This window comes from Enhydra lutris, unplaced genomic scaffold (assembly GCF_002288905.1).
Source record: "Enhydra lutris kenyoni isolate GAN:26980312 unplaced genomic scaffold, ASM228890v2 scaffoldscaffold21, whole genome shotgun sequence".
Classification (NCBI taxonomy): Eukaryota; Metazoa; Chordata; class Mammalia; order Carnivora; family Mustelidae; genus Enhydra; species Enhydra lutris.
The window spans coordinates 24,690,880-24,751,827 of record NW_019154105.1 but is presented as its reverse complement, the minus strand read 5'-3'; the positions used below and the strand labels follow the sequence as shown (position 1 = coordinate 24,751,827).

Below are 60,948 nucleotides of genomic sequence, written 5' to 3'. Positions count from 1 at the left end.
AATCTTCTAAACCAGTAACCTCATCTGAAGCCTTTACCTTTCCTAACAGACCCCAGGCCCACCTCCACCAGAGCCAACACAATGCATCTGCAGGCTCCAGTACACTCTCAAAGCAAGCCGACATCTTCCTTTCTGTCAATCCAAACCCCACACGTACGACTTGGCTCAGAACCCGTATCCTGAACAAAGCTTCTTGGATGGACTCAGCCCTAAAGGTCTTTCCCATCTTCAACACCTAAAGCACTTGCACTGCTTGGTTTATCTTCTGGTTTTACAGAGAGGTGTCAACTCCCCAGGTGCTGCCGCTTCACAGAGGATGCAGCCATTCCTTGAACTTCTTTTGTTAGAACCCATGGGGAGACCCACATTAAGGGGCATCATACATGCTTTCTAAATGCATAAACAGAAGGTCAACACCGGGAGAAAACACAAACACATTCTTGAGTCACAAACATCTTCTCAGGAAATGCCTACAGGACTGGCTCCCTGCAGTCTGAGGTCCTTTTTTTTTTTTTTTTTTTTAAATGAAAATCAAATGTGGCTACTTCCTAGTGATGGAAAGAACAACACTTGAAAATCTGAGCAGCACCTCTCATGTGATTTCCAGGAGTGGGGGATGTGGGTGCCTCCTTTTAAACAGGAGGAGAGCTCAATGTGGTCCCAGAGTCAGGCTGGAGAATCTGGGCCGTACTGCTAGCTGGTGGTCCAATCTCCACCAGCTTTAACAGTTCAGCCTCCTCGCTGGAGTACACAGTGGTGTCTGTGTCATCGGAGTGATACCCAGACTGGTAGCCACTTGTTTGGTTAGAGCCTTCGGATGCCACAGACTCCTTGCTTTTGCTGGGCATCAGTCCACTGTGGAAGAAATGACAACTGAATGAGTTGGTGGAAAGAAGACAGTTCTTTCCCGTTTTACCCTAACTTTGTTCCCGACCCCGTGTGGGCTGTAATCTCCCTGGAGACACCAGCCCCTATCTCCCCCACTTGTTAATCAACGTATCAGGTTTACTCAGACAATGTCTATTTTCAGGTACTAGCATGAGCTAGTAGTTTCAGATAAGTCCTCTTATTCAGGTCCAAGTCTTTCAAGCCCGTGACGAGATGAAAGGCAGTTCTCCTGAGTGATGCAAAGGCTCCAACCAATGGAGCATTTTTATGGCGTTGAAGATTGATAGGTTTGTATACAATGATAGGAGCCAAGGGGACTCTTTGACCATGTAAAAGGAAATTGGGATGTTCTGAGAGTCGATTTCTGCTTTCCTCGCAGTGTTGATTAAGGATTACAAGGCCTATGTACAGTGTTAATAAAGTTCTTGAGCAAACTTAAACTTCAATAACTTGAAGCGTGTGTGTGTAATCAAGCCAGACTGTCAAAAACTGCTTTTTACTCGTCAAAGCCACATTCTTTGGAAGGACTGACAGCCTGGGTCACTCAGCAGCAACTAGAGAATGTTTTCAACGGCGTGGAATCGTGACAGACCATAATCATGTCAAAGCCTAAAAGTGTAGGCTGTGCTGATCTAAAAACATCAGGATTTACATTTTTCTCAAGCCATTCTGAGGTGTGGGTTTTTCCCCTTAATACACGTTTACCAAATTATTCGTGTTAAAAACTACAAAAAGGATTTCATTAACTCTATGTTCATTTATGGTTTAAAAGATATTTCAAATAACTAGAAATACAATTTTTCTTTCAATTCAACCTCAAGAAATTGAGTTTAGTATCTCAAACAATGGCATGGTACCGGGCACATAGCCACTGCTGAATAAATATATTTTAAATCAATGAATGAAACATGTCATTGGCTCTAACAAGTTCTCACCCTGGGCCTAAAGCAAATAATACAATTGCACAGTGGCTCATTTTAATTCACCTTTTCTTTATGTGAACGTCCCTCAATAACCAATGGGTGTTCCCATTTTATATAATGTTTAGGTTATAAGTACATCAAAGTCTTCAGTTCTCACCTAGAGTGAGTTCACTAGCAAATAAATGACTGCTCTTTATCTTAGCATTTTTATAGAGATTTTCATTTATGTAGTAGGTTAAAAACAGGTACATCTATTCAAAAACAACTATAAATTCCTACAGAACCACATGGGGGAAATCATATTAAAAACCAAATTTAATATTTTTTCCACGATTAAGCCAACGATAATAATAAGCCAAATAATTCAGCCAATAATGTTTAAGTATCTCAAACAAATAGATATTGGCTTATTTATGCATCACACTTCTAAAGACAGATGCACTCATTTAGGTACAGGTTTGAAAATTCTTCAGAGTCCACAAAGATTTTAATCATCTCAATTTAAGGGATTACCTCCAATGACCTTTGTTACTTAGCTGGTACTACATAAATATAAAAATTCCCTGGTATTCATAAATTCTCTATAAAAACTGACCAAATCCCCTAATTAATTTCAGATTCTTTTTCAAATGTGGCATGTAATTATTTGTTTGATTAGTTTCAGTTCTTTATTAGTTGAGTTGATGCAAATTTGCCTAACCAACAAAGACACAAAAAGGGGAAAACTGCATCTACATTGAAAGTCCTAAGTTCCTTCTAAAAATTCCTGTTGAGATTTGTCTTTTCTATTTGACTGAGCCTTACCTAAAAGATGGAGCTAATTTGGTTCTGTCTTCCAAGGTTTTCAGCTCTTCTGATGCAAGGACCATACCACTGTCCGTCTGGTTGTCCTTTTTAAGAGACAGGAGATGGCACAGTTGACTGAGTGTGCACACTGACCAACTACTTAATTAAATCAATTTCTTAACTCATTTCTTAACTCATTTCTTAACTTTATCAGACAATATGCTCCAGTGTTCCCCAGGGGGAGGTAAAGATATCATAGCCAGAAAATGGACCAGCTACAAGAAGAAACAACCGCTTCCTAGTAGTAAACTCAGGCCTGGAAGAAAAGAATTCAAGAAGCAGAAGCTGAGGAGACCTAATGCCATCCCATTTTTCACAGTGGTACTATTTACACTTGAGTGGAACTGGGCATGAGGCTAGGCTATCTAGAACCTTGGACTAGGGGCTGTCCTTATGGAAAATCCAATGGTGGGGGGTACTGATCAGTTTCATCTCCATAATGACCCCATGACACATACCTTTATAATGAGGCTCCAAGACTCTAATGCTTAGGCTAATATTTATCTAGCTAATATTTCATCCTTTGTGTTATTTTTAAGACTATTTTTAAAAGATGTACTTACATCTGGGATTACTTTTACTTCTGGTTCTTCCAACGGGATATCTTCAAATGTTTTTACACTCACGGGCCGGCTCTTTCGCTTACTGTTCTGCAGATACTGGCTGCAAAAGAACCAATATTTATATTTGGGTGGTGGTATATTTGGCTGCAGAGACCAAAAGTGATACCTAAGTTCATTATCTTTCAACCACAAGTTTAATAGCAACCTTCAAAACATCCTTTGGAAAAAGAAAAACAAAACAAAATAAAAATCTTTCTCTGCTAGCACACAGTGAAGGCTTCATTTCCTGTGAGGGCCTATTTAAAAGTATAATCTAAGTGAGGGGCCTAGATGAGCTCCTGTTCCTTTGACTCCTACTTCTGAGGGCCGGGGCTGGACTACAGACAACAACAGCAAACTAAGTGATCAACCGCCTTCTCATGGTTTCCTGATTGCCTGAGATTCCTCCACTGGGCTCTCGACATATTATAGAGCATTGAACATCTTTCTGGCTACCTCCAGAAAAGTTGTTCTAGACAATGCCCACAAAACAACCATTCAGTGAAAGATGGGCAGAGGAAACACCTACAGATCTCACCCGGGTTCTGTAAAAGACACTGAACCCACCAGGATCTGGAGACAACCTCTTCTTTCTGCATGTGATGGAGGCTTAGTGTGTGTGTGTTGGGTGGGGAGGGGGCTGCTGAGTCTCACAATCCCCTATTTTCAGCCCACAGAATGGCTGGTCTTGGGAAAAGGCAGTGGTTCAAGAGTCATGAGATGTTTCATCTATTTCAAAGTCTACTACTGACCACACAAACTTGGGAAAGACATGAATATTTCCATGCCTCTACTGCCCCGTCTTTAAAATGTGTTGGCAGTAACTTTCCCTCCCTCACTCACGGAGATATCTGAAGGATGAATGAGGTGGGTGGCAAGTGTTCCTAGAAAGAATGATGCTCTATCAGCCAAAGCCTGTTTTCCTCCTTTGAGTTCCAAAGGGTGCCAGTTTCCTTTAGGGGTTCAAAGAATAGGACTTATCAGATAACATATCACCTGTTTCCTGGGGGTGCTCCTTCCCTGCTATGTGGCTTTGGGTGAGTCTGATTCTGTAAAAAGCACCAACAGTCCAGTGGAAAGAAGGGAAGTCCTTTTTACAACAAGAGACAGGAAATTCACTCTCCACGCTTATCCCAGCATAATTCCTCCCCTTGGCAGGCTTCTGGACATGTTACATATTCCTGTGTTTTCTGTGACCAAGTGGAATGAGGACACACTAGAGCCAAACAAGGAGAATGGAAATTGAGTCTCCCTCCCCTGGACCAGGAGGCTGGTTCCTCCCCTTACAGAAAGGAGAGAATGAGGTTCACTAGTGACATCCTCATTCAGGAAATTCCACAAAAAAAGAGGACATAATATATACAGAGACAGAGAAAAGCCCACTTCTCTTGAGTCCAATCCCTGAAAGTGGCTGTTGCTAAAAACTACTGATACCACAGTTAATCATTCATTGATTCACTCACTCGGGAATCCTTTACTGACAATCTCTCACATTCCAGGCACTGTGCTAAATGGTCCTCAACTGCTGTCTCATAGCGTCTTCATAAATGGTATCTGTTAGGGGTGGGTATCAGTATCCCAGCTTCAGAAGAGGAAACCGAGGCATAGAAAGGTTAAGGAACTTGTCTTAAATCACATAAGTAGACTGTTTGAGTTATGAGTATCCATTGAAGGATTTGAAGCATGAGACTGACAAAGTCAGATGCGCCCTTTAGAAAGCTGACTCTGGTAGAGGAAGGTGAAAACAGACAGTGAGACCAATTTAGGGGCTCTTTTCCATGTCTCTAGAAGAAAGAAGGGCAGCCTGCACAGGAGAGAGGGTACCCACAGGGTTTAGGAAAGTAGATAAGATTCCAGAGATATGTGGCATATAGAATCAATGAGAGGGGGTGAGTTTGGGCCATAATACAGTTGCCTTAGAAAAAAACAGTTGAGGAAGCTAAGACTTAGGGAGGAAATGGCTAGGACTGGGATTTGAAATTGGCCTTCAGATTCTAAAGCCCATTGTCTTGTTTTGTTTTGCTACCCTACTCTACACTGACTCCCTTGGAAAAGCAACAGGAAGGAAAAACTAGAAGAGAACAATGGATATGACAGTTCAAGTCTTTACGAAGCACCTACTACGTGCACAGCACTGCTCTCTCCCACGCAGGCACTGACCGTGTGGTGGGACCAGCGCAGGGGAGAAGACAGACAGAGGTGGAGAAAGGATGGTTTCACTGCAAGCAGTCTGAGATCACAGCCAAATTCAGGAACGTCTAGCCAGGAGGCTGTCCAGACATCAATCCACAAGGAGCACTTAATCATCACCAGCAATTAACCAAAATGAAGAAAAATGGTATGTGCCAAAACCTTTCTCTGGGAGAGAAAAGAAATCTTTGATAAGCTGCTTGGAGTGGGAGGTGAGACTCCCGGGGGAAATGACGGAGCAACCACAGATGGTCCCCAAACTGCCCTCAAAGAAAGATGAGTCCAATTAATATGTGTTTTCTTGCAGAAAGCATGTGAACATGAGACCAGAGCCGATCCACAGGGGAAATTAGAGATAAAGCGAAGTCTAGACACTGGTGATCTGTCCTGTTCACCCTTCCCCCACACACCTCTCAGCCTCTTTGCTAAATAAATGTTGAACAAATATTTTTAATTAATTTGAAGGGACAGCAAGTGATGAGGTACCCACAGTGATGCCTCTATTCAGCTCCATGTATAATGTGATGGGATTGAAAACTATCAAGAGGAAGCAAATGAGAAAGAATTCTCAGCTTTTCTACCTAAACCAGAAATGGGAAAAAGAACAGAACAAGTCCACTGAGAAGTACCCCAGCCTCATCTCTGGTCTCCCCAGGGAAGCAGAACCAAAAGAGGGCCTCAAAACGAGGTGTGCCAGGTGCAGATGCCTCAATGCTGCATTTCTTTTAACCCAGATGATTAAAATGTGACTGTGGAGTCTTGTTTTTACAAAAGGAGAAAGGGTTGAAGGGGTGAAGAGGGGGCTGCCGACAAAAGATTCCAATTTCCAATTTATTTTTCAAATTATGGCTGGATAAAAGAGAAACTGGACTGGAAAGACCCATTCGAAAATCACAGACAGAAAATAGGAGCCAGGCCTGGTGTCACATTTGTCCATGCTTCTGGGGATAAATGTTAGCAGCCCTGATTTAGATCCAGCATTGCATTTGGCACTCCCATTACACAAGCATGACTTCATCGACTCTCGGCACCATATGCAAAGCATCCAAGCGAGCCAAGAGACTGCCGCTCGGGTCCTCACTCCACCTGGTCACACAAAACCCAGGGAACAGAGTTCATGATCAAATGGCTTTCTGATAAAGAAATAATTAACACACGAGAAGGCCAGTGGAGCTTGCACTAGAGGTTTTTAAACATGAGAGCGGAACTATTGGCTTTCAGTTCATTCACCTTTCTCTTGAGGGTACCGCCTTCTCGGGGCAGAAAACGGGACAAAGAGAAAGACTGGAGGACCTGGATTCATCCTAGAGATGTGATTTTCAGCAGCTTGATGAATAACTATCACCTATCGAGTGCTCTCTAAGTGCCAGGCACATAGAAGTATGTTACACCATGTAATTCTCAAAATAATCATTTCTGAACACCAGCGCCTTCACCTGGGTCACAGCGAAGAGGAGCGTCAGGTCACTAAGAGGCAGACTTAGTTGTCCAACCAGTTATATCTGACTCTAAAATCTGGATCTTTAACCACAATTGTTTATGCCCACCAGGGGGTTGCTCTGAGCCTCAGATGCAACATCTTCATCAAGAAAGATAATAGTTTCTCCCTTGCGTAACTCTACGAGTTATCATGTAGGCAAAATCTGATAACGGAAGGAAAAGTTCTTCGAAAAAATGCTGAAAACTCCCGACACAAATGTAACCAGCAACTCACGTGTTGGCTTCTACCCACTCTGGCAGTGTTCCTGCCATCCTACATGATTCCACAGAACAAACTGTCCACGGGGCCTCCTCACCCTTGACCAGGAGGCCCGGCTAGCCTAGAGCTCCGTGCCCCTCCTGCAGCCACAGCACTCTCACCAGTGCAGGCTGGACCCTGTGATCAGGGGAGCCAGTTACAGGAGGAAAACACCCAATGGGGAGGGGTGGGTGGGAAACAAAGAAGTCCCAGACTTCGTAAAAGGCAATTTTAATATCATAGTGTAGACACTATATCAACTCTTTCCTCAGACACAGGTGTTGGAAGAGAGAAAAAAGAAAGCTGCCTTCAGAACCCCTTTACAGATCAGGAGAGGACAGCAGTGCATGTGTTTTAAATAAGTCCAGCATTCCCATTATGCAAATAAAATGCTGAAAATCAGACTAGGGAGGGGCTTCTGAAGATGTGCTGTTCAGTCCAATTCGGGACACATCCCCATCGCACCCTGCATCCTAGCCAGAGAGGCATAAGTGTGTCCTCATATATGCATAAAACCCTTCCTTCCAGAATCCTTCCTAAGCCATTTAATTCACATTAATAAAAGAGTACATGGGGATAATTTAAATACAGATGTCTATATAAAATTGGTCTCTTTTTCTGGAGATTAACATACTGTGGCATTCCAGCTATTTGCAGCTGCAGGGCTTAGAATTTGAAAGGAACAGCTATGGCAGCAATGTGGACCGCAGATGGGGAGCAACTCACCTACCCGGCCCTCTTCAAGGAGCACTTCCCCTGATAGCAGTCTCAGGGCTAAGGTTAAATGTGGAGGTGAGAGGCAATCTTCCTTCCATCCCTTCCCCAAATGACCTTGAAGTGCCCCCATCCTTCCCCCCAGGGGGATGTTGATCATATACAGTACCTGATTCCTGCTGTGTTGTCATAATGGAATTTGGGGTCACACACTTCCTCTTCCTCCATACAGGAAACAGGTGAGGTAGGCAGAGAGAGTCCAGAATCCTCTTCCATGCTCAAAGTCTCTGATATTGGGAGAACAATGTAGTCTTTGCCATCCTGAAACAACAAACACAGAGTGCTATTGTTATGGCTCCTGCCCCTCAAGAACCTTTTCATGAGAAACAAAGGCCATAGGGGCTCCTTGGTGATGAGGTCTGTCGCTTTCATATCTGAGTGCAGAACTTAAAGACAACATTAACGATGGTTTGTCAAAAACAAAAGGACACTTGAAAGGGATGTGTATATATGAAAGTATGTTAAAAGAGTTAATATAAAAACAAGAGGCGTAAGGGGACCGCCAACAACTGTGGTCAGGAGGAAGACAAAGCAGGCTGTGGCCAGAGATACGGCAATAGAACACGGAGGGCTCAGACATCATTTCTTCACAAAGCCCTACCTACAGGAGCCAGGTCTTTTAAAAGGCATGTCATCCAATTTTAGCCTCTACATTTCAAGGCAATGGAAAAATCTGATGACAGTCTAGAGAAAAGCAATAAATGTGCAGGAAAATGGGTCTTCTGAGAAGGTTGCACAATTTAACATTATTTCATCAAGACAAAGAAAGAAAGGGCAATGTGATACCTTTAAACGTTTGAAAAGCTTACTGATAAAAACAGATTTGACCCATTGTCCCCCACCTGTTCAAAAGAAAAGCAGGAGGAAATTGGCTTCCATTCATGGTAGTAAGAGGCCATTGACTGGAGATTAAATAACTTCGTTATGGTAAAGATTACAATTCTAAAATCCTCCAGTGGAAGTTCTGGGAGTCTGGGATTTTACTGAGGAAAAGCCATCTATTTTGAGGGCTTCAGATATCGTGCTGCCTGTGCAGTGTAGTAAAAATTCCTCGAAATTCTGTCCATTGTTGATAGTCCGTGGATCAGCTAATTTTTATTAATTAAGTGACTAGTTGATTTTACTTTAGAAGAGCATCTGAAGACAACAAAAAGATACATCAGGAGGAATGAGTGGTTAGGATCTCATCTGTCTAAAAGGGGAGTTACAGCTTTTATAAAAAAAAGCATTATTGCTCAGATCTGCAAGAATATGGTGGCCATGAGAACGTCTAGGGAGGAGAGAAGCTCTTGGATACACTTCTTGGATGGAGGTCACAAACCTGCTGAGCATTAGCTTGTAACAGATTTCCCAAGTGTTCCACCAGCTCGGAAAACGTGGGTCTCTGATTGGGCTCCCCATGCCAGCAGTCAAGCATGGTCTGGTATCTAGAGAAGCAAAACACTAATGTCATTAACTGTCTTCTTCTTCCTCATCTGGTGCTGAGAATAAGCACTTGAATGAGTAAACATTTATGAAAACTCCACCATGAGCCCAGACACTAAATAGTAATATAACACCATATAAAACACATAACCCTATACTTGGAGCATCAAGTATGTATAGGAAATGTTATAAATTGACTTCTGATAAAAACTAACTGGCAGGTATAGATAAAGTGCTGTTGTTTCAAGTGCTTGAGATTATCAAGGAAGACTTCCAGAGAGAAGAAGGACACAGACAGGGCCATGAAAGAGGTCTGTATCATGAAAAGTCTTCTGGGCAAGGGAAGTTTTAATGCACGAAGAAAGGATAGAAAGATATTTTCAAAGTCTTACATTTCTGGTGTGGCATAATCAGGGGCCCTCATTCGAGTGCCTTCTTTCAATCGCCTACAAAATTCCTCATCGATCTTTACTCCAGGATATGGAGAAGCACCTAGAATAAAACAGGAATGGGACATTATATGATTTTATTTTTTCTTATAAAAAACCCTGATTCTTTTTTTTTAATTTATTTTTTTATTATTTTTTATAAACATATAATATATTTTTATCCCCAGGGTACAGGTCTGTGAATCGCCAGGTTTACACACTTCATAGCACTCACCATAGCACATGCCTTCCCCAATGTCCATAACCCCACCCCCCTTCTCCCTACCCCCCTACCCCCAGCAACTCTCAGTTTGTTTTGTGAGATTAAGAGTCACTTACGGTTATAAAAAATAAAAAATAAAATTAAAAAAAAAAAGAGTCACTTATGGAAAAAACCCTGATTCTTGAACATCATCCCAAATATATACATACATATATATATATATATATATATATATATATATATATACACACAAACACACACACACACACATATATATATATTTTTAACTATCCAAAGCTTCCAAGTAACCTTCACCAGATAAAGGTGGAATGCAGGAGAGGAAAAGGTGCACTGGGGCCATTGACTTGTATCATTCTCTTGGGAGTATGGATGGAGGGACAAAAAACAAGTGACTTACCTAGCGAAAATATTTCCCAAAGCAAGACACCAAAAGACCACACATCACTCTGAATTGTGTACACTCTGTCAAAAATTGTTTCTGGGGCCATCCATTTCAAAGGGAGGCGAGCCTAAGAGGGTAGAAGACAAGGAATCAGAACCCAACTTAGCACACATCTGAAGAGAAAACTTCCTTTGTTCCCAACGCAGGTCGTGAAGCTTGCAAAGACGAATTTGGATCCTGCAATTTAACAGAGCACTGGGTTCATCTTTGAAACTTACATCTCCTTTTCTGACATAATCTGGGTCTTTATAAATATCCCGGGCCAAGCCAAAGTCACAGATTTTAACCACGTTCTTCTCCGACAAGAGGATGTTGCGTGCAGCCAGGTCCCTGTGGATACACTGCAAAAAGAATCGTGTGTGCGTTAGGTCTCAGCACAGCTGATATCTTCTGCACCTGTTGTGATCTCATGCTCAAAAAAGCCCCACTTCAGAAAACCAACTGATTAACAAGCACTGGGCTAATCTCTTTCATCAACCCTTCAAGAAAGAAGTCTCACTTTTGTGGAGGCACACATCTGCTTATCGCATAAAGAGTCCCAGACTTCGGAGTTAAATAATTAAGTTATAGTATGATGATGGAGTCATAAATAGACTTCTCTTGGACACAGTTACGAAGGCGTTTCTGGTCACATCCACATATTCCTTTTGCTTGGCACCAGATACAATTAAAACCTGTTATTCTAAGGAGGCCCTAGAACGCCCTCCTACTCAGAATGAATGCTCAGAAATCAGGAACAAGGGGTTCTCCTTCATTTGGTGCCCTTTGTTGGTTTCTCAGTTCCATACGGAACTGAAACTGACCGGCTCTGATAAACCGTCCCCCGTGGGGCTCATCCTGTTTCAAAGTGTTGGATTATCGTAAAGGTCTATGAAAGAGATTTCAGCTTCTCACGGGTCAAGTTGATTCTCTGGTGCACTAAAAAAGGAAAACCAAATTCGTCCTGCTTTCTCCCCACTCTTTTCCGGTCCTCAGTGTCTCTCTTCTTGATATCCCCGTCCTCATCTAACCTCTTACTACTGAGCAGCTATAGCTTCACCTGGTAGATTTGTTGGGGAACAAGAGTCCTGGGGAATATTTGTAAATGAATGAAAGGCTCAGAGGAGAATTCCGAAGCCAGCACAGGAGTGATCACAGGAGACAGGCATAGCCGACCACCCCACACGCTTGTCTCCGGGTAGCACTTCCCTCTGAAAGAGGCATATTCAAAAGTCTTCGGCCAAGCAAGACTGAGCAAGACAGGAGATTCCAAAAACCAGAAAGTCCTCTCTACTTTTCCCCCAACCAAAGCTTCTTTTTTCAGACCAACAAACAGGTGGTTTTCAAGAAACCAGCTGGTAGATGCAAGGGAAGTTAACGGTCCCCACCCCATTCACTTCCCGGTCGAAAGATACCCTGACTCAACGCAGGCTCTGGTCTTTAAAAATAATAATAAAATAAAATCAGAATCTCCAAGAAAGGCAAAGGGCCTTTCTCTGTGGGAAAATCCCCTAAGACCACACTGCTCTCCTTTCCCCTTGGGAGAAAGGAGACAAGAGCTCTCAAACAGAAACTTTCGAGATCCTGAGGTTCTGAAAGCTATGACGAGCTTTAAGCTTCAGAAAAAGAAATGGGTTAGAGATTTCACTCTAATTTAGAAAAACAAAAACGGTAAGTCTTCCCTCCCCTCCAGGAGGGTGCAACCAATGCATTCTGTCAACTGATCATTTTTCCTGAAGCTTAATTTGAATTTTCCTTGTTTAATATAAAACCATCTGTCCTGCCCTTCCCAGAGAGGTGACTTCAACTGACCCCACTCCCACCGTGGTGTTTACAGCCTCTGGAATATTTGTTACTTGTCACGTCCTCACCACAGCCTTTGTTTGGCCTACTTTTCTAATTTTAGCTTTTATAATCGCTCTCATCTGAAGCCTGTCCTTCCTGCTTTCTAATTATACCACTAACAAATACTTTTTGATGGATGGGGATGAATGTAAAATAAATTAAAAATAGACTCTCTCACACCAAGATATCTGCAAGTCTCAGTCCCTCACCTTTCCCAGGTGGCTGCTCAGATGTCACATTCTTACAAAGCCTTCCTGGTCCGTTCTGTTTAAAATCGGTGTACACAAACACAGAAGTGCATGCACACACAAACATACCATTCCTGTATACTCTCTAACCCTAACCCTTTCCTGCTTATTTTTCCCCCTAGGGCTTATTCCCGTCCTACCTACTATGTAGTTGACTTGTTTATATTGTCCACTGCCTGGTCCGCCCAGTAGGATGTAAACTCCATGATGGTGGAGAGCTTTGCCTGTCCGTTCACATAGTATCCTTAGCACTGCCTGCATTTAATAGATGGTCATTAAATATTTACCACATGAATTAATTAATTTCATGAAATCCTTACACCTCCTTAAATTAGCAGGAATGGGGCCTTTCCAACAGAACTCTTCAAGTAGTCCCAGCAGTAGGGAACAAATTACAGTTCCAAACAAACACTGGTGGCTGGTACTGGACATCTTACTTCCAGATCTGTGATCCGAAGAGATACTTAGGGTCCCCTCTGAGCTGTCTTACCTTCCGTGATGCCAAAAACTCCATGCCCTTAGCCACTTGGAAGCTGTAACAGATGAGATGCTCCAAGGTCAGGAAGTTCTTGTACAGATCCTCCGAAACTGTCAGAAGATGCAGGAGGACAGAGATCAGTGTTGCCCCCAGAAACTATTCGTTTCTAAGTTTGTTAGAGTAAGCTTCATTTTAACACTTGGGAGTTAAACTTCTGGAAATAAAAGCGGAGAGAAAAATGCCTGTATCTTCTGTAAATTTGCTGAATCCTCGTATTATTAGCTTTCATCATACCCCTTAGCCAAAAAATGTTGGTTTTTCCATCTTGGTCCAATTGGACCAGCAAATCCAGGAGGCAGAAGGGAGGTGCATTTGGCAGAGATGGCAGAGAGCAAAAGAGGACTTTTTTAAGTTTGCTGTTTTAAACTGTTTTTTTTTTTTTTTTCATGTACCCAGAGGGATAAACAATAGTTTCATATCAAGAACTCTATAAATAAAACGACAATATTCAGGGTCATTGAATCTTTTCTCTCCAGACTTTGTCCTGGGACAAAGGCCAAAGGTCAAATTATAATCTACAACAGACAACTAAAAATATCAGAAATATATTCACTTCTCTCACTTTCAAGCTGAGAAAGTGCTGTAAACACATTAAAACAGGCCTGCAAGGATGCTCTTTTCCCTTCAAGAATATGAATGAGAGGTGACAGGAACATGAGAGAAAGATGGTTTTACATAAATTGGTGGTATTTATTTCCATGCAACTGGTACAAATAAACACTAGGACATTAATGGGTGTTTCAACATGATCACTTAACTCTGGTCAGATAAGATAAGACATGGCTTCTCTCCTAGAGACAAATACCAGAGTAAATGAAAACTCACTTGTAATAATAACCTCGTAAGTATTAAAAAGACTGAGAACCTTTTTCTCAATGATTTTTTTAAGCTTAGGGTTAGACGGCTCTCGGTGAACAATTAGTGAAACCCTTTCATTTTCCAAATGAAGAAATGGAGGACAAATTCCAGGCCACACCCTTTCTTCTCCAACTGAGTACCCCAATCCTTTGGGTTTCCAGCCCACTGGCCACCATTTTGTGAGAGAGAAGGACGAGACAGAGAGGGCCCCACTTGGCATGGGCCCAGTTACATGAGGTCTAGATGGCTTCTCCATACTCTTCTAGACTGAGTCCCAACATCATACACCCTGCTTGGCTTCTAAGAGAAAGAAGCCAGATTTAAGTTCTATCTGTAGCCTCATGTCTAGGGAAAAGGAAACAGGTTTCTTTCACTATTTCATGACTGGGTTCTGCTGAGATCATGCCTCAAGAGGAGCCAGATATCAGAAAGCCCCATCTCTATATCCATGGGGCTGTCTCTGCTCCTTCTAAGGGAAGCAGATCGACAGTATATCCAGGAGCTGGAAGAAATCCTGGAAATTAGACTGCGAACACAGCTCTACTCAGAGAGAACACTAAAATATCACTGGAAGCATAACTGGATATAGAAAAATATGCTTACCAGGACTCCTCTAAGGAAGTACGGTTGCAAGAAAGACTCAATAAGCTCCTTGGAATGGGGTAGAAACAGCAGGTAACCCCTACACTGCCTTGAAGAGTTTAGGTGACTTAGGCAGAGTGGGGCTGAACTGCTCAGGGCAATGTGGAGGCGAATCTACCATCAGAGAGCCTCCTTTGTCCTTAAGGAACAAAGCACTGAGGCTCGCCTGCTACTAGATGCTGAACCAATAGTCTCAAAGCATTAGTTTGGTTGTTGCTGACTGTTGAGCCCGCCTGGGGTACCGGGATTTCTCAGGCTTGCCCCGTACTTTGCCTAACAATCTAGATAGCTGCTTAGTTAGGGCTTCCACAACTCACTTTTGGGAAAACTGAATGGAAGCAGTCTAGAAATGTAGGTCTCTTCCCAATATTAGGGAGTACTGAACTTTTCCCAGGACAGAATTCCTCATAATACTCTACCACCTTCTCTTTCCTGCAAGAGTACACGTTAAGTGTGGAGAAAGCAATGGCAGATACCTTCCTCTTCCTCCACATCACTGAGGGATTTCTCCTCCACAAATCCAGAGCTGGCTGAGCTCTGACTACTGGTGATACTGTCCAAGCGGCGTTTGGGATCCATAGTGATTTCCCCAACATATTCTTTCCCTTGACGGAATCGTGCCCCTTTGGTCTATAAAGAAGCAAATGGACACACTCCTTGAATACAAAAGAGATCTCTAGAAAACAATTATAGCTATTAAAAGCAGATAAGAAGGACATCAGTTTCAGGAATATGGAATCTTTGGGCTAGAATCTGGGGAAAGAGTTCTACATAATAGATTTTCTTCCATAAAGCCTAGTTTCTTCTTTAGATTAAAGAGATAAACATCTTGTTTCAGGTCTATTCCAGACATGCTTCTGGCATTAGGACATTAGGGTGCTCTTTACCAAGGGACTGACACTCCAGGGGACCAAATCCTGCTAGGAAAGAGAGAAAATAATCCAGAGACATCCTTCCCTTTCCTTAATCGTGCCCACCCTCTCCCCTCCTTAGGCACCATCTCTAATGGATCAGTAGATTAGAGTCACAAAAACAAAAACAAAACAAAAAACCAACCAAACCATGAGAAGATATGTGCCCCAGCAGGTAAAAGAGGAAATTAAAACAACCAAAAGAAGACTCCTCACAAGTTCTTCACAGCATTTTAACAGAGAAAGATTAACCTGTATTTTCCTCCATTTTACAATGTGGTCAGAGCTGAGTTCAACGACATACCTTGTAGGGGACAAATTCATTTCTCTTGTTCCTTAAGTAAGTTGACAGATTTCCAAACTTGCAAAATTCCACTATCACCATGAGTGGCCCTGCAGACAGCACAGCATGTCAAGAAAGGAAAATGTTTCCATTCATGTATCTCATCAAGTGTTTAACACATGGATGAACCAGAAAAATCATAGAAGGACACTACAAACGGTCACCAGGACAGGATCATCAAAATCAGCTGGTCACAATGCCCTTATAATGTAGCTTTTCTTTTACTAACTGGCAATCCCGCAGCAAGATGAACCAAAATTTCAGAAGAAAATCCAACCACTTGCTTTTCAACACAATCACTTAAGATGATTTCGTTTTAGAGGGAACTACTCTTAAGGTTTTTGCTTTCAAGTTTTTTGAGAAGCTTACTTTTCTCATCTGAACCTCTTACATAAGGAGCAAACTGCGGTATACCGAGATGGCATTTTTTAATTCACAGGAAGTTCTAGAATAATTTGTAGTGCCCATTAAACCTCCATGAAATATATTTATATCTAGGAATCTGGCAAAGTATCCTAAGCTAAGGAAATCAAGGCCATGGGAGCTGAGTGGTTTCCTTGAAACACCAGCAGAAAATTATATGCCAAAATCATTAGGCAACCAGAACCATCCACAGATACTCACCTCCTGGCTTGGTACAGGCTCCTAGAAGATTGACCACATTGAGATGATGGCCAATATGAATGAGGATCTTGAGTTCAGACATGAGCGCTCGGTGTTCACTGTGTGTTGCTCCTTCTACAAATATACGGCAAAGAGTGAAATCATAAATGTGGGTATTAGCTTAGGAGGATCAGTGCCCCACTGCAGGCATGTGTGCAACTTACCCTCTAGGGATAATAAACTGTAACCAAATTTACAGACTAGGTACATTGAAAGTCAAGTATAAATTATATTTCCATGTCTAAATCCAATCCTTACTTTAAGTGCACCCAGAATGTTTGATATTTAAAGGAATCCATTGTGAAGTCTTTTGCAAAGTGGGGACTACATCTGCAAAGGGAATCATGCCCAGATTTTCCTCTCTTAGAAAATTGGATTTTCATATATCAGGTTGACTATGCTTCTTAGGGCCTGATTATTTCAGTCCTTCCTGGTAAGGAAGCAACACCATGTATTAAATACCCTTATGTGTTAGGGGCTATGCTGAAGTTCCCGCCAATCAGTGCCAAGCAGGAAACTTAACAGGGGCCAGCTGGCAAGGCCAGTTGGCACAAGAGCCTGATGAGGCTAGAACTGCAAGTATGATCCTGCACAGACCGGTACACTTCCCTCTAATTCATACACACGGTCCACACCTCAGACCCTGATGAGCCACCTCAAAACTGCACACCCCCGCCACAAGGGAGAATAGGCAAAAGGAGAGAGATGACTTTGAAGTGCACACGACCTACTGGCCAAGGGTCTGTGGCACTGCCCTCATCATGAAAGCACATCACACCTGGAGCCAACAGCTATAGATGCATCACCTCCCCAGATGAAAATGACAAGATCAGAATTCCATTACTATTAGGGTTAACCATTGTTCATAAAGCTTTTAAGTTCTTAACATGTCACCTGTGGTCCTTTTTTTTCCTAGTGCAACCATTATCTTTATAGGAGAAAATCTTTCACATATTCCAATTCTAGGAAACAGGATGTTTTTGCGCTCTACTATTTTTACTTATTAAATTTCTTTCCATGTCTCTACATGGTCTATAATCATCTCACTAATGCATCATAATAAATTAAGAAACAATCTTTACATAACCAAGGTATTATTTTCCTATAGTCAGGACACTAAGTACAGTTATATAAGCTATGCCCTGCACAAGGGCTCTCAGGCAAGTTGGGAAAGTGGGTGAAGCTGCAGCCCATCCTCAACCTTGCCTGCCAGGCCATGCACCTTGCCAGGAGGCTATAAAAGAGGAACTTTTCCCCAATCTGTACAAAGGTATCACCTAAGCCAGCTGCACGCTTGGCTAGTGGGCTCACCTAACCACAAAGGTGCTGACACAAGGCTTTCATCATGTTTACAGACCAGACGAAACACAGGGAGGGATATATCATCATTTAATTTTGCCTTTACCTTTTAACATTTTGACGGCCACTGTCTTGCAAGTTGCTGTCTTGTCGATTCCAAAGGCATCTGCTTCAATCACTTGGCCAAAGGCACCACGGCCAAGAGGTTTACCTACAGTCAACGATAACAGGAAACAAAACAGACTTGGACTATGACAGGACCAAAGCGGCATGCAGAGATTCCGACTAGATTGGGTCATCACACATCCCGGTTTAACTTGGAAGAATCCAGCTCAACTCCCTTATAGTGGCTTCATTATTTAATACCTCCCCCTCTGCTCTCCAAATGTCCTGCTTTGGATAATTGTACAGGGACCCTACTTCTAAGTGACTAAAAGGATGATGACTCAAATTCAAAAGACAGAATGAATATTCTGAACCTGGATCCAACATGTGAAGAGACTAGATTTGTCATCATCCTAAAGGAGGAAGAGAAGTCCTGGTATACCCAACATCAAATTAGTACCACTTGAAAACACACCTAGTTTCAGCCGGTCTCTGGGGAACTCCCACTTGCTGGCATCATAAGGCAGGCGTTCACAGTGCTCATCCAAGGGGAGTTCATCTGGATCCATGACGATGGACAAGTAGCCTGTCTTCAGTTCCCCTCCATTGGCCTGGAAAGCATTATTCCTTCCAGTCACATACGCTCTGTTGTCTGGCTGTTGTTTTTGTGTGCTTATTATTGTTGTTTATAGAAGCCCCATTCCTGATGTCTCATTCTCAAATAAAACTCATGAAGTTTGAGAGTAAGTCCTATTATAATCCTGTATCCAGTGTCCCCTCAACCCCAAATGAGCTCAGAATGAAGTACTTAAATCTTAATTACACTAGACAGTCCAAGCCCTTGTCTCCTCTAGTGGCTTCTATCAATTAAAGCCCAGTGGTCCAGCCAAAAGAAAGTGGGAAAGAATGTTATTGTATTGAAATAAAATTGTGCCCATTGAGCCAATAACAATGGGAAGAAACAACTCAAAGAGCCCCAGTCAGCTTTCATTAATCATGAAAACCAACGTACATGGGATGGAAGGGAAATTATTTTGTTACCCGCTTAACGGTCCGTAGAACGATGACAAGTAATAACCAGAAGAACATGGCAATCACTGCTGTGCCTACTAGAATAATGACTTCCAAGTTTGTCTTCTCCTGGGCACCTGGAAAGATGAAATTGAATGAGCATCAACAGTTGAAAACTCATACCTTTTGATATAAGATGACAAAGTTCTACACTAAAGCAAGATCTCAAGTTTACCAACTTGGAAAAAAATCCTAGACAATAATAGTCACAAGCCTCTAAGTTGGAGGGAGTCTATAACATTCTTAATGGATAATTAAAGTTTGCAAAGCACTGCCCATGAAAACTTCCAACGATAAAATTCCAAAGTTTAGGATAGAAATTATATAACAAATAACATGGAGGACATGGGGAGATGGAGAGGAGAAGGGAACTGAGGGAAACTGGAAGGGGAGGTGAACCATGAGAGACTATGGACTCTGAAAAACAACCTGAGGGTTTTGAAGGTGCAGGGGGTGGGAGGTTGGGGGTACCAGGTGGTGGGTATTGGGGAGGGCACATATTGCATGGAGTACTGGGTGTGGTGCAAAAACAATGAATACTGTTATGCTGAAAAGAAATTTTAAAAAAATAATAATAATAAAAGAAATTAAGGACATCAAGGATTGAAATGTTTATGTCTTACAAGAAAAATATATGAAGTGTTTGGAGGAAGAGGAGACTTTAATGGAAAGAAAACAGATCACATTCTACAGGGAAGAAAAGAAGTATGTTTTAATTCAGAGTAAGTTCTAGAATAATTTCTAGTGACCTCTTTCTGGGGAAAATTAAACTCTGGTTTACACAGATAGTCTGTTTTCATCTGTATAGAGTTTGAGAAAGGATAATATGAGAAGACAAGTGGCCAGTAAGTGATTGGTTGCCATGCAACCCCTAGGTGCTCATCACTTTAAATACACCATCCCACTTAATCTTCTCAACAACAATCAGCTTTCAGATGGAGAAACAAGCTCAGGGAGGTTAAGCTCCTTCATTAAGGGCACACAGCAAGTTGGGGGAATGGTCAAGAGTTAAACAAAGTCTGTCCAACACCAGTTAGCCATCACACTACCCTGCGCTTGTGTGGCAGGAGCCTGAGTTAGGAAAAGAGAGAAAGCTGAGAAGAGAGCATCCCTCATAGCCTGGGGATAAAATGAGTTTAAACCACCCATGAAAGGTAAGGCAGAGGTCGGCAAGGAAAGCTGCAGATGCTCAGGGCTCCAGAGGACAGCTCTGAGTGGAAGAAATTAAATGCCAGAGGAGGCTTTCAACTAGGAGTGATTAGCAAAGAGATGATAAGGAAGCAATTATCACCTAGGGCCTCCCATTGGATGAGTGCAGTGTGAATCAAATAAGCTGTTCAAGTGGCCCAAGGCAGCCTCAAAAAGGCAGAAGGACAAGGAATGAACTAGTTAGCCAAGTAAGAGCTAACAGTGAGAACCAAGGACCAAGCATGGCTCGTAAGTCGATTCTGTTTCCCCGGTGGTCCTACCGAAATAATTTTCTTTTTATACACAGAGGTCTAAAAGTCCATTATACATATAAAAAGTTCAAAGATTCAATTGTCTATATAAGTTAGTGTGTTAATATTCCCATGTTAACATTTGGGAACTTAACAGAAGAATTAAACATCTATCTCTCTCCTTCTTAGTATTCCGTTTTGGGTACAAAGTAAATATAAGCTCTGTGGGTAGCCCACTGCAAACAGCCAACAGAGGTGAGGCAGAGCATGGGAGAGAGCTAGAAGTCCCCACTGGGATCTGCCCTCAACATGAAGCCCCTTGGGAAGTGACAAAAGCACCATGACACTTGAAATTCTTATTTATTTCACGCACTTGAAATCTTTTTTCCAAGTGCAGTTCATGAAATGGTAATAAGCCTACAAATTGGAAAACAAGTCATCAAGATGTAACAGATTTGACAGATGAAGGGAACTAAAATCTAGACTTTGAGAGACAAGTTAGGATGAGTTCATAAAAATTCATCAGTTATTCCTTCTGTTACCGTCCTTCTTTCTTCCCCTTGCATACCATTCCTTTCACCCACATAATAGAGTTTCATTGCTCCCCTGATAGATTATTTTTTAAAATAGGAATACATTTCTGAAGAGAAAATATCCTGTCACAAGTTACCTTCCCATCTGAGAAAATGCCAGATTTCACCTCCCTCCTCCATACAGGAGTTTCCTTTCACATTTAGACACACTAAAATTCCATGTCACAGAAGCAAGGGTCTATGGTTCACAAATAAATTTTAATTGTCTGTAGTCCAAGGAAAACTGTGAACCCTTGTGATTATCTGGATAGCATTGATTTTGATGGTTGAGCAGTAATTCCAATGTTTTTCCAAGTAAATACAGGGGTATCACTTCCACAACAAGTTAACCGAGCCATTCAATGAAGAAAAAAATAAAGGCAAGGTGGGTATTCCACCTGTCAGGCTAAGAATTTTCCAAAGCGAGAACTGCAAGGATAAGAAATGTGATCCAAGCAGAATTAAAATGGCATTGGTTATGGTTTCTGGTTAAAATAATATGTACTAATTAAAACCACATTGAGATATCACCTTACACCAGTTAGAATGGCCAAGATTAGCAAGACAGGAAACAACATGTGTTGGAGGGGATGTGGAGAAAGGGGAACCCTCTTACACTGTTGGTGGGAATGCAAGTTGGTGCAGCCTCTTTGGAGAACAGTGTGGAGATTCCTCAAGAAATTAAAAATAGAACTTCCCTATGACCCTGCAATTGCACTACTGGGTATTTACCCCAAAGATACAGATAGAGTGAAAAGAAGGGCCATCTGTACCCCAATGTTTATAGCAGCAATGGCCACGGTTGCCAAACTGTGGAAAGAACCAAGATGCCCTTCAACGGACGAATGGATAAGGAAGATGTGGTCCATATACACTATGGAGTATTATGCTTCCATCAGAAAGGATGAATACCCAACTTTTGTAGCAACATGGAGGGGACTGGAAGAGATTATGCTGAGTGAAATAAGTCAAGCAGAGAGAGTCAATTATCATATGGTTTCACTTATTTGTCGAACATAACAAAGAGCATGGAGGACATAGGGAGTTAGGAGAAGGGAGTTGGGGGAAATTGGAAGGGGAGGTGAACCATGAGAGACTATGGACTCTGAAAAACAATCTGAAGGGTTTGAAGAGGTGGGGGGGTGGGAGGTTGGGGGAACCAGGTGGTGGGTATTAGAGAGGGCACGGATTGCATGGAGCACTGGGTGTGGTACAAAAACAATGAATACTGTTATGCTGAAAATAAATTAAAAAAATGATTAAAAAAATGAAAAAAAATAATATGTACTTAGAGTAGAACATATACAAACTACAAAGATTATAAAAAATCACCCAAAGTGAGTGAGTATATATACAATACAAGCTAAGTTTTTAAAACCACCTAACGTGTCCATGCAACTCCACTGACCTTCTACTATGAAAAATGCCTCCACTTTTGCACACCCAAGAACATTGCATGCCTGGCAGGTATAGAGGCCTTCGTCCTCCTTCCTCACCCTGCGGATGGTTAGGTTCCGGTTCCCATCCTTCAGTACAATACCTAAGAGATAAGAAAAATAATTGTTTCTATTTGTGATGTGATCTGGTGGAGTTTTTCAGGAAAAAAAAAAATCTAAAAATATAAATGGTGTCCTTTCCTTGGACTAGTGTCTAATTCCAAAGAGTGGTACAGGATACATTGCTGACTCATCACCCCCAGCTTCCCTGAGAATTCAACAAGGCTCTAAATACTTTAATTCGGAGTCTAGAAAATGAGCCAGATCATGGACACTAATTTGCTTTTTTTTTTTTTTTTTAACTATCTAAAACAAATCAAGACATAATGTGGGGTTTAGGGCATGTCTCCAGGAAAATTCTGCAACCAGTGAGAGAGAGACATATTTTATTCACCTGAGTCTTCTACAAGTGTCTCATTATCTTTAAACCATGTAACTTGTGGAGGGGGATTCCCAGACGTGGTGCATGAAACTTCAATGGTTTCACCAATGCTTGTAGTCTGATTCTCCAGGAATCCAGTGATCATGGGTGCCACACGTTCTATGCACACACACACAAAAATCACACATTTAGTTATAACTTTTGAAATGGTTTTAGCATCGGTAAACTAATAAACAGTGTAAACTTCATAAGCAGTAGGCTGTTGATTTACTAAACTGCAAATACACAGAAGTTGATGATAGTACCGTTGGTCACTGAGTAAAGTTAAATGGAATAAGTCAGGATGGTTGAGATAGATCACTACATCTCTTTGAACATTCCTATTAGTGATTCTAACTGGTTGTCACATCACGAAATAAAGGTTGTCACTTTTATGTTTTTTTTCCTCTAATTAGACTCAGCTTCCCCAAAGAGAAACTTTCCCTCCCATGAAAGTTCTAGCCAGTGACACCCATGAATTCCACCATGTTTCTCTTGGAAAGTGTGAAACTTCAGTGTAATTCAACAAAGAATGCCTTATATTTATTTGGCACTTTTTACAAAACTCACTTATACTATTTCTGTTGCTCTCTATCAATCTTAGAATGGACAATAATATTAATCTTATTTCACAGATGAAAAAAAAACTGCAATTCAGGAGGTAAGCAAATTGCCCAAGTCCCTGTAACTAAGTAAGTGTTTGAACTAATAATAGAATCTGGCAAACCTAAAGGACTAGTCCAGTGCCATTTCCACTAAAACACAAATGAGAAAGACAACCATCCCTAAAGAAAGTCAAAGGTTTCAAGAAAATTAAGCCCATGGGTATTTCTTTCAATGTACAGCAAAACTTGAGATTTGCCCTTCCATCAAAGGTTTGTAGAAATATCTTGTCCAAAGCAATCAAAAGGAATCTTGCTGAAAGGATCCACTTTAATATTTAACAAAATGAGATTACCTCAGTGGTGAACTACATTGGGGTTTAAGCAAATGTCCTGGGCTCTAGTCTATTCTAAGAATAATTTTAGGAAAATAACTTGGGAGTTGTTAGAGAAGCAAACCAGTTCAATGTGAGCACAAATTTCCCAGGCATGTCCTCCTTCACGTCTCTTTCTGAATTCTTCTATTACTTTGAAACCAGACTGGTCACCAAGGTGAACAGAAAACACATGGTCATATATGTGATATGATAAGAAGGGCCCTGGGAATGACTTCACCCAAAAATTTTCCTTCTTTTAACATCTAAGTCTTAACACTAGCAAACACTATCCTAGAGTCTGTCTGAAGATGCCTCTTAAAATATGCCAAGCCCTCTGAGGAAGATATTATTCCTCTAAAACCTTGGTATAGATTCATTCACCTGGGCTGTTTGTTACCCTTCTTAAGAGTAAAATCAGACAACACATGTCTCCCAGAAATTGGGAAGGCACACTAAAGAGAGGAGAAAATGGAGAAAGTGGACACAAAGAGATCTTCCTAAATTTGTCCAATTTCCCAGGGACAGAGGCATGATTACATAGCTTTTGTGCAAGACACAGGTTAGATGAGGTGTGGAGAGTGGCTCCCTGGGGAATTTACAAAGCTATCTGCTCATTAAAATGATCATCCCATAGATCTCTATGCTGGACTACATAGGATGACCCAGAGGGACAGGCAGTGAATGTAACAGCACTCCCATGGGCTCCTAAACAACCCCAGAATCATATTCTTCATGTGGCAGACACCTTACTGAGCACCTAGTATGTGCCACTATGTTCTGTGATGCGAGCTACAGCAAGGAGTAAGACAGAAAACAATTCCTGTCCTCATGGACACAGAGACCTCAGTGTGCCATGACTGCCCAGTGGTTGCCTACGTTCTCATCTCGTCTACCTACTCACCACTGTGAACTTCTGAAAACTTCTTAGCTCACAGTAGGCATTCCATGGATATGTGTCTACTGAAATATACGAATGTCCAGAGTGAAGCAGGAATTTTCCCAGTTTAAGCTAATCCCTTGTAGACAGTAGGGAAATCCTATCATCAGAGCTGGAAAGAAACACATTATTTTCTCTCTTTAATACATCATTTCACCACTATTCACCTCTTTCTGCCTCAAGAACCCTCAGTGAATAGGTAACTGTGCACCAGTCTACTTCATAAGCTCCTATAGGACAGTAATCTTATAGTCCCTAGAAGCACTACATTGAAGGCATTCAAATGTCTTTGATGACCCCGAATTGCCTCCCTACCTAATACCGTGAGCTGTCGGACCACGCAATGTCTTTTCTTGGTCTTCCTGTCCTGGGCAAAGCACACATAGTCTCCTTGGTCCTGCAAGGATGCATTCTGGAGCTCCATGATCAAAATGTCACTTGTGCCATTAGAGATCTTGGAGGCATTCATTTTCCAAAGAGCATCCAAGTTCTTGCAAACAGGTGTGGGCAACTCTCCCACATGGCTTGGCAGAGCCTGTGAGCTAATCTTGTACCACGTGAGGTCCTCAAACATAGTTCTGTCTGCAGAGCACCACAAAGACACACTCTCCTGCTCAGTTGGCTGGGCATGAGGTTGCAAAGTGACTTTAGGGCCCCCTGAAATATAAAACCCATGGTTAGAAAATGATGATTTAATTTGGGCAGTGCACGATTCTCTCCTTGTTGTCTTCAGGCTGCTATAAAGCGTCAAGAAAAGTGAAGCTCTAGCAATCCCAGGCAATGTAATACAAGGAAACAATCAAACTAGAAAATTCTGGCCCCAAAATGTATTATTTTACCAAGATGCAGTCCACAGATAGACATCAAATCTCCACTTTGAGCTCTAAACGCAGTTTTTGAGATTGAAAAAAAAAAAAAAATCCAAAACATATTCAAAGCAGATAATTATAACATGGAACTTTAAAAATTTAGTTCCTCATTGACAAATCACACTCAGTGACATTAAAGCTTTATTTATGAAAACAAATTAGCTCAGACTGAACTCTTTCACCTAGCCCAGTCAGCTAAAGCTTATCCATAAAACTGAGATGAACAGGCAGAATCAGCAGCATTGGGAGGAAACTGTCCCTATGCCATTATAATTCCCTCCAGAAAACTCAATGCTGTCAACTGTTCAGCACCAAGCCCCCTGAAGGAACCCCAAGAAGCCAAGTGCTGTGTTACACTTGGATGGTGGAGACATGATTATGATGTAGAACTTGTGGCTAAAAACAATGTGAAACCATTCTCTCCCCTGAGGGAATGAGAGTGTCATTTGCACTGACTTCACATGAGCCCAAGAGCTAGCGGAGGAGTCTTCAATTACGAACAAAAGCACCCAGAATCAGTCCAAGCCCTCTCCTGAAACACCATGCCACTCAGGAATGGCAAGGACCACAGAGTATCAGAGAGCTTAGAGCCCAGCTGGTGAGAGACCCAGCTGGTGAGAGACCCCACCCCACACACAGAGTGGTACTTACTGGTCACATGGAAGGAGATCACCCTCTCTCCTCTCCCAACTTTGTTGATGGCTTCACATTTGTACAAAGCTGACACATTTGCCGCTTGGATAACAAGGGTACTTACAGTCTATTTAAAAATTTAAAAAAAAGAAAACTCAGGCCATAAGCAAGGAAGATTGTGTTTATGCACATGAATTCAGACTAAAATTCAACCTGTGAGACCTGTGTACTCCATTCATACTACTGCACTGACCTCTCTCAAATCCACACAATTATAATTACGCTTGTGTGGTTCATGCATTACACAAAACAGACACTGGAAAACGAAAAGGAAATAAAGTGTTTTAACACTGTATGCATTTTCTCATTTCTGTATCTGTAAAATCAGAATCACCTTACAACAGATGTACAGATTTAACGGCACATGTGTTTTACCATCCTCTGGTCAGATATTATTAAGTCAATGGCACTTCTAAAAGTCAGTGGTGTTTTCAAACTAACTTAATACGTTAGTATTTTATCATACAATTAATGTGACTATCCATCTCCGATATCCCTCACATAAGATTGACCTCATGCTTCCATTCCATCCTTCTATCCTTCCAGGAAAGAAAGAGAGAGAGACTTTCAAATTAAAGAACTTCGAACTCACTTTGTTTTTTCCTTCAATTATGGCAAATTGATTTTTGTTGACTTCAATTTTATTTCCCCCCTGGAAGTCATCCACATTTCTCCATCCTTTACAAGTACGTGGGCTTGTCATTAAGGCATCATGGCTATAAGGAAGAAATAACAGCTTTTATTATGACTTAATTTTTCTTTAGTTCAAATCCACAGCAAGGAAAGGCGTCCAAGGTTGGTTCTTATGTTCTTAGAAATAACTTTCAGTGCATCCTACCGCATTACACGATTTGGTGCCAATTAAAAATAGGCCTCAGCAAAGAAGGAAAAGGTTCTAGGTAGATTCTTCCAGGATACAGGAGGGAAACAGTTATTCTGGGAACAAACCTCCATTCATAAATTGAATCGACAAGACAATTCAAGTTAATTTAGTTCAAAGGAAGACAAGGAAACTAAGAAGTCATTGGGCTTCTTAAAGTAATCTCCCTGGGACCGTGGCCTTTGTGTAGGAAATGGTCAGCATCTGAGGAAGAAACTAGTAGTGGCCATCTCAAAAACAACAACAGGAAGTGAACTGCTCGGGGTGGTAGTGGGTGGCTTGTTGTTTTGTCTTCCTAAGGATGTCTGGACTTGTGTGAGAACCTGATAAGCTGGGCCTGAGAATCCAAAGGCTGCAGCCGGGTCTGTAGCTCCCTCATATCCACCAGCTTTTCCTCTGAGATGGACCTTCTCCCAGATAAGAAGGAGAGAGAGCGGTATTCACCAGTTGACTGGCATAAGGAAAAACACCAAAGATTAGCAATTGGCAAAGTGAGCAAAGAGCCTGTGTTTGGAGAGGTCTGCGCCAGGGCTAAGTTAGGAAGAGAAAGCTAGCTGATCTCAAGGTGGGACACCCCACGGAAAGACATGTCCTAAAACATAAGACATGGAGAAAGATGGAAGGATAAAAGTATAACTTGGGGCATAACTTTCTTAGGAATGGCCTTCTCGGGGTGGAATGGCGTTATACCACAGTGTAGCTGTAAGAAATGCACAACAGCAGGAAAAAGAGGATGTGGGCTACTCACAAGGGCTTGTAGGCGCACTCCTCCAGCTGCCAATACCAGCGAATGTGATGTGGCGGTGGGACAGAGTAGACCGTGCATGTCAGCATTTGTGTGGTGCCGTACTGGTAAGAATCTACCAGAGAGATCAGGGACTTCTCACCGATCTGCGGTGGGACTGGACATGGGGGAAGCCACATTTTAATTTTCAATCCACTTTGAGAAACAGAAAGTGGAAGTTTTCATGAACTGAAGCCTATGTTTCTACAAGCATATGATTTTGCCTTCTTTTTCTTTTTCAAAGAACATCTAGACTGCGACATGGGAGATATGACTTCTAGTGATAACCATCATCCTCATAAGTGGAGGACTGTGTGCAAGTCTGTCCACCGTCTGCCTCAGTTTTTCTCAGTCTGCATGATAGGGATAACTCTCCTTGTGCTCGCAATCTCAAAAGATCAGAAAGAAAGAAACTCATTGTGACTAGCACAGCAAATACGTTCATTAAGTGCTAGCCATTGTTATAAGTGCTCTGCATAGATTAATTCACTTAATTACACAGGAGAAAAATGAAACAGAAACATTAAATGACTTGCCCAAGGTAACCTGCTTCTCTTCCTTCTCCCTCCTCTTCTTCCATTTCCTTCCTTCCTTCCCTCCACACTCTCTCCCTCCTTCCCTTCCATTTCTTCCCTCCCCCCTCCCCCTTTCTCACTTTTATTCTCTTTCCTTTTTTTTTTTTTTCTTTTTCTGGTTCCAAAGTCATTAATGCAAAACTATTCCCCCATTGCTATCAACTTAAAGCCTCAAATTATACTCTCAAATTGTGACTTTTTATATTTATCTTATATAGCAGGGTAAACGGTAGGGTGAATCAAATGTTTAGTGACTTCATGAATTCTTGAGATGGGGTTATATACAATGTCCATTTTTACATCTTTATTTTGTGTTCATTTTCTTCTCCCTACCCTACTCATTAGCTTTCCAGCTTCTCACCATTCCCCAATGTCTGATTCCCAAGTGGCTTCTGAGTGACATTTCTGGAACATTTTCCCTTTAAAATTTTCTCCCTGAAGCTGATGTCCCAGAAAAGAAATGAAGCAAAGCTCAGCAGACATACAGAGTGGTGGCAGGATATATAGGGAAACACTTTAATTTACAAAAGAAGATCCTGAAGTTTCATATGCCAGGCCAATATGGAGAACAAAGAATTCTAACAGAAAAGCATTTCCCAAACTGTGTTTGGGGCAAGAGATTAATGGATTTCCAGGGTGGGAGGGGGATGCTCTGGTCAAATATCTTTGTCAAACCCTCAATACTCTATGTGTCTTTCCCTGGAGAATGGCAATATACATGAACACATTAAATAGAGGTCCTGATAAGTGCAGCTATAAAGACACCTGTTGTACATTGACTTAATATCTCCTACACTTACTTGACCATATACTGTTTTATTCCCTACCCAGACACTTTCAGTTTGAAAAACAATGTTCAAGTCATCCTTAAATCAAAAACTTAGTATCTTCCCTTTATAGCCTCAGAGTCCGATAGATCTTAGATTCCTGTTTAAGAAAAAAAAATTAAGTTCCAACAAGCCAACAATGTCAACCTGCAAAAGCTTTCTGAGTTGGAACCTGTCTTTGCATCATACTAGCAGCTTCCCACAAAATTCAAAAAGACTCTTGCACATTTGCATGCCAGGTGCAATTTCATAGGACAATTTCATGAGATAAGAGCAAAGGTAGTACAACAACTGTCCCTGTAGGCATTCTTATTTCACAGCATATAGCCATCAAGCCTGTCATCTATGTGAATACCACACTTGACACCACACAGTCCATTTACATGGCCTCTTAAGCAAACATATCCAGAGCGCACTGCCCTATACCCCATTTCAACTCCACTGCTCTAGGTCACTTTTAAAAATAGGAGCCTATTCATGATGGGAATGAAGCAACAGGTGGAAAAGGAAAGGTGGCCTGGCTGTTTAAGAAGATACAATCGTACTATTTATAATTAATTTTGGGCAGAGAAGGAAAACTGAATAAACTCACCATTCACAACCAGAGATACCATGTGGCTCTGTCTCTCCTTTGACATGGGGTTTGTGAGGATGACAGTGTAATTTCCTGTATCTTTTTCACTCACTTCCGTAATAACCAGTTCCTTTTGCCCTTTTACTGTGTGATTGGACTCAATGGGTTTTCCATTTTTATACCTTGGAGGAAAAAAATTCCCAGAATTATTTTAATTTAAGGGTTTGCTTTCAGGTGGAACAATGCTTTGCATTTATCTGCAATACTTACCATTTTATTTCAGGGGTAGGGTAAGCAAGGTACTTCACAGGGACTTTAACACGGTCTCCCACTGTGGCTTCCACCAAAGATTCCATGCTACTATCAAAAGCAATAAAAGGTTTTTCTGGAAGAAAATAAAAATAGTTATTCTCATAAATGTCACCTTATTATTAATGGTCATTTGGTTTAGTTTTTCATGTCAAGTGAAGAGTCAAAGATCTGGGGAGTCTGAGCTGCCACGGGGCAGGGATTTCCCCGCACTTCCTTTCCTTGGTCGCGGTCCAGCTTCTCCCACACAACTGGCCTCTGCATTTGCTTTCCTCTCTCACCAGGTGCACACTGCAAGCCTACTGACTGCTCAAGTTTCAGCTCAAGAGTTTGCTCCTCTGGGAAGCCTTCTCCAAGTCCTCCAGGGACCTTAGGAAGCTCCTTGTCTACTCCCTTGGGACCCTATCCCTTCCGGCCCTATGTCCCAGGACTCAGTCCTCAGTCACTTCTCTTTAGCTACACCTTCCTCCAGGCTCAGCCATAAAGTGCCATCCACATTACTACTAAACTTGTATTTCTTCCTCTGACTCCTCTGGGTTCAAGGTGTGTATATTAAATATCTCTATTTGGATGCTTAGTGGGCATGTCCAAATAAACAGACCTAACACTGTTTCTCCAAATCTTACTTTCCTGTCAGTCTTCCCTCTCTCAGTAAATAAAACCACCATTTGCTCACTAGATCACATTGATTCAAATCATCTTCTGTTCTTTTTCTCTTACCCCACCCCCCACAGCCACTGAGTCAAAAGGCAGATCCTGCTGGCTCTATCTTCAAAAGATATATCCAGAATCAGATCATTTCCCCAAGCCACTCGTCATCTCTCACCTGGATGCCTGCAACTAGCCCCCCACTGGTGTCCCTACTTCTGCCCTTACTTCCCTAAAGTATTTCTCAAAAAATACATAGTAATCCTACAAAAACATAAACCCAGAGCATGTCTCTGCTCAAACCCTTCTATGAATTCCCATATTATAAAATCCAAAATCTTTACCAAGGCCTATAAGTTGGGTGCCATATGAATTATCACCTAAACTGAGATATTTATGTGTTATTATGTGACATCATTATAAGTGGAAGAGAATAAATAAGAACTTAGGTTATTTGTTCAAAGCCCCAAAGACAGTAATTAAATCCAGGCCTCCCCAATTACAAAGCCCATGAATAAACACAGGCCTCTCAGCTTTGCCATAAAATGAAAATTTTAAACTATCTTAGATCATAATACTTTGCTTATTATCCTACTAATCATAGCATCAACAACAATCACAATAAGTAAAACTTAGTAAGTGCTTACTGTATCAGCTCACCTCATTATTAAAGTTGGGATTTGAACCCAAATTGTGCTTTTGGCCTCTAGGTCATATGGTCTCCCTAAGCAGGAGCTCAAAAATATCTTCTGAATGAACAAAGTAGGAATCACTAGCCAACCTAAATTTATTTAAATTATCTCACTTTCCAAGGCACTGAATAACTCCGAAGGAAATCTTAGCTTACCATGGACCCTGACTGATGTGTTGCTTTTCATGGTCATCATCCCACTGGAAGCTGCACAGATATACTGCCCTTGGTCACTCCGGGTTACACCATCTATAGTCAAGGTGCTCAAAAATTTCTTCATCTCACTCCCAGACTGGGTTTTTAGGTCCCGGATGACAACTTTTTTATGCCGATGCTGAAAAAAAAGTTCACTGAACTTTCAAAGTCCAGCACAACATTACCTGATAGCATTTAGATACCCACAAGATCAAGCCTTGGCCCTTGGAGAAAACTATTCATGCCAAAAATAAGGGACCTCAGAACATTTCATAACATCTAGACAACCAATATATTTGGTTTCAGGAGAAATAAATGGGACCAATTGAATTAAGGTTTTTAAAGATGAGATGGATATGTACTGCAGAAACACAAGCAAATACGACCACTGCTTAAGGAGAAGTAGATTTTATGCCCTCTCTTGAAGACAAATTCCCTTAGAGGGAAAACAGAACAAAGACTTTGGACCACAGAGAAATAATGCAATCTGAAAAGATGTAACCTAGAGAAAATTCATCTTCACAGCCTGATGGTAGCAGAGTGGGACCAAGTTCTTGGCATTGCATTCATTTTCCATGGATGCTATATGTTCTGCAGTTCTTTTAAACTGTGTGTGTGTGTGTGTGTGTGAGAGAGAGAGAGAGAGAGAGAGAGAGAGAGAGAGAGTTAAGGGCCTTACATTTTATCTGGCCAGAGAGGTCCCTATCTCTCAAGCCAACTCCATTGCGCTTATTATCAAAGTATTGAGAGGCCTGGCTTTGCATTGTTAGTGTTACCTTCGAAGAAGGGTATTCCCAGTTGAAATCAATCCCCACATTTAGTTCAGTCCTTGCTGTACAGTTTAAGACAAGCCTCTCTCCAACAGACAGCTCAATTTCAAGAGGGGGGCTGATAACCACATCATAAATCTTATACCCTGGAGCAAGGAAATTGAAAACACAGAGAAAGAGAAAACAAATCTATAACTTAGCATGTATTTTTTCAAAATGATGCAATTTCAAAATGTGCCACATCTTTTTTCCCTGAGGGCCTCACCAATACTTGGTACTTCCCAGCAAAATGGCCTACGGAGACTTACAAAGCAAAACTACAGAGACTTACAAAGCAAAACTACATCTCAAAGATGTAGCTCAGTGGCTAGAAAAGCAGCATTTGTGAATACTCAATAGCCAACAAAGCCATCCTTAGTAAATTATAGAGCTTTCCATAAAATAGGTATAATTAAAAGAACTGATGCCAAGCAATGTTCTTAACATTGAATTTTCCATAAAATATGCTCCAATAATAACACTCTTTTCCATCCTTGCTTTTGGCAAGAAAATAGAAAAACTCAATTGTGCATAGGTTTATTTAGTAGAGAAGAGTAGATGTAACGGATTGCTCCACACTAGATCTTGAATTAATATATTTTTCAGTATCCTTTGTCCTTCACCCAGTACCTTAATCTCCAGGATCTTAATATAGGAAGCTAGTCTTTAATGTCTGATTTAATGATACAGAAAGAAACTGTCTACTTACCTACAACCACAACTATGTACATAATAGACTGGTAACTTTCATCATTAATTTTTGCTTCACAGAAGACCATGCCAGCATAGCTGATCATGTAGCTGGGGATAGTAAAGCCTTTCTTACTGTCCCAGGAAATTCTGTTACCATCAGGAACAAACCTCTTTTCTGGATACCTCTGGGTAGAAAAGAAATATCAAATATTGAATAAAGTGCTATCCAAAAGTGAAAATCATGTAAAATGATCACTAAAGAATTCATCACTAAAGAATATAAACTGGTTTTATTATCATTTTGACCCTTCCCAGAGGATCTTTAAAACATATGGCTGATAATATATTACATATAGGCTACCCACCTTAACCTTATGAAAACATGAGAAATGTTTGAAAAAGATGTAACTTACTGCACAAAGTGATACATTGAGGTTGGAAATGGACCCAAGACATGGAATCACCACAGTTTTGTTTTTCTTCTCAGTGATGTAAACAACTTCATGTTGGTCACTAACAGAAGCAATAAATGGAGATCTGTAATCTGGAAGAAAAATTAATTCCCTTAGTTAATGGCATTTACTGAAAAGTTGATTTTGCTTCCAGTTCATAAACTCTAACCAGAGAAGCAAATGGTTGAGAATGACATTTCACAGCAGGCAAAGGAATCCACAGACTGGTCCGCTGGTAGATCTCTGGTTCCAAAGATATGCTGCAGAAAGGGTGTGTGTGTGTGTGTGTGTGTGTGTGTGTGTGTGTGTGTGTGTGTGAAAATCTGAAAGAAAACCCCTAGAATGAAATTGACTCTTTTCATTAGGATCATCAACAAGTAGAATATATTTTATAGGTTCCACATTGAAACAGATGGATCATTATAATTTTTTTCAAAATGAAGAAGCATACTTCATTTTTCATATACATTTTCATATACACATGTACATTCTTCACAGACACTAAATATTTTTCAAGTACATTAATTTAAAGTAATTTTTTAAATTTTAAATTAATTTTGAAGTTAAATCTGTACTTTACCTACTGAATTTTATTGATGCTTAAAAAAAAAAAGCATATTCTCTTTTTAAGCAAATAATGTCCAAGGGCCATGAAAATAAAGCAATGGATTCCAAAGGATCTTTAAAATAAGCAGAAAATAACTTTTTGATTCAATTATTCAAGAAAAAAAATGATGTCGGTATTTTAAGATTGTGAGCACTAGGTATGAGATTCTTTATAAAATAATGATCAGTGGTTTTGAGTTCAGTTTAAAATTCAGCAACCATTAAATCTTCAATGATAAAAACTCAAAAAAAACCCATGGCAAAAAGTGAGAAGAAAACAAAAGAGATTTTAATGCCATTCAAACATTGTTCCTACATGTGAATACACCTCTGGAAAAATAGTCCACTCCCCAGAGACAGAGTCGCTGTACTGTGAAATCGTACTTGAAATCTCACAGAGATAATGATTCAGACTGCTATGCCCAACACACCTGATCGAGCATTTCCAGAGTTCTTCAGGATGTCTGGTCAAACTAAAGAAAGAGTTAATTAAACCAAAGGGAGAAAGGCAGCTAATTCCCTGCAACAGCAGAAGTTTGATTTCCTTCCCAGCTGGAAAGCACAGAAAGGCAGCCAATCCAGCCCACCACATGCCATAGCCATTATCTTATGAGGCCAAGACCTACTTCCTGGCTCCATCCATTGCTGGAGGGAATGGGGTCAGAAGACTAAGGAAGCAAGGTAGGGACCAGAAGGGACATTAAAGGGCCGTCCATAAGGAATACTTCAGTGCTTTCTTTCTCATTGTTAAACCTCATGACAAAAATCTTGGACAGCTCATCTCCTAGAACATTAGGCTTAGACAGGAAGCAGAATTTAATGGTATACCCAAAGACAGGCAATGCATAAATAAACAGTGCCAGGGATTGCTACTTCTGAATATTACCTACTTTCATCCACATACTATGAAATATTACCAAGCTTCCTTACAGAACAAGTCCTTGGAAGCTAAGTTAACCTCTTACGTAAGACTAAAGCTAGTCAGTAAATCAGTTCTATTTCAGTATTCCAAAAAAAGGAAATAAACAAAAGAAACCCAAACAACCACCCATCCTCTCAAAATAAAATATTTACTGTAACTCGTGAAATGAATTTTCACATGTCTTCAGGTTTCCTGACTTGGGGAGAAGGAAATAACGAGATACTATGGGAGAGGTTCATCTTGTAGTATTTCCAGACAGGCTAAAAGCAGGAAATCCTTGCAATCTTCTGAGAAAGTCTGATCTCCCAAGACTGCCAGATCAAAAGGAGCCAGAAATTCTCGAAGATCTGAGCCTTGTCTCTTTCAAATTCTGCAGAGGAAGGAGGAGGGCACAGAATTCCATCTTGGACTGTGCTCATCCTGGGCAAAAAAAATTCTCAAATATTGTGCAGTCCAGGAATGACATACGTTATTTTGATGTAGTCTCCATTTTCCCACAGCACTGGCCATATTGCACTATTGATGTGTAAATGGAGATATCCAAAATGCTTCTGGAAAAAAGTCTAAGCCATCTTCACCTGCCTCAAATCCTCTGGGATGCAAAAAATTTATACAAATGTATAAATAAAATGTCTAAACAGCTCATTTTCACTAAAAAGAAAAATATTTAGTATACCCAAGCAAAGTACTAACTAATTAGTACTAATTACTGTTAATTAGTACTAATGTTAGTAACACTAACATTCCCCAAAATTGTATGACAGAATTATAACTATCATCATTCAGGTCGGGTTTCCACAGGAAAATTAACATAGTATAAGATTTTTGAAACACTAAAGGAAAATAATTTATATTGTACATATTAAATACGTGTAACATTGTGTTTTATTCTACATGGATGTTAAATTGACCTCCATGGTGTCAATCCCAAATTGCAAACTCTAGAAAGATGTTGTATATCATCCAATACCTCAGACCACACAAGCAAAGGAAAGAAACACTGTCCTCAAAAAGCCCTTTGAGGTAGTATCTTCATTTGCACAAGAGGATGGAAATTGTTTTTCACAAAGTGTAAGTAGGAAAAGAAAAGTTCTCATGTACATAAAAGCTCCAGAGCCCTTGGCTGTTTCCCTGGACATTCTTGAGAAAATCTCCTACCCTGTTGTAGATAACCTATCTCTCCACAGAAACCTCTCCGGAACGCACCCTTGAACCTCCCTTTTCAAGGATTTCAGGTTCTTTTTCTCAAACATCAGAAAGCTTTTTATAAATCCCCATAGCCAATTGTGAACACAGATTTCCCTTAGAAACAAAGAGCAGAACCACACTAACTGGGCAAGAGATGTAATGGGCCCAAGTTCCAGGACAAAGCAATGAATCTGATTCTCAGAGGAAACCTTGAGAGAAAAGAACTTGTGTATTCCTGTTGGCAAACAGCCTTTGGAGCGAGCGTTTTGTCACACTCCATTGTCCTTGATTCTTCTCTGCCTGTGGTGTTTTATACCTGGTAAATCAGCTTAGGAAATGAGTTTGATGTAACCACTTACCTTGAACATGGACATAAATGGTTGAGGCCCTGTCAGTGTCCCAGTAGAAGCACTTGTAGGCTCCAGTATCATTTCCAGTCACTTTTGGGATTGTGAGCATCTTACAGAAGGGGCTGTCCTTGCACTCAGTCACTGCCACTCTTTTCTCAGAGCCACTCTGATTGTTGGGCCAGAGCCAGTCCAAGTCCCTCTCTCCACTGAAAAATTAATTCCAGGCAAGTAATCATGTGTAATGCCATATTATGAGGCTATTTCTAAGAAAACAGAAGGTTTGTTTCTCAAACTTATATAAACTCAACAGATAGATTCACAGCCTTCTACCAATGACAGACTGAATGGACAAATGACAAAAAGCCATAAACTCAGCTTCAGACACCACTTATAAGAATTCCTGAGCTTTCTACTAATTAACTTATTCACTCAACAAATATTTCTTAAGCAGGTGCTATGTGCCAAGTGTTGTTAAAATCTGGGGACAGAACAATGAACAAATCAGACAAAAACCAATGCCTTTATGGAACTTCAATCTAGTTAAAAGAAACAGGCAATGAAATAGTAAGTAAACCTCAATGAAGCTGAATTTTTTTTAGTAAAATTTATGGTGTAAGTAAAGTGTAAGGTGGTGATAAGTACTGTGGAGAAAATATAGAATATGCAAAGAGTAAAGAGTTCTGGAGGGAGGGGGCTTGATGAAGCTATATAAACACAGGGAAGAACAGTATTCCAGGCAGAGGGAACAGAAAACGTAAGTGCCTTGGGACAGGAGTATCTGGAGTATCAGGGGAATGTCAAGGAAGCCAGAGTAGTCAGGTAACAGTGGCAGGCAGGAAAATAAGAAGTGAGTTTCAGAAGGAAGAGGGCGCAATTGTTTCAGAGCCTCACAGAACCTTATACAGACTGCATTCAAACAAAGATTACTTTCATTGCCGCATTTCCCTGCAAAGCCCTAAGAAAGATAGTCCACATTAAAAAAAAAAAAAAAAAGGCAACATCATTGATACTTCTTTTGAAGAACTGAACTTTCCACAAAGTTGCAGCTACATGAGCAAAGTTACCTTAACACACTCTGTGGCTTTTCCAGGACCTAAAAAATTCTTTTGAATGAGTTTTAAAAGGAAGTATGGGATCTTTGGGGATTTTAAATACCCTCTGTTATTGAAGATGGGTAAGAGGAAAATCCACTAAGAAATGTGTCTTCAGATAGCAAAGCTGGAGAAATAGCACAATTACTATGTCTTTTCCCAAGGGCTGGATATGGGTTACCTACCCTTGATAAGGGGATGAGAATATCCTTTGCAGTCTACAGTCTGAAATAGATCTGTGTCATGTTGACCACTGGTGTTCATCAAGTGTAAGCGATGGCAGTAAGCTGACCAAGGTTCTCTGTGGACCCCTGGCTCTCTTATCAGAGGGCAATATCACCTCCCTACATCTCTGCCAAAGACACACTGAGAGGTTCCTGAGAAGTCTCCAGGTCACTGCATTAAACCCCCAAGTCTTCTACCTTTCCTTTGGGGGTTGGGGCTATGACACAAAATCTAAATGGTTCTCCCTTTCAAAGAACTCGGCTTCCCCAGTTAGCAAAAAATCAATAGCACGACTTCTTGCTAGCAAATCTTGCTAGCAAAATTCCAGAACATCAAGTCAAAGCATGAAGTCCATTACCTGTGCAGAACATGCACTCAGTAATATTAATGGCCGAATATCAAACTGCTACTACAGCCATAATTTCATCAGAAAGTAAAATTCCTGGCAAGGGCTAAACAAATGTCCAAGAGCCATTCTGATTATAACAAATATGGTCCCAAACTCCTTCAACTCCATCCCTTAAAGGTAAGAGGGAAAATCCTCAATTTCACTTATTTATTCAATATTTATCAAATGTCTACTATTTACTGTAAGGGGGGGGGGCAGAGAGGAGCAGGAAAACAATTCCAGAAAAATCATACAAAATTTCTGAAAGAAGAGCTTTCTCATTTTTCATTATTAAATCATTTATTAAAAACCTCACTACTTACAATGACTACAACTCTACTACAATTCTGCTTATGTAGATTTTTCCCTCAATAAAAAAGGAGTTACTTAACATAGGAAATCTGAATGTAAAATGAATCCTTACCTGCAAGTAATCTGAAGAGTTGTATTAGCCATAATTGTAAGTATGTCTTTCTGTATGCTGAGTCTAGGTGGATCAGGGGAAACACTAGGCAAACCTAGAAACAAATTAAATAAATGAATATGGTTGCCACTGAGTCAGACCCAATAGGAAACACCTTCCATAAACAATGCACACTCTATACTTTAAAAGGCCTCTTCAGCAATTCATTGTGTAAAACTGTGAATTTACTTTTCACCATTCCCAGTAAAAGTTCACAAACTGTGTCATAACAGGAAGAATGGGCAGATGGTCATAAACCAACACAAAAGTTCTGCAATTCATGGAGCTAGGGTGGAGTTCCTGTTTTCCTGCATTGCCAACTTCAAGGTCTTACAAAAGGATATAGGACATTGAAACCAAATGAACCTTCATCTGATGATCTCACTCCCTTGGGAAAGGACCCACTGACATTTCTTATAAAGCATAGGATGCACACAGTTGACTAAATTGCTGACTAATGAATACCACGAAGAGAGATTTCTATACAGTTCATCTATGTACCCTGAAGGGGGGAGGAGGGCCCATGACATTGTCTCATTTTCCTTTATCAATTTTCTCGTGCACTTCCTCTGGTAACTGAACTGCCAAAGTTGGAAAACTGTACATTAAAACTAGGTGAGAGGAACTGGGCCGGGTTGGGGGGGGGAACATTTGCCAGTGTCCATATCATACACCTATTAATACACTTTTCCTTAGAGAATGGAACTAAAAAAGTGTAATACTAACGAATTAAAATTGGGGAATCTCAAGTTATTAATCAAAGCTCTGAGCTCTTCCTTATATCAAGCTTAGGATACAAGAAGTTGACTTTACCTAAAAATACCACAGGACAGATTACTCACCATGGATCACTCCCCAGCAAGAAAACAGAGTTCTTTGTGAATTACAAGCAAAGATCTAGTAAATGATGAAAATCTATCAGAGAAAGAAAAACTGTCTGTTATGCTAGGGCCTTAATAACAAGATCTCCAAAACATCACCTTAAAAAGTGATGGATGCTGGGTAAGCATGCAGGTTTCATATGATCCTTAACTCACATCAACTAAGAACAAATGATTCTCTACCCAAAGAAAATGGAAACACTAATTCAGAAAGATACATGCACCCCTGTGTTTATCGCAGCACTATTTACACTAGCCAAGATATGGAAGTAACCTAGTGTCTGTCCATCAATAGATGAGTAGATAAGAAAGATGTAGATGTCATGGGATATTACTCAGCCATAAAAAAGAATGAAACTGGGGCGCCTGGGTGGCTCAGTGGGTTAAGCCACTGCCTTCGGCTCAGGTCATGATCTCAGGGTCCTGGGATCAAGTCCCGCATCGGGCTCTCTGCTCAGCAGGGAGCCTGCTTCCCTCTCTCTCTCTGCCTGCCTCTCTGTCTACTTGTGATCTCTGTCTGTCAAATAAATAAATAAAATCTTTAAAAAAAAAAAAAAGAATGAAACTTTGCCATTTTGCAACTACGTGGATGGAGCTAGAGAGTATTATTCTAAACAAAGTACGTAAGTCAGAGAAAGACAAATACCGAAGATTTCGCTCATTTGTGGAATTTAAGAATCCAAATAAACAAATAAAAAACAGACTCTTAAATATAGAGAACAAGCTGATGGTTACCGGAGGAGAGGTGGGTGAGGGGATGGGTGATACGGGGGGTGCAGATTAAGAGCACACATATCATGATGAGAACTAAGTAATGTATAGAACTGATGAATCACTATATTGTAGACCCAAAACTAATAGAACGCTGTATGATAATTACACTAGAATTTTAAAAATAAGTAAATAAAAACATTTTAAAAAAGAACCACTGACTCTCAAGGCCTAAACTGGCACTTGGATCTTGGTGGGTAAATAAGACAGTATTAGCAAATATGAAAAAGTATGAGTAAAGAGAGTGAGCAAATATCCAGTGCAAATATCCCGTATATTCAATTTGTGGACCTCAGTGTGAACAGCTGCAGACAAAATGAATAACTGCTTACACCTATTCCTACACGCTCAGCCAGATGTGCAAAGTAGGTTGCTGGCACACCTGTAGATGTGTTGATCAATATCATAGGTTTTTTTTTTAAAGAAAAATCCTAAAAATTAAGTTATATCAATAAATCTCAGAAACTAATTGGTATCGGTACTGATTTGTGTTTGGGCTAGTAATTCTTAAACTTTAGGATGTGTAAGATATCCTGAGCCCTACAAATCTGCATTTTCACAAATATTTCGATGACTCGATCACCCACAGTCATAGGACATTCTTGGACAGCTATTGACCTGGCTTATCAGTTCAGTTACTTAGCACAGCACTTTTCAATATGGGAGGAAATAACTGCACCCAAAGTAGATAAACAATCAAGTGAAGCGTTTAAAAGAAATAGAAAAGACTTTTAATGATGGAGTCTCACTTTAAGAAAAGGAAAATGAAAACAAGTCATTTGGATGAGTACAAGTATCAAACCTGTCTGGGAAACACTACGTTAAGAAACACACTGAAAACAGTAACTTAACACAATGTGTACGATGATCCAAATGAGAAGGAACTTAATTATTCGGGCACACTTACGTGAGAAAGAAAATGGTAGTTTAAAAAAAAAAGCTCTAAATAAGCCATGTTCATCCTACCACCAAAATAAGAGGTTCTTGAAGATCTCTCTTAAATGATTATCACAGATTATCTCATACTCTAGACACTTTCTTATGTTCAAAAGATTAATTAAAGATATGCTCTCCATTCATAGGAAGCTAAGACAATACCATACTATTCTAGAGACATGTATACAACAAAAATCTTTTCAACAAGGTTTTATCAATAATGATATCTTCAAATTCCTATCTGTAGACCAACCAACATTCAATTTCATTTTGCTCCATTAAGCTTCATTCATTTTCATCGGCAAGTTTAAGTTCTACTCTTCGAAAAATTCTAAAGAAATAACTATAAGAAGCACATATGCTGCTACTCAATAAAAAGCCCTTCTATGTTCAAATTCCCTAACCAAAATTAATTAATTTGTGCACTATTACCCTTCCAGCTCAAAGACAGGAAGGAAAAACAACAGTGCCTCTGTCTCTAGAATTTGATGGCACCAATTACAGCCCAATCCAATTAAGCAAGTCACACACTCCAAAAGGGCAACCTCATCATTATATTCAGGACAACCCGATTACAGTTACTAATGCTGCACTATGAAACACCCCAGGCTTAGAAGCAACTCACGTCTTTGTGGGATACAGAACAACCACATGTTCCAGACCATAAAGGGGGAGAGAGAGGTCTTGTCAGGGACAAATGAGCGTCCCTGGTGGAGCTGGCCCTGATGAAACAAGTCATTATTAAGAAAATTTAAGAACTATAGACAGATGATCTTGTTACTGTATATGAGTGTCTTTTTTTTTTAAGACATGTGATTTTTTCATTTCAATATAAGGAATTTCTCTCCGAATTATTTGACTTGTTTCCCCCTCCACCTTCTCCCCTTCCTCACCCTCCAGAGTGGAAATCTGGAAATCAACAAACTGTGGCTATAGAAAAGAGATATGAGAAGGGGGCGTCGGGCGAGGAAAGCGAAGAGAGAAAGGCAGACATTTATTGCATCAAGAGCATGGGTGTTCTTAGTCCTGAAGGAGTCTGAAATATACGTGGCCAGGAAGGCGCAGAGTGGAGCTAAATCTAGCTACCTAGTCCCGCAGAGTAAGTTTTCAGAACGTGAACTTCTGACCATGCGCTTATCCCAAGGACCAAAGCTTTGAAAGGTGAGTGTTAACTTTGAGACATTTGGGGAGGCTGTCACAACCCCGGCTCGGAGCCCAATTTCACCTTCTCTCTGCAAGGGAAGTAGCATCTTGCACCAAAGAAGGGAAAAAAGTTTCCCTGAACTGCACCTCATACAGTGGGTATGTCTGTGGGTTCCGACCAGAAGGGAACAGCACACCGGGGTCCGCTCGACTCCTGCGAAGCAGAACTGAGGGCGCGATACGTGCCATCCGAGCAAACCTGCTTGAGCTCCCTGCAAGGCGTCCTTCCGCGAGCCAGGGCTGGAACCGTGCAACCAGCGGGACAAAGTTCCCGCCTGCGGGGGCACCTCCTGCCTGCCAACCCCGGGCGCCTGCCTTCCCACCCAAGACCTCTCGAGAGCCTGAGGGTGTGTCGGCCCCGCAGCACTCGCTCCAGCCGAGGCCCGGTGGAAGACCAGAGTCGGGGGCGGGGGGGGGGGAGGAACTGGGCTCGGGAGACCACCAAATCTCTGGATAATCTTAAGCCAATCAAAGAGCCTCAGTTTCCTCATTGGTAAATGAAAAAACACAAAGTGTCAAGTCATTTTTCATCTTCCCAGCTCTCTGATTCCGAGTAAGATCCGGCCTCCAGGACCTCTCCGCATCCCCCCATCTCTCCGCCCGCACCCGACCTTTCCGCCTTCCTTCTAGGGAGTGGGCTCCTTACCCACTGAGGCAGCCCTGGTCTCCACGCAGAGCCACAGAGCGATGGCCAGCAGCGCCTTGCTCTCCATCCCGCACCTCGCGCCGGGCGCAGTGCCCAGGACCCGGGCGCCGGTTCTTTCTCCCTGGGCCTGTCCCGCGAAGAAGGCGCGGAGGTGGAACGGGCTCCGTAGTGCAGGACTGTGGGCGCAAAGGGGAGGGTGCCCTGGCTCCGGTCCCGGCTTGCAGGAGTGTCTGCGGGGGCCGGGAGGACAGGAAATCCCCGCTGCGCAACCGCTCCGGGCTTTCGGCAGCGCGCAAGTGATGCTCTGCGCGGGCAGGAGAAACACAATCACCCACCGCCAGCTCTCCCGGGGTCCCGGGACTTAGTGCCTTGCGAGAGCTGGAAGCCGAAACTCTAGAGCTTGGGGGCGGGACTGTGAGGGGCGGGGCCGGGGCGGGGTTCCCCTCGGCCGCCGGCCCCGCCTCTCAGCCGGGTACCAGGCCGGGACCCGCTGCTTCCCGTGCGGATTAGGTCTCCCGGTCTCCCCGCTTGCCTGGGACTGCATGTGGCCTCGAAACGTCCCAGGCGCACCAACTCCCGTAAGGGCTTCCGAAACACTCCAAGCTTCAGTAGGCTGGGGCCTTCCGAGAGGCGGGGGGGGGGGGGGGGGGGGTGATATCGAAGCAGGGGACAGCGCTGCCAGTGCAGGCGAGGGACGCGGAGCCTTCAGGAGTACCGAAATTTGCGACCGTCCTCGGCGCCCGCGCGTTCCTGAAGTGGCTGGGGGACAGACCGTGGATCAGCAGAAGGTTGAAGCGACCAGGGACCATTCTCCTGAGCCCAGGCGAATGCAGGATCGCAAACCGGCGGTGACTGCAGCCTGGTTTGCTTGGCTAGAAAAAAACTATAGTTTAAAAATCCGACTCTGAATGTCTTTAGTCAGAATATACACATGCTAAGTTCTCCAAAGTGTTTCCTCTTTCCTCTTTCCTATTTCCTCTTACACCTGGCATCTTCAAATGTTTTTAGGTTACCAGCCTAGTCCCCAAAGGCACTTAAATTTGAGACCCTTTACCGGGCTTTCACCAAAAACCTACAGCACGGAGCTGTAGGCACCCAGGGCTCTAGCACACCTGCATTGTGAGAGCCACCCATCCGAGTGAGGCTCTCTCCTTGACAAGGGGCTTTTGTCCACCTTGTTACCTGACAAGGAGCCCCTACTTGACTCTTCCTGAGCTTTTGACAGGTCCCTTTTCAGAACGGAGCTCCCAGACAAGATACCCTCAGGCTGAGGCAAAGCAGGCCGGCTTCACTGGAGATGCAATGAAGGAAATGCTCCGGGATCAGACCCAGGGCACACAGAACACTCCGTACCAAACCTCACAGCTATCTTTCTGCATGTGTAGACTCCTCATGGAGCTGTTTGGAGAATTCAGGTCCTTTAGATGCTTCTTTTCCCCTTCTTTTCTCTCCATTTCTCCCCACCTAGAGAGTGACACCAAATTCCCCTAACTTCTTTAAATAAGGATCTTGCAGATCTCTCTGTCTTAAAGGATCATCCTTCAGGGAGATGAGGAGGTAGAATTATTATTTCTGCATCTAGGCCTAACGAAATACCCAGTGTGAAGTATTGCTTTTTTTTCTATGTTTAAGATCACCAAGGGTGGCCTGGGTATAAGTATTGTGTGTTGGCTTTTTTTACTTTAAAATACAACTTGAGGGATGTCTGGGTGGCTCAGTTCATTAAGCATCTGCCTTTGGCTCAGGTCATGATCCCAAGGGGAGCCTGCTTCTCCCTCTCCCTCTGTTCCTCTCCCCTGCTCATTCTCTCCCTCTCTCTCCTCTTAAATAAATAAATAAAATCTTTTTAAAAATATAATATAATATAACTTGAAGATCATTCTACATCAACCCGTAAGGTTCCACCTTATTCTTTTTAATAGTGGCATGATGTTTCCCAGTAGAGATGTACTAATATTTGATCCAGGAGATATTTATTGGGAAGAGGCACAGATCTCCTTAAAGAAACTCCTCTCTTCCTGCGAGTAAACTTAGCAAATAAAACAGGACAGGCTCTGGCAAAGCTGGACATGGGGAAGGGGGTTGGAACCTGGCTTGGAAAAGGCCATTTTACTCCATTTCCATTTCCATCTCCAAACAATTCTTTTTTCTCAGGCTTATTTACAATTCATGACACTTCCTCTTCCAGGTCTCACTTAGGAAGATAGTGTCTCCTCCGAATGCAAACCAGAACCTGCAGGCCCGTGGTAATAGCCCCCTTTAGAAGTCTTGGAGGAAATGATGCGTCTTTGATGGCCACAAGACCAGAATTTGGCAGGGTCTCAATGAAATCAGTCTACCACATTCCCTCCCACACAGTACTTAGAAGTGCCTTATGTTCATGAAAAATGACAAAGTCTGTTTTTTGAAAAACGCCTGGTCTATGGGCAACACCCTCCCATTATCTGGCACCATTGAAGTGATTTTGTGACTTAATCCTGCAGTACAGGTACAACCACAACCTATCAAAGTGCCCAAGTGTGTTTAGTGTTCCAGAGATGGGATTCAGACACATTTGGGGGTGAAGCAGCAAAGAGTGCCACAGACTCTGGGACCACACTACCTGGGCTTAACCCTCAGATCTACCCCTTACTATCCATGTGATCCTGACCCATTTATTGGTTGCATACCTATGAGACACAAAAGATGATAATAGTACCTACTTCATAGGGTTTTTTGTAAGAATTAAATGAGTTATTTCACGTAAGGCACTTAGAATAGGACCCAACAGCTGGTGAGCACACTTAGTACCTAGTAAGCATCTAATACATGGAAAGCATCCTATGAAGATCAGTCATGCTACATACAGTATGTGGCCGCCTTTGTGCTACAGAGATCTACACTGCAAATAAGGCTCACTCATACAATAGCAGTTTTTGAGCACCTATTATGTGGTAGGCACTATAATAGAGACTACAGTTACAACGCTGAAAATAAAGGCAATATGAGCAGAAATGAGCTGTCATCACGTAGCTCCATCTAGGGCAACTTTAACTCAGTCACAGAGTGCTCTATATTCTAGCTACTTCTTTGGGTTTCATGCACACAGAATATACATTGTTCATATCACCAAAGCACGCTACATAAATTATACTCCATGTTGCCAAATTTGGCTCCATCACTATAAACATTTTGGACTTTGTATATTAAAAAGAAAAAATGAAGACTAGCAAAAATTTAATAATTGTGGGTTCATTTCATTTCATTTCATTTCTCATCAAATATGGGTTCATTTCATTTCATTTCTCTTTACTATTACATGTTTAAAATTTTCCGTGCTAAAAAAATTTAATGTAACTATACCCAAAATGATGCCTGATCTAGCATACTGTCACTAACTTTTCCACAGTCAGTATCTTGACATTACCTCTGGGAAATGGTTGAGACAAAGAGGCAGATGGATGAGAATTTGCACTTTTTATTTCATATATTTCTATACCACTTCATCAAAAGAAGAAAGTGTTACTTTTATAAATAAAAAATATAAAGATCAACTCTCTCTTCTTGTGTCTGTTATATTTTCAAATACTGCCATTTGTTGATTACCTATTTGCATAACACTTTCCCATGTTTACTTATTTTAATTTGTTTCCAATATTTGTTTATGTTGTAACTTACAAGAGCTTATGACTTGCCAGATGTCGCCTTGATTTCATAGCACATCTGTACTCAGGACTATCATGTCAGGGGAGATTATAAGCATACCCTTCATCTCTCATTCACCTTCCTTCCACATGCACATTTATTTCACTGTCTGTGTGATTTATTTTTTTAACTTAAACTCAAAATATACGTGTATATTCAAGGGAAAAAAAGGCTATGTCCCCGCAAAGCCAGGTTTGACTTGCATGTTTCTATTAGTGGTTGGTTTTCTTCCTAAACTCTAACATTCTAATAAATATAAAACAAATTCCTTTTTGTGAAACGGATGAAACAGAATCTATTTACTTGTCACCCACGAAGGAAAAATCCCAGTTACTTTAAATAATTATGTCTATGTGCCCTCCCCAAACTATCCCATTCAGTTTCTTGTTATAGCTCACATGCATATAAATAAAACCATTTTTTAATGTGGAAAGCAAACAAGGAATTTAAATAATCAACTGAAAATTCACACAGCACAAGAGAAGGATGTTAGAAAATAATAAAAGTAGCCAACATTCATCACGTACCTCCTTTGGGCAGACACTGTTCTGAATACTTCACTTCATCCCTTGCTTTATCCTTAGAACATCCCATGAGGGCAGCAAGCAATATTAGCAATTCTTAGTAGAGAAGAGAAATAAAGACAAGAAATTATTTATTTTTAACTTCAGTAATATTCCTTTGCCTTCCTAAAAGTCTTGCCCCAAAAGTGCTTTATCTGTTTGCAAATAATGGATGCATAGTTTTCTCACCGTTAATCAATGACATAATAGAAGCCAAGACACTCTTTACTTTTTTTAGAGAAGAAGGAGGTGGAGGAGATTTGGGGAGCACTTATTATGTGCCGGGTAGTTTCCTTGGATTATCTTCTTTTAACATTTACAATAACCCAATGTAGAAGATACTCATAGTGGCTTGTGGCAAGGGCGGGGGCTGCAGGGGTGAGATTTAGGTTTAACTTTTCTAAAATCCCACAACAAGAGGTGGAGTCAGAACTGAAAGACAGAGGGGTATTAAACACCCAAGAGAGATCCCTCCAAGCACATAGAGATAGTTTCTTATTGAGGGTTGGTCTCTTTCAAGGGATGAGACTGAGTCAGTCAATGCCACTGGCTTCCCCAGCCTCTCTATGATGATCACTTCCATTTTCCCAAGCAGATAGTAGGCCAAGGGTGACTTAGGAGAATCACTCTGGGACAAACGACCTAGAAAGAGGAAACAAACTGAGGGTTACTGGAGGAGAGGTGGGTGGGGAAATGGGGTAACTGGGTGATGGGCGTTAAGGAGGGCATGTGATATAATGAGCACTGGGTGTTATATGCAAATGATGAATATGAACTCTACATCTGAAACTAATGATAAGTGATTGAATTTAAATAAAATAAGATAATAATAAAAAAGAAAGATATGTTCTACACAGGGGGGAAAAACAAAAAGAATGAGAGGCAGGATCTCCCCTTCACCCACACTAGGAATTCCAACCTGGCTGGATCCTCATGTTCCTTCCAACCTCTGTCCCACTGATCTTTTCCTCTAAAGTAAGGTAGTTTTTACTATACACATAAGTATTTGTGCATTTAGGACTTGGGACATTTCTTTTCCAGCATGGATTTTTATTTATTTATTTATTTATTGGTCCTTTGGTCTCCTGGAAAAATTTTAGTCAACCTTCAATACTCAGGTCAAATGTCCTTCCCAAGTGGTATGTTTTAGTTTTCTGTTCCAAGTCTTCTTCAGTTGAAATCTTCTCAGAAGAAATAATCAGGGGTTAAGTCTTACCTGAGCAAGTAGTTGAGTCTAAAAGGATGGTTTTAAGTTTTAATAAGAATGGCGAAATGCATAATGATTATGCTTATTTAGTAAAATGTATCTTCTATACTATAGACTTATGGGGACATGTCTAATTAAATAGAGCTATTGTCAAAGATACCATGGGGTGTAAATTATATATGCTAGCTATGTATCACATATCTTACATGATCATTCTTAAATTCACATTTAAGTAATAGCCATACACTTAATAAATATATCCAGAGCTATACTGAATTTATACTTTTTTCTAGACAAATCAATATGAATTATCATGTTATTCACAGAGCTAGGAAATTGCTTTCCTTTTCCTATATACACACAGCACTTACATGATATGATACATAATATATTCATATGTGTATGTGAATGATTCAGCCTCAAAAGCAGACATTAGATCAAATTCATTTTGTATCCTTAGTGCCTACATTTCATGCATACTCACCTCTTAATACATTGATGGATTTCAAATGATTTTTGTCATCTTCCTTTCTGCTGGTCTTTATTTTTCCTTTGCCTTTTCCCCCCAGAATCTCATGTCTCTTGGTATCCTCACAGTTATCTTTACAGAGAGTGACTTGTTGAGATAAAGAAAACCATACAATGGCAACATAGACACAGGCAGAATGAAAAAGTTCTTAATTTCTTAAGCAGGGGCGATTGGAGTTTTGTTTTTGATCTTAAGTAATGAAGAAAAAGGGAAAAAAACATTTATTAGATTTGCATGTGCTATACAAGAAATGTGTGACTTGAATTTCATGCCGGTGTCTTTTGCAGATTGTAACCATTTTCCAGTGAATTAAGACCATCTCCCCTTTTAAAAACTTATCAAAATTTTTCAAGAACTGAATAATACATTTTTAAAAAAAAAAGCCTTTGTTTCCCAGCGAATAGTTACAAGTCACTCATCCTTCACAGGAAAAATACATGCACTTCCAGGTTAGTTGTACAAGATTTCAGTGCTGTTCACATTTTTACAGAATAAAGAATGTTCCCAGTAATGTTGCTTCACCAGCAGTAAGAGTTAGTCAATGACAGCAGAAAAGTTTTATGTTCTTTGTATATAAATATAGTCTTCAGAGTTTCCAAAACATTGGTGAGTAGTCCCTTGAGGCACAAATAAAAATTCTCTCTCTCAGCAGTACTTTTGAACATTCACTTCTAATACTTCACTACCTTGGTGCACATTTTTAAAAAGAAGAGAAAAGAAAACCCACCAAATGAAACTACTCACCAAGGGAAACTCCACACAGAGGGAAATTTTTAAATAGTATAAAAAATACAATTTCAGATCTAACTGATAATCATCCAAAAATTGGTCAGGCTGTTTATAGGCACATGAAAGGCCATAAGGGAGTCATTTTATGCATCTGACCACATAATATAAATAGAAGTTCCAGATGTGGAGAAAATGAGTCTAGTAACAAAGCAACACATCGAAAATATTAGACGTTAGAATGGTCTTTGGATTGTGTACAGAAACACATTTCCTTATCCTAAGAAAGCTTGACCTTGCTTTTCCCTTAAGGTACTTCATTGTCTGTAACTTCTACCTTTCCTTCATCATAGAGGTTCTTGAAAGAGCAAAGGCTGTCCTTCACCTTCTCTCTTCAAGGACAATAGCTTCTTCTCAGTCTTGACTCTGCTCAGCATCTCTACAATATCCATCCTGCTGTCCATCCCCTTTTGAAGCTCTGCCTTTGTTTGATGTTCATAATTCTGTACACACCTGTATCTTCAGCCATCTCCAGCTTTCAGAGGCTTGTGCTCCCTTGCTCAACTCTAAACACAGGGAATCTCCACAACCATTTTTGGTCATCCTCCTATGTGCTTTTCTACAACTTTCTCAGGGAACTCATTCCCCTTCATGACATTAATTATCTCTTTGTGGGAATCACTTACAAAATTGTGCTTTCTGGGGGCACCTGGGTGGCTCAGTGGGTTAAAGCCTCTGCCTTCGACTCAGGTCATGATCCCAGGGTCCTGGGATCGAGCCCCACATTGGGCTCTCTGGGCAGCGGGGAGCCTGCTTCCCCTTCTCTCTCTCTCTGCCTGCCTCTCTGCCTACTTGTGATCTCTGTCTGTCAAATAAATAAATAAAATCTTTAAAAAAAAAAATTGTGCTTTCTGGCTCTGATTTCCTGCAGTAGCTCCAGACTCTAATCTCCAACCCTTCCTACACTTCACTGTGTGTATGTTCCACTGATGTCTTAAATTTGAAATGTCCAAAAACTGAACTCTTCATCACTTCACTCCCACACTGCCTCCTCCAAGTGTTCTCAAGGGCAGAGTCCTTCTAGACACTATACTCCATACTTTATAGGCATGACATTCCCTTGCCTTTTCCTTTCCACCCAAATCCAATCTGGTCTACATTCTTTCCATCTCTTATATTAATCCACTCCTTACTTTTGTTCATCAAACTGCCTTGATTCATGACCATTTTGCCTTTGTCCTGGAATATTCCAATCCATCCATCACTCTGCTGCCAGAGTTATCTTTCTAAAACACAAGGTTCAGCAGTCTTTTATCTCTGACAGTTGGCATTTACACACAGCATAAAGCCCCAAATCCTAAGCCTGGTGTTCAAAGGCTTCATTCTTTGCCAGCTTCCTGTTTTTCTAGGTTACCTTTCAATGTACCATATACATACTGTATAGTCCAGCCAGACAGGGTCCACTGACCTCTTCCAGAAAATGCCTCATATTTTCTTGTCTCCAGGCTTATGCTCAAGGTGTTCTCTTTGCTTGGGATGTGCTTTATTCTACTATCTGCCTGTAGGAGGCTAACATCTCTTCAAAACCAGGCTCCAGGAAGCTTTTCCATCCCTGCCCTCCCTGCCCTCCCTGCCCTTCCTGCCCTTCCTGCCCTGCCCACGTGAATTACTGTCTCCCTGACTATAACAGTCAGGATTTCTTGGGTTTTAAGCAACAGAAAAGTTAACTTGAGCTGCCTTAATGTAAACAGGATCATGTTGCTGTAAGTTATAAAACTACCTGGCTTCAGGTAGTTTTGTCGAGAGTCTCAGTGTGTCATCCTGCCATTTTTCTGTGATCTTCTCAATTCTGCTCTCAGGATCTCTTCATAGTTGAAAAAAAAATGGTTGTATATCCTCATAATAAACTGTCCACAGAAAGAGAAAATTCTTTGCTGGAAGAACTTGAGAAATACTGAAGAAGACTCTTTGTCTTCAGGAAAAACTTCTTGTATCTCATTTGCCTACATCCCTACACCAATTACAGGAACAGTGTCTTAGCCCATTCAGGTTATTATAACAAGAAACCATAGACTGGGTGACTCATAATCAACAGAAACTTATTTTTTCCAGTTCTGGAGTCAGGGAAGTCTGAGATCAAGTTGCCAGCAGGTTTGGTGTCCAGTGAGGGCCCACTTCCTGCTTCATAGAAAGCCATCTTCCTGCTCTGTCCTCACACGGTGCAAGAGGTTGAGAGGGTCCTCCATGGTCTTTTTTATAAAAACACTAATCCCATTCATGAGGACTCCACCCTTATGAACTAATAACCCTCCCAGAGACCCCACCTACCAATACCATCAACTTTGGAAGTGAGAATTTCAAAATATGGATGGGGGGGGCGCACTTAAACATTTAGATCACAGCAGGCAAGAAGGATGCCAATAGGCTTAGATCAATCAGAATCCATCCCTGAAATTCAGAGTGGGGTTGATAACATCAAAAACATATCACTGAAATGAGGAAGGGATTATTTCTCAAAGAAAAATCTGGAGGATTTTTTTTTTAAGTAGGCTCCACACCCAGTTTGGAGCCCAACAGCGGGTCTGAGATCAAGACCTGTGCTGGTATCAAGAGTCAGATGCTTAACCAACTGAGTCACCCAGGTGCCCCTTGAAAGATTTTAAGAAAGCAAGGAGAGATGGTTGTGAGGGAGACAACCAACCAATGACCACAATGTTCTTCATACTCCAAAAACCCATCATTCAGTATCTGTTGTGGCCTATATGATACTCTGCTTTACATCAGATTTATTTGGGTTATGTGTGTCTGTCTTCCCAAAATATTGTGAGATAGAGGGCAGGCTTTGTACAGTTTTCATAATTGTTTTCTCTAAACTTCTAGTTAATTAAAGACATGACTTTTCCTTCTTCCTGTGAAATACTTCCTTTTCATCCAATGGTATTATTATAGAAATAACTAACATTTATTGGGTTACCATATGTCAGGTCCTGTTGTAAGCACTTTATGTGTTGACTCCTTTAATCCTCACCAACAGCCTACAAGGTAGATACTATTATTGTCTTTATTTCACAGATGTAGAAACTAAGGCTCAGAGAGGTTAAGTAACTTGCCCAATGCCATATAGCTTGTGGTAGAGCCAGGACCTTGCCAGGGCAGAATGAATCCAAAGTTACACTTGAAAGAAGACTCTTAATGCTGGTTCTTAGCTTAATATAATATACCTCCTGGTAAAATAGTCATGAAGCTACTTCTTGTCTTTCAGCTCTGAGATCATGACCTGAACTGAAGGCAGAGGCTTAACCCACTGAGCCACCCAGGTGCCCCATGCTAGTTTGTTCTTGTATTAAAACAACCATCCAAGTTTTGACAAGGCTCCTGGGATGATGTATCTGAGGATCATTCAATCTCATATCTTCACCCAAAACTATCCTCTGGGCCTCAATATCTTCTTCCTGATCTGATGTCCAATATCAAATGCTTCATGTCTTTCAGCTCATGATCATAAGACAATAAACCCATGAGGAACTAATCCTGGGTCATATTTGGAGTTACTCCTGACAATAATTCTTACAGGACAATGTGTTGGTTGACTCCTTAGAGCTGTTCATCCTGTGAGATGAAATTCATAGAACTATGGGGGCCCTCAAGAGATGATACAACCCAGTCTCCTGTATTCAATGAATCATTACCTTCTAAAGACAGATCTTGACTATGTGCCTTGAAAAGATCTTCCACAGCCACATTTGGCAACACAGAATTTCTTCCAGCATGTGACTATGACAGAGTCTTCCTGAGATGTCAACACCATGAGGTCTTGCACCATGTTCTGTACTCAGAATTCTGCTGTAGTGCCAGAAACCTGTTCCTTGAGTACAAGTAGCAGACTGTCCAGCAATCTCAATTCACTCATGAAATTATTAATTTCCTTTTTAATGGCAAGGTAATCATGACATATCAATGCAAGCACCAGAATTTTAGACTTTTTGAAAGTATTCCCCATGAATTAGTTATATTGTTCATGTTTTGTGTTAGAGAATTTATCTTTATTTTTATTTATATTTATTATATATTTGTATTTATCTTATATATTATAATGATATACTTATATGTTATTATACTATCTTATGTATATGTATTATATACTTATATATAATATTTAATATATTATTATATTATTAATAATAATACTTAATATATTTTATTTTTATTTTAAAATTTTGTTTACTAATTAATATATTCAAGTATTTATTAATGTTAAACCGGGGGTTCTCAATCCTGACTACATGTTAGAATCTCCTGAGTCTGAGTCTGGGGAGCTTCAAAAAAATCCTGGTACCTGGTACCATCCTACATCAAATGAATCAGAATCTCTGGGAGGAAGACCTGAACCATAGATTATTCTGTGTGTTCTAATGTGATTCTAATCATTCTAACCTCGTTAAACTCTTGCTCATGAGAACAGGAAAGCGTCTTCCAAAACTTAGAAGTAAAAACATTATAACTCTAGGACTACTTCACCCCTTGAATACTGTCATTGCAGTGAGCTTTCTTAAGAATACCAAAAATAGGGACGCCTGGGTGGCTCAGTGGGTTAAGCCGCTGCCTTTGGCTCAGGTCATGATCCCGAGGTCCTCGGATCGAGTCCCGCATCGGGCTCCTTGCTCAGCGGGGAGTCTTCCTCTCGCTCCGCCTCTGCCTGCATGTGTGCTTTCTCTCTCTCTTTCTGACAAATAAATAAAACCTTAAAAAAAAATACCAAAAATATGTGAGAAATTTTAAAAGTATGATTCATTAGAGCAAAATAACTTTTACTTAGAAAACTCAAAATTATTTTTTTAAATACTTAGCAAAAAAAATAGCTATGATAAATAGCTAAAATAGCCCAAAAAATCTATTTAATGTGAATGGATTTTAGGTGTTTGCCATGATTCAGCATAAATTCTCCAAAGGTAAGAACATCCACAATGTTGAAAAGTCTTAAAACACCCTTGAATACTTCAAATGACAATTCAATATTTACCATGTGTAATGTTCCTATCTAGGGCTGAGAAAATACCAAGAAAGTAACGTCTGAAGTCAATAGTCTGGTAACAACAACTCATTTCGATAGAAAGAATTACAACTTTCCAGGTCCTAGCTTCAAATAGAGGATAAGCTTTTTATGTTTACTGAAGCAACTCTTCCATTTTCTTTTTCTGAGTTATGCTTTTTGTTAAATGCTATTCTGAATGAAAGAACTGGTTGAGGGAGGTCAGGAGGGAGGCAGACACCAAAACTGAGTTTCAACCAAGATAAATCATACAAATCAGTTTCCTGATCTAAAAACACTGCTGAATGCAATGTATCAGGTGATGCTGCTTTCCACCCTTCCTAGCAACTCAAGTCAAAAGCTAAGTTCCAATGAATGGCAGCAATCTGTAGTGCTAGCTAGCTCTTATATCCAGATACAAGAATTCTTTGAGGTCTAAAATGAGGACACCAGGCCTTAACAATCCTTAAAATTCTTTTTTCTTTAAGATTTTATTTATTTATTTGACAGACAGAGATTTCAAGTAGGCAAGAGAGGCAGGCAGGGAGAGAGAGGAGGAAGCAGGCTCTCTGTGGAGCCGAGAGCCCGATGTGGGGCTCGATCCCAGGACCCTGGGATCATGACCTGAGCCGAAGACAGAGGCTTTAACCCACTGAGCCACCCAGGCACCCCAATCCTTAAAATTCTTTATGAGCTTATGTTTCAAAAAGTTTTAAAATGTCTGTATGTGTGTGCTTGTGTACAGCACACAGGCTAAAAGTGTACACAGCAGAATTTTTTAAAGATTTTTTATTTATTTAGTTGAGAGCAAGAGAAAACAAAAGCAGTGGGAAGGAGCAGAGGGAGAGGGAGAAGCAGACTCCCCACTGAGCAGGGAGCCTGATGTGGAGGTGGATTCCAGGACCCCGGGATCACAACTTGAGCCAAAGGCAGATGACTAATGAACTGAGCTACCCAGGTGCCCCCACATCAGAATTTGACAGTGATTATTCTTCAGAAAGAAAATGTGGATGACTTAAATTTTCTTCAAGAATTACATAATTCTTTTCATACATATATGCATAGAAGAAGTCCTGAAGGGCATACGTGAATCTTGAAAATAATTATCGCTGAGGACCAAGATGGGAATGGGAGCAGGGAAGAGATTTCATTTATTACACTAAACTTTTTTATATTTTTGAATCTTTTCATTGATAAACTATAATTTTACATTATAATTTAAATAACAATAAACATGATAATTTTTATTTATAATTTCTGAATTTTATAAAAGCTGCCAAAGAACACATTCATCTTCTCTAATGTGGAGGTGTCTTTATTAACATCATATTTGCCCAGGTGGGTAAGGGAATGTGAACAGAAATGCTTGCCCTTCTGCCCACAGAGGATGGAATGGTTCTTTCTGTCTCCTCGTGTGTTCCAGGGTAATGCCAAAGCAGAATCTTGATCTCAGAGAACTCGTAAGTTATCTGTAGCAATTCATTTTAAAAGCTAAAATGTATTAAGCTCCTGCTATGCAAAAATTTTTAAATATATTGTTGTATTTTTTCTTCAAAACAACACTATGAGGCTTAGAAAATTTAAGCATCTTTAACAGTCAACACCACTGGTAACTAGAAGTACAAGGATTTAAATCTAGATCTTCTAGCTTCACAAATCGGTGTCCTTAAATGGAAAGAAATTGAAATTATGAAACGATCAAGAATTTTGAATACTAACTGGGTATCAGTCTAAGATGGTAATATTTCTGCTGACATAATTCTCTTAAATATATTGTAGTTCTCCTACAACTCTTCTTTTTTAGGGCAAGGAGGGGCACTAGAAAGAGAGGGAGAGAGAAAATCTTAAGCAGACTCTATGCCCAGCATGGAGCCCAACACAGTGCTTAATCTCACAACCCTGGGATCATGACCCGAGTCAAGATCAAGAGTCAGATGCTTGACCAACTGAGCCACCCAGACACACCTTTCCTACAACTCTATTTAGAGATTCACTCTTTTAGTCAAAATTCACATCCATAAATCTCTTCGAGGTGAGTGTTCCTCTACCTTGGGCTTCTGCTAACACTGCTGGGAAATTATAGCCTTAACATTTCTCAGAAGCCCAGTTGTTTGACTGAATAAGCTCTGAGACAACATCGAAGATCTTTCTGCTGAACTTTCTGCCTCCAGTGTCCAGCAGCCTTCTCAACTGCCATTATGCTTTTGCCACTAATCTCATCAATTTTCTATTAAAAAAAATACAATTCCTCCTACACATACATATTTTAATAGTTTAACAAAAATTTTATGTGGGAAAGCTTCAATATACAGGGTTTGGTCCATTCTATATTTTAATTTTATATTGATCAATTGCATTTTTTTTATTGATGCCTGTTCAATTCTTCAGCATGGGTCCTTTCTTCATTATTAGCTCCTAAATAACTATCCCCATGACTGGAAAGGGGGGAATCCCTTAAAATATACTCCACATGACTTTGAAGGGAGAAGAATCCTCAAAATATACAGAGGAGTCACATTATCTTACGCATAAAGGCTGTCATTATTTCTTACATTAATATCCTATGGAATAACAATCAGTAACATTTAGTCTCCCATAGCTAGTCCTGAAGACATTTTTCTCTTCCCAGTCTCCCATATTCGTTTGAAAGGGAAGTAGCTTTGGAGGGGTGGGAGCTTTGGTGCCAGATGAACCAAGATTAGATTCTCAAAGCCAGACAAAGATACCATAAGAAAAGACAACTATAGTTCAGTAGTTGAGCACTGATGGGCACTGATGCACAGATGAGCACTGATGCACAGATCCTCAACAGAATACTAACAAACTGAATTCAACAGCACATTAAAGGGATTATACACCATGACCAAGCGGGATTTATCCCTGGGACACAGGGATGGTTCAATGTACAAAAATAAATTAATTAAAAATCAATAAACCACATTAACAGAAAGAAGGATAAAAATCAGATGATCATCTCTCCAATATTCTCTGGGCTTTCACTAACGTGATTGTCAAAGTCCTGATAGCCTCTTCTAACTGTCCTATTCAAAAGCCACTCTCACATTTTTACTTTTTTTTTGCCTTTTTAAACTTTTTTCTGTTTTTTTTTATTAACATATAATGTGTTATTTGTTTCAGGGGTACAGTTCTGTGATTCATTAGTCTTAGACAATTCACAGCACTCTCCATAGCACATACACCCCCCCATGTCCATCACCCAGCCACCCCATCCCTTCCACCCCCCTCCCCTCCAGCAACCCTCAGTTTGTTTCCTGAGATTAAGAGTTCCTTATGGTTTGTTTCCCTCTCTGGTTTCATCTTATTTCATTTTTCCCTCCTTAAATATTTATTAAGGCAGCACCTCAGTACTACGCACAAAAACCTGTGTTAGTGTCTATTATTGCATAAAAAAATTACTCCAAAACCTAGTGGTTTCAAACAGTAAGCATTCATTATTACAAAGTTTCTGTTGTTGGTGAGTGTGGTTCCATAGCTGGAGAGTAATTTAGCTGATTCTAGTTCTGGGTCTTTCAAGAGGTTGCAGTCAAGATGTCAGCCATGGATGCAGTCCCAGGAAGGTTTGACTGGTGCTGAGGAATCCATTTCTAGTGTGACTTACTCACATGACTATTGAAGAAAGATTCAGATACCCCACTGAATATTGAGGATATCAATAGGGCTATTCAAGTGTTCTCATGACATGGAAATCTACTTCCCTAGAGCAAGGGATCCAAGATAGCAAGGTGGAAATCGCAGTGTGTTTTATTACTTAGAACTAGAGGTCATACACTGTCATGTGCACAATATCCTGTTGGGTTGGCTACATAGCTTAGCCCCGTTCAGTGTGGGATGACAGTAATACCAGAGCTTAAATATCAGGAGATAAGGGTCATTGGGGATCATCACGGACTTGACTATAGTTTCTCTCATTAGTACCTCATAAATTTTTCATAGATTCCTTTTATTGAGCTGAGGAAGTTCCCTTGTATTCCTAATTTATTGGAAGTTACTATGAATGGATGTTGAATTTTGCCAAATGCTTTTTCTGAATCTATTAAGATAATCATATGGTTGTACTGGCAAATTGCATTGATTGATTTTTGAATGTCGAACCAAACTTCCATTTCACTTGGACATGATGTACTTTTTTTTTTAACATTTGGCTAGCTGTGATTTGAAAATATTTTGTTAAAGATTTTTAAATCCATGTTCAGGAGGAACATTTGTCTATAATTTACTTTCATTGTAATATCTTTCTCCAGTTTAGTTATCATGGTAATGGTAGTCTCATAAAATTAGTTGGGAAGTGTTCCCTTTTCTTCTATTTTTCTGGAACATATACATTTACAAGAAAAATGATATTATCTTGGATTTTCTCAGGAATAATTTGGGATGGCAGAGGGACAAATGTGAATATAGGTAAAACAAGATAGGCCATGAGTTACTATTAAAGTTTAGCAGTAGGTATATGGAGATTTGTTATACTTTTCTCTGCTCTTCAGTATATGTTTGAATTTTTCAATAAAACAACATTTTCTCTTAAAAATAGATTAGTGCCCTTTCCACAGCTCTATCCTACTTTCCAGTTAGTATGCTGAGAAAGGAATATGTCCTAAAATTTCAGCAAAGAGGGAAGCAGAGGTTTAGACACTGAGAATTCCTGAATCCTTTTAAAGAGCGGACTAGTCATGAGTATCCAAATGTGTATTAGGAGAACAGTAAGATAATAAATCAATTACAGCCTCAATTTAGATGTGCAATTTAAGACAGTCTTAATTTTTTGGCTGTTTCTTCAACTTAGATTTAACAAATTCTATCCTGTAATGCAACAGTTGTCAAATACTAACATGTAGGAGAACCACTCAAAGGACCTCTTAAAACAGAGATTGTTTAGGACAGTGAAACAATTCTGTATGATACTGTAATCTTGGATATATGTTACACATTTGTCAAAATGTTTGGGTAGTAATGATGTGTCAATACACTTTTGTCAGTTGTAACAAATGTACCACTCTTGTGTGGGATGTTGATAGTGGGGAAAGCTGTACATGGAGGCAGGAGTTATGTGGAAAATCTCTACTTTCTGTTTACTTTTGTGTGAATCTAAAACTGCTCTTAAAAAAAAATCTATTTTTTGGTCTATTTGACCCATTATGTTACATTAGTTTCAGTTGTACAACATAATAACTCAACAACTCTATACTTTATGCTTTGCTCATCCCAAGTGCAGCTACCATCTGTCACCGTACATCACTATTACAATATTACTGACTACATCTGCTATGCTGTACCTTTCATCTACACGACTTATTCATTCCACAACTGGAAGCCCGTATCTCCCGCTCCCTTTCACCTGTTTTATTCATACCACCACTCACCTCCCCTCTGGTAACCATCACTTTGTTCTCTGTATTGATAGGTCTGATTCTGCTTTTTTTAAAAGATTTTATTTATTTATTTGACAGGCAGAGATTACAAGTAGGCAGAGAGGAAGAGATGGAAGCAAGCTTCCTGCTGAGCAGAGCGCCCGATGTGGGGCCCGATCCCAGGACCATGAAATCATGACCTGAGCCGAAGGCAGAGGCTTTAACCCACTGGGCCACTCAGGCACCCCCTGATTCTGCTTTTTTTTTTTGCTTGTTCATTTGTAAAAAATAAAATCTATTTAAAATCTGACAATGAAAAAACAGGTTGT

At 40.6% G+C, this 60,948-nt stretch overlaps 1 protein-coding gene across 1 annotated transcript; it reads right to left on the bottom strand.

Moving 5' to 3' along the window:
• Positions 1–502: 502 nt before the first annotated feature.
• On the bottom strand, positions 503–43,848 carry LOC111149192 (kinase insert domain receptor). The gene is made up of 30 exons (XM_022506137.1): positions 43,516–43,848; positions 39,040–39,133; positions 36,921–37,117; positions 33,807–33,937; positions 33,410–33,578; positions 32,668–32,807; positions 31,853–32,030; positions 30,319–30,433; positions 30,067–30,230; positions 28,037–28,190; positions 27,001–27,124; positions 26,367–26,475; positions 25,162–25,503; positions 22,904–23,050; positions 22,422–22,553; positions 18,973–19,079; positions 18,407–18,542; positions 17,933–18,037; positions 16,489–16,602; positions 15,826–15,914; positions 15,087–15,240; positions 13,063–13,160; positions 10,719–10,841; positions 10,456–10,567; positions 9,779–9,878; positions 9,283–9,388; positions 8,071–8,222; positions 3,221–3,320; positions 2,616–2,701; positions 503–855 (listed from the first exon to the last, which is right to left on the bottom strand). Exons 1-30 carry the CDS (start codon positions 43,580–43,582, stop codon positions 633–635), a joined length of 4,068 nt encoding a protein of 1,355 aa, XP_022361845.1. The 5' UTR covers positions 43,583–43,848; the 3' UTR covers positions 503–632.
• Between the last annotated feature and the right edge of the window lie 17,100 nt (positions 43,849–60,948).

Coding starts and splice junctions, on each gene's coding strand:
- LOC111149192 (XM_022506137.1), bottom strand. CDS start 43,582: ATGGAGAGCAAGGCGCTGCTGGCCATCGCTCTGTGGCTCTGCGTGGAG. Junction 27,125..28,036: donor GAGTGCGCCTACAAGCCCTT/GTGAGTAGCCCA, acceptor TCTTCCTTATAG/CCATGATGCCTTAATGACAA. Junction 10,842..13,062: donor AGTTTTTGGCATCACGGAAG/GTAAGACAGCTC, acceptor TTCTTTTTGCAG/TGTATCCACAGGGACCTGGC.